Source organism: Equus caballus, chromosome 3 (assembly GCF_041296265.1).
Source record: "Equus caballus isolate H_3958 breed thoroughbred chromosome 3, TB-T2T, whole genome shotgun sequence".
Taxonomy (NCBI): domain Eukaryota; kingdom Metazoa; phylum Chordata; class Mammalia; order Perissodactyla; family Equidae; genus Equus; species Equus caballus.
The window spans coordinates 70670881-70722179 of record NC_091686.1 but is presented as its reverse complement, the minus strand read 5'-3'; the positions used below and the strand labels follow the sequence as shown (position 1 = coordinate 70722179).

The following is a 51299-nucleotide window of genomic DNA, read 5'->3' as shown; positions in this document are numbered from 1 at the left end:
TAAATTCTTATTAGTTACCTGAACAGTCTCTAATATTTCATGTCTCCTAAATCACATTTGCATTTACCTGTACAATGTTTGTTACATTACAATATTTTCATAAATTCTCCTCAAAAACTTTTCTTAAGGTTGTAGAATATACCTTCACTTATGCATACTCATCTATAAGTGACCTAAATTAAAAATTGTAAAAAAAAAATAGGTAGCATCGCAGTAAAGATGTGGAGATGATAGGATGGCAGATCTTTCTTAAATTTAAAAAGCACAGGACTGAACGTCAGGATTTTCCAATCTAAGTCCTGCTCTTTTCCCAGGCTCATCACATGGCTTCTCTGGAGCTTTCTTACTCTTCTGTGAAAATTAGAGGACCTTCCACCTTTGGTGCCCCTTGCATCTAATTACCAGGAATGCTGTGTAAAAAGAATGGCCGTTCTCTAAACACAAAGATATGCTGTATCCTGAGTTTAGCATTACAAAGGAACTATGGCACCACAGGTTTACCCTTCATTATGGTACATAAAAGAAAGAGAGGTGAAAATAGCATAACAGAAAACGAAAAAAATCATGGGCGTATCAGCAGAGCCGATATTTGAGTTTACTCTTTTTCTTTCATGAGATTTCGGACATATCCCTGTTTTGACTTCTCTATTTTAACTACCATTCATGATGACAATTTTTTCTCCCTTTCAGGAACAAGGTAAACATGGGCCAAAATAAAATAGACACTAGAGTGTGAATATATGGAATTGTAGAAAACTTACTCTCCACTGAGCTTTATTTAATGTCTTTAAGCAGAAATAACCTATTTTTTCAAATTACTCGTCAATTCTATATTTAATTGTAAGAGTGACATAGTCAATTGCATTTTTACTATGAACCATATAATAAAATCAAGGTAAATTTTCTTTCCAAAGGTGGCTGATGACTCATATGAAGGGATAAGATACTTTGATTTACACACAGAAAACTTTGATTATCTAGCAATCATGTACTAATTTTTAAGTTTTATTCTTCATTTCAACAGAATTTTATTTTGGAAGAACTACTCCTGCAAGTGGTCCCTTAAGTGAATTGTTGATATAATATGTGTTGTCTAGAGATACTATTTTCTCTTAGTGTTTGCCTTATTTTCAGAACCGGTATTTGTGCTGAATGACTAAAGTCATATGGGTTCCCAGTATTTATGATACACAGTGAAAAGACTTTAAGAGTTTTGTGTTCTAGTAGCTTTCAGAGGGAAACTCAAAATGCCACCTTGAGGGAGCCATTTATTCTCTCTGAATCTTGTTATCTTAACCTGGAAAATAAATGACTCAACCTCTGAGATTCTTATTCTTTTAAGTATGACATAGGTTCAATAGCATTTACAGAATCCTAGTAACACCTTTGATGCTATAGGTTTCTACCCTATGCTTTCTTTATTACATGAAATAGGTAGGTTAAATTGACCATATTCAGGAAGATGCATTGAAATAAGAACTTCTAAATTTTTCTTTTGCTTATTTTCGTGATAGGACATTTTGATATAGCATTGTTTTGATACGCCCTTTCAATGAGATAGGATCTCAAAGATTATTCTTTAATTTTTATTTTTTTCGGATGTACATCATATTTCGAATTCTGGATACATTACGTCATGTTCACCACCCGAACACTGATTATAGTGCATCCCCTCACATGTGACCCTAATCACCCCTTTTGCCCTCCCCCCTCCCCCTTCCCCAATGGTAACCACCAGTCCAATCTCCAAAGCTATGTGTGTGTTTTTTTTTGTCGTTTTTATCTTCTACTTATGAGTGAGATCATGTGGTATTTGACTTTCTCCCTCTGACTTATTTCACTCAGCATAATACCCTCAACGTCCATCCATGTTGTCGCAAATGGCCGGATTTCATCATTTCTTATGGCTGAGTAGTAGTCCATCGTGTATAAATACCACATCTTCTTTACCCATTCGTCCCTTGATGGGCACCTAGGTTGCTTCCAAGTCTTGGCTATTGTGCATAATGCCACAATGAACATAGGGGTGCAAGTATCTTTATGCCTTAGTGTTTTCAAGTTCTTTGGATAAATACCCAGCAGTGGAATAGCTGGATCATAGGGTAGATCTATCCTTAATTTTCTAAGGATACTCCAAACTGCTTTCCATAGTGGCTGCACCAGTTTGCACTGCCACCAGCAGTGAACAAGGGTTCCCTTCTCTCCACACCCTCTCCAACATTTGTTGTTTCCTGTCTTGTTAATTATAGCCATTCTGACAGGAGTGAGGTGATACCTCATTGTAGTTTTGATTTGCATTTCCCTGATAGCTAATGATGTTGAGCATCTTTTCATATGCCTGTTGGCCATCTGTATTTCTTCTTTGGAGAAATCTCTCTTCAGATCTTTTGCCCATTTTCTAATTGGATTGTTGGTTTTTTGTTGTTGAGCTGTATGAGTTCTTTGTATATTTTGGATATTAACCCCTTATCTGATATGTGTTGGGAAAACTGGACAGCCATATGGAAAAGAATGAAAGTAGACCATTCCCTTACACCATGCACAAAAATCAACTCAAAATGGATTAAAGACTTGAATGTAAGACCCAAAACCATCAGACTTCTAGAAGAAAACATAGGCAGTACGCTCTATGACATTGGTCTGAGCAGCATATTTTCAAGTCCCATGTCTGACCGGGCAATGGAAACAAAAGAAAAAATGAACAAATGGGACTACATCAAACTAAAAAGTTTCTGCACAGCAAAGGAAACCATCAACAAAACGAAAAGACAACCTAACAATTGGGAGAAGATATTTGTAAACCACATATCAGATTATTCTTAATAATTGACATTGTAAATAGAAGAATTTTAATCGTACTAAATAAAAGATTCAGAAATTATTCCAAAAATACTAACAATAAAGTATCAGGGAGCTATGGCTTAAAAAAAGTAAACATTTGAAAACATAGAGGTTTTAATTGAGGGCAAGGTGAATATGAATCAATAGTTACAGGCAGCAGCCAGAATTAAATATTCCCTCCCAACACCTTGAGTTAGTAAATTTCTTCTCTCAAGAAAAGCCGAGAGAGCAGCATAGAGCCAATAACATAATAAGGATTTAAAATTTTATCTAAGTCAGTGGTACCCCATGACTTATAAAAACAATTGTCATCAAACATTAAAGATCTTCATTGAGGAAACAAAACTCAAAAAAAGTTTGTCATATAATTCTGTATCAACTTTAAGAATTTAAGCTTTAAGGATCAATTCCTGTGAAACTATACAGCTGTCATAAAGAATCTCAAGCACTGTCCCACTGTGTTACAATATTCTCTCCCCTTTTGTGTATTCGCAGAAAAATTGTCCAATAAACCTGAAAAGTCAATATCATCCAATAGCTGTTGCTTTTCCAGTCCCCATTCAAAACCATAAGACATGATTACAGAGCTAAGATGAGTTTAAGGACAGTAGCCTTATGTGTCTTTGCTCCATAAAAGTAAAATGATGGCAGCATAAGAGCAAATATAAATTTAAAATAAGAGGTTTAATTCTCTCTATTGAAAATAAAGAAAAAGACCTCTCTCCTTTTTTTCTTAGAGCATTTATTTTAGAAAACTTGTAAGTTTCTTGCTGTCCCTTGAAATGTGTGTAAATCTTCTTAAAAGCTAAATAAACTTCTTGTCAGCTTTACAACCTAGGAATGTCTTTCTCAGGGTCCAAGGATCATCTCTTTGGAATGTAATTATCCTATCTTCCAGTTAGTGGGAGGTTAGTGGTAGGGTGCTAAAATGTATGTAATGAGTTGTATTTGCTTGGTTACATAGAAGAGTGAGATTTCTTTCCATCTTTCAATTTTCAGCAGATTACCTGTGATGCACATCACATTCTGGTTTAATCCTCATTCAACAATAAAACTGTTTGTGACGAAGAGAGGTTTTCTGGGGTGACACAATATTTTGTTTTTAATTCTATTTCCCCAATAGCAGACAGTTTTTATAAAAGTTGTGTGGAGAGTAGGGGTGGAAGCAAGCAATCAAACAAACAAAAAGCATTCTCATTAAAAGAAAAAAAATAAAAGGTCTTTTGGATCTTTCTGATTACTTCCAGGAATAAGCTGATGCCTTCAAAGATTGGATCTAGAACTATTGGCTTTCTACAAACACAATTTCTTTCTGTGTGAATAGAAAATTTTCAACTTTAATCACTAGAATAATCTGTGGTCAAGTTTTCTTTTCCAGATTAAACTAAGAATTTAGTAAACTATTTATTGAGCCTGACATATGATAGGCACTAAACTGTTTCCAGCACAGAACGTTACAAAAATTTAAGCTGAGTTCTAACTTTAAAGATCAACATTCTGCCAGACTTGGCAAAAGAAATGGCATACTGAGACATTTTCATTGATAACTGGAGAAATTCTCCACTTTCTTTCTCACACATAGTTCTGCTTTTATTACTTAAGTATTTTTGTATGGACCTTAGCCAGATGATTTCTTCAATTTTGCTAGGCACTTTATTGATATAGCAAAGATTTCATTGAATTTTATGAAAATATTTCCCATTTTGATAAGCTCATTTAGCACCATTACAAACCACAGTAATGCATGGTAGGAATTTGTTTTGATCTAAAAATGCATTGGAGGGTTTTTTGTTGTGGAGGGCAGTTATGTGCCCTCTGTATTTAAACTGTGAAAAGGATGAAAGGTAAGAGAATTTTTGTTTGACTTCATAGAATCTTCCAGGTCTTTATGGCTCCTCCCATTGTATTTCATTCTATTCATTCCCTCTTGAACTTTCATACTCAGGTTGGTCTTTATCATTAACTGCTTGAAATATTACCTTAACAGCTTATATAACTCCTCTTTTGATCCACCCTACCTGAGAAACCCCAACCCTGGAAACCCTTAAAAAATATTTCTGCTGCTTTCTATTCAGGCAGCTAAATTCTAAAGGAAAAATGTTTCCCAATGGTACAGTTGTCTCCTCAGTGATTTTCTGTTTTTGAAACTTGTTGAGGACGCAGTACGGCCTGCTAAACATTCCTTGTTGGAGCTACAGTTAGCTGTCTTTCTTTTTCCTTCAGCAGCTGTCCGGTAGTCATTTTTCTACTCAAGCCTTCAGTTTATTTTTGCTCCACTCACTAACAGGAAAGAATTTCCCTTTCTCCTTTGGGGACAATATTGAGGCCACTAGACCATCAACCTCCTACCCGGACCCTTCCATAATTCAGTCTAAAGCTGAACATTAACTTTTCCTCCAATCTCGAAAGATAGCCTGACTCTCCTCTACTTCAAAGCAAACTTCTCTGTCCTTTTGTTCCCACCCAATCTATTTTCTTAATGCTAATAATGGCGATAAAAGTAAGAATGACAATGATAAATCCCCAAATTTACTGACCAACTTAACTGTGTGGTATGATTTATTTTCATTTTTCACAATTCTTTTCTCAAAATTATCACTATAACATCTTGCAATTGAGAATACTGCAGCTGAAAGAGATTAAGTAATTTGCCCCTTAAGGTCTCTATTTTATCTAATTTTGTTTGTTATGTTTTTCTTCTCGGCAATTCTCCATATAAATCTCTTCTTTTAGGTATTTTGTGGACTCTTCTTCTTTCTCCCATGCATAGCATTAATGTTCTCTAAGGTTCTGATCTCAGCTTACTTTTTATTTGAGTACATTTTTCCTATATCATCTTATCCGCATTAATTACATCTATATCCTATGACTCCCAAATATACTCAACTATCCCCTAGACGTTGCTCTATATACATTTGTCTCCTAGATTAACGTGTAAGCACCTAGATGGCAGTGTCAATATTTTTTCACTTGAATCCCCTGAACTCAAAACTATATCTTACGTCTAGTTGCACTCAGACTGTTTCAAATTTTTCATCTCATATTTCTATATTACAGTAGAATGAAACAGTAATATAATATATAATACCTAAACTGTTTGGGGGCTTAAAAAATGAATTTCAAAAGTCTGTCAAGGCCTCTCCAGATTTGGGTTTCTTTCATTAGGATGGATGGATAGTTAAAGATTATCTTATTGGAGGAGACAAGAAACCATAAAACAGGAAAATACATTATAAGAGTTGGCTATGGGTTATATCTTTGTGACACCATACTTATGAGATATCAATATCTCTTTGTTAGGCTGTGTTGTAAATGAAACACCTTGACATTTTCAAGGGCATAGCATTTGGTCTTGGAGGAAAGAGGATCATTCTTCCCTTAGTTAAAGACAGCAATCCATGTTCTGATCTATCAGTTTTCTAAAGTTATCCACTAAAGAACTGGTCATGGAATATAGGAGTAATAAAATGCCACTCCTGTGCTTAGAGTTGGCAGTTCTTATTTCTCAATGTCAAACATAATCCACACACTTCCTATTTTGTTGAATTTGAAAACAATGAACTGAGTAATACCTATAATTTAGTGTTCCAGCCTAAAATACAGGGTATGTTAAATTTCAGTGTGGTTTATAAACATCTTCATTTACATCAAAGTAGTATCATTTAAATTTTAATTCCAAATTCCTTATGTTCACTTTATCCACATATTGTTTTTATCTAGTCAGTATTGTGACCTCAGTGCCCATAATAGAGCTCAATATCTGTTGTTGGAAAGAACAGGGAAAGAAACACAAAAAAGAAGGATGGAAGGAAGAGAAAGAAGGAAGGAAGGAAGAAAAACTGGAAAGAGAAAGAATATAATCAAACATTGGAATAAACCTTAAACATGGGTTAGCAGTAAACACTTTAAAAGTCAGACTTATTCCAATAGTTATTTAGAGGGAACCTACATACGTACACTACTTAGAAATCAAATGCCAAAATAATTTATTTAAATTATCTAGCTGTCTTAATCAAACATATGTATTCATTTCTTTATGATCAAAAAAAAAAGGAAAACTTCCAGTGATGAGGATGACTTACTAATTTATTGCCATGAGTACTACCTAGAAGATTATTTATTGCCTGAAAATCTAACATATATTTTGTTATAATTAATTATATTTTTAACTTCAAGGTAAATTCAGAATTTGTACATATATTATCCCTTGGCCAGCATAAATGGGCTTTCAGCAATATGAATTATTGTTTTAAAGTTCAATGTGAATGTTCTAAGTTATTTTACTCCCATATCTAAGTTTTGTCTCCTTTTTATATTTTATTTCCATCATTAAAAGTTTCCTTTATTTTTCATCATCAAGAGCACACACCAACTATTCATCCTGTTTTATTCTGTGATTTTACTTAACATCTTAATTGTCTAAAAAGAGAAATTTTCTTTTTTTCCAAGGATTTTTAATTGTATCATTTGGATATGCTTTCCAAAGCCAGTGAATATGATTTCTTGGCAGGAAAAGGCCACTCTCTCTAAGCCTCCTTTTTCTAATTTAAATATAATACCAGAGAAAAATAACACTACGATTATATCTTTTCCTGCATCATGACATGGGTGGAAACTCTATACAGTGCTTGCGTATTGGAAAACTTCACTAGGAGGCTCTTGATATTTCATATTCTGAATAACATCCAATGTTCTTAACATAAATAAATGAGGGAAACTGGCAGATAAGAACCACATAAAATAACGTATGAGTCATTATCACTTCATGTGTTTGATGATTAAAATTTTTTAATATTAAACAGAAATAAATGCTTATGTCTATCAAGAGACATGTGCAAGAAGGTTTGTAGCAGTGTTATTTACAAAAGGCAAAAAATAAAAACCCTGCAAACAACTGAAATGTCCATCAACGGGAGAATAGGTAAATAATTTCTGGTATACTCGCACAATGGAGTATTCCTCAGCAATGGAAATAGACTCACTCTCACTACATGCAATAACATGGATGACTCTCAGAGATGTGCGTGAAAGAAACCAAACACAAAAGAATATACACTGTATAATACCATTTATATGAACTTCAAAATCAGGTGAAACTAATCTGATTTAGAGGTTATGACAGTAGTTGCCTTTTGGATGGAATATTGACGGGGGGGAGTAGAGGAAAAGTGAGCCTTCTGGGATCCTGTGTCTTGATCTGGGCAGTGGTTACCCAGGTATATGTATAAATAGAAGCTTGCCAGCTGTATACTTATGATTGGTATACTTTTTGTAAATATTTCAATAAAAAAGGAACAAAATAACTGTTAGCAGAAATGTAATATTTCCATTTTCAGGTGCAATATGCTTCTGTAATATTATCACCGCTGTTGACATAAAAAATTTCAGGAGAAATCTATTATTTCTCTTATATTTTTCAATTAGATAAAATATGAGAGTTTCGTGAGTTCTATAATTATTAAATATTCCTCACAATATATTTTAATTTTGATGTTCTAATTCAAATATGGTTCATTTTTAACTTCACTGGCTCTGAATTCACTTGTATACCATGGAACTAGGAAACTATATTAAATGGTGCCAGAATAAGCTTTTCTTTTTAATAAAATGATGGGGAGAATTTAATAATTTTCTCCCAGTAGACACAAAAAAGTCCTGCAATTTTAGATCGGTTGCTTAATAGGCTGTCTCTTCTTCCTTTAAACATTTCTTCAATCTGCTTCTTCATCATCATCCCTAATGACGTTTTCTACATATGAGCCTTTACAATTCTACACCAATCTATTGGCACACCTCCTAAGTGGTCACTCTGCGTGCTAAAGCATTATGAATGCTTTAGACAGGACCCCGCCTGCTCTTTTTCTCCACTGCTAATTTTTCTCTGTAGTGATGCCATGGTAATTAAGATAAAATGTAATTCTTCCCATGTCACATGTTGGCTTAAAGTCTTGCATGCTGCCCTCAGGCCCCACAGTGAGGTGGAGAATCTTTAGCCCCTGTGGGCTTTACCCTCAGCTCTTGTCAATCTTCCTCTTGCACTCAAACTCTGTTCTTCTACCGCACTCCACTCTTTCTTATTTTCATGTCTGTTCAGGTTTCCAACACCTTGCATTTCTTCACCTCCTTAATTCTGCAACTCCACTCATATTGTAGGACCTAGCACAGTATTTACTCCCTTCCTTACCCAGATGTCTCCACTTATTCAGTTTGGATGATGTGAACATTTTCATTATTCATAACATTTAGATTTTTAAGTATATTCCCATCCCAGAATTTTGGTGAACATATCTCGTATAAATTTCCAGAAAACAAGCTCTTTGAAATCAAGGCACATAATCTTAATTTTCTTCATATCACTAAAATCACAATGCTTTAGCACATAGAATGATCAGCACATGTTTGATGAAGGAATGAATGAGTTACCACTTTATCATAACTACTATCAAGACAAATAAAATTAAGTTCTATTCATTACTTTTATTCTTGTTCTGGCAGTTGCCATGTATATAAGTACACGAGAAAATTTGGAGGATAAATTTGTGTTAATTACATTAACAGTATCTAATATATTTGTAACCTAAACTACTTTTGTAATTAACTATATGTTTTTTATTAAATTACATTTTTTCACATAAACATTTTCCTCAAGTTAGCTCACAAAACGTCCTTAAGGTGACCAAATGTACTTTCAGACACACACACACATACACACATATACAAACAGAATTATATTTGGCTCAAAATCAAAATTGAGAAAGATTACTCAACAAAGAAGTGTGGTGACAGAGTGCTCTTACATGTGAAAAATCCCTGGAAGAAATGTCAGTATTTCCTGACCTGAGTTCAACTGTGTTCTTAGACCCACCTCTTGACTTCCTTGGACATTCTTCCATTTCTGGTAAAATCAGAGGAGCTTTCACCTCAGGTATTCCTTGTATCGAGTTACTGGGAAAGTCACACATAATCAGCGACAATACTCCCAGTACTGACATCTGTTCTATTCTGAGTTTAAAATTACAAATGAGTTATAAAACCAGAGTTTGCCACCTCATGTGGCATGGAAAACAAGGGGGGAGGGAAGCATAACACAAAAAAGGAAAAAAAACCTGAATAATGAACCTATCAGCAAAGCAAATATTTGAGTTTAAGAAACTCTTGTTCTTAGGACTTGGGAAACATCTTTGTTTTAATCTGTGTCCACTACTAGTTTTATAATAAATCTTTAAGTAGAATGGCAGGTTTAGCGTACCAATGATCTGTATCAATTCTCTGTTTAATCATAATAGCAGCACGGGGTCAGTTGCAATTTTACTATCAACCATGTTATAAAACTAAGATATCTTTTCTGCTTTTCTCTTCCTTTAAAAGCTGCTGATTCACCTAAAGAGGTAAGACATTTTTATTTATAGAAACTATTCACAATATACTATTCAAATATTTACACTTAATTTCAACAGAAATATTATTACAGGAGAAGATATTACCTTGTAAGCATACTCTAAGAAAAATAGAATATATAATCTTGTACTCTCTAAAGATTCTTTTTTATCTTCAGAAACAGCATTTGTCAAAATGTCAACTTGAGGAAGCCATTTATCCTATTTAAATCCCATCATTTTCATCTGGAAAATAAATAGATTCATCTGAAGAAACTCTGAGATTCTGATATTATTAAGCATGATATAAGCCTAATTCAGGATTCTAATGACATTTCTGATCCTATATGTTTCTAGCCCATATTTTTTAGACGAGGTTAATTATTTAAATTCACTGTATAAATAAAATAGTATAATGCAAGAAGTTATTTCTAAATTTCACTTCTCTTAACTTTTCTCCCCAAGGTGACTTTGATATCTCATAACCCTTTGACATGGCCTATCAATGCAGTGGGACTTCAAAAATGTCTTCTTACTAATGATATATTAAATAAATGAATAATAACTAAATTAAACAAAAGATGCAAAATTTCTTCCAGAAGTAGTAAAGTTTAAGCATCAGAGGCATATGACTTTTAAGAAATAATTTTTAAAGGATGTAGGGGTTAGTGTTCAACCTCTAACTCATCAGTAAAATGCAAATAAAAACCAACACGAGGTATTACCATACAAAAGCTAGAATAGCCCAAGTCAAGATGACTGAAAAACTGAATGTGGATTAGGATGTAGAGCAGCAGGAACTGTCATATATTGCTAGTGGGAGTTCAAAATGATCCTAATTCGTACCTTGGGAAACTGTTTAACAGTTTGTGAAAATATTAAATGTGCATCTACATATGACCCAGCAGTACCATTCCTCTGTCTTATCTAAGAGAAATAAAAATGTGTCTTCAAAAATCCTTGTGCAAATAATATTATAGTATCTTTATTCATGATAGTCCAAAACTAGAACTACCCAAGGTGTCCTTCAACAGGAGATGGATAAGCAAACTTTGCATAGTCTTAGAGTAGATTACTTAACAATAATTGTAACTACACAGGTGAATCTCAAAAACATTTTGCCATGTGACAAAAGCCAGACACCACAGAGTATGTGCTTTCTGATTACACACAAATGATGTTCTAAAACAGTAAAAGCTAATTTTTGATTTATTAATATGAGTAATTGTTTCTGAGAGAGGTGATCAACTGGGAAAGGGCGGGAAGAATCTTCACGGGGTGATGGAAGCATTACATACCTTGACCTTGGTAACCGATTGACCTATACATTCACAATGTGTGTATTTCACCACACATAAATAATACCTTAATTTATTAAGAGCCCTCGGTTAATGAAAAGGAAAATTGTTATCAATACAGTTGAAGCTTCATCCTCCCCATCCACTTCCATTCCCAACCAAAGATCCTCAAAGGGAACCATAATTTTGAAATTAGTATATATGCTTCCCAGGCATTATATTAGATGTGAACTACACATGTGCATAGCTATTAAATTGATAGTAGGTGTTTAGCTTTAAAAGTCTTTTTTTCTGTGTAATAAAGTAACATTTTTATTTTAAGAGGTAACTGTACATATTTTGAGTTTGCATAAGATTGCGTTCAGAGATTTCTCAAAGCATACCAAAAACATAATATTAACTATATCTTCTTTTTAGAAAAAAATGGTGGGGCTGGCCCCACAGCCGAGCCGTTAAGTTCGCAAGCTCTGCTTTGGCAGTCCAGGCTTTTGCTGGTTTGGATCCTGGGCATGGACATGGCACCCCTCATCAAGCCATGCTGAGGTGGCATCCCACAAAGCTCAACCAGAGGCACTCACAACTAGAATATCCAACTATGTACTGGGGGGCGTTGGGGAGAAGAAGAAGGGAAAGAAAAAAAAGAAGAAGAAGATTGGCAACAGATGTTAGCTCAGGTGCCAATCTTTAAAAAAAAAGAAAAGAAACAAACTGTTAGATATATTTCTCATAAATTATTCTTCACAGATCAAATTAATTTAATGTTTTTTTCTACAAGAGACCAGTTCCTCTCATACTTAGAAATTAACGAAAGCTTCCAAATTACTTCCAATGAATCAATATTCACTAATCAATTATTAACATTCTTAATGATAACTGACAGTTCTTGACTTATTTCTAGCTCTTATTAACCCGTGTTCAAGTTTTATTTCCATTCTCAAAGAGCTGTTGGCCATTTTTTTGTGTTTGCTTATGACTCTCAATTCTCTCAACTTTGCACAAACTCCCCCATACATTATTTTCTTTCTGGACTTCCTGGTTCTTATACCTAAGGATATTTCTGTATCTATGTGTCTTGATGAACCATATTCATTGTAAGATTTTAAACATATGACAACAATATACATACACCCATTGAAATAATACAGGACTTCCTAAATTATAGGATTTCTTTTCTTTCTCTCTATTTATATTCTACTGAACACGCATACTCCAGGCCTTTTAATTCTAACTCGTGGTAAGAGCTGCCTTTTTCCCCCATCCTCATATTAACTGTATGCCAGTAGCATCAGAAAAGACTGAAATCATGATGCTGATAGGGCTTTGTATTTAGTATGTTCTTTAATATTTTCATCAATCTCATTAGTTAAGTATTATCATACACTGTTTACTCTATATTCCAACTTAAATTTTTAATTTGCACCTCTTACTTAACTTTTACAAAACTAAGCTCCTGATGTTTTCTCCATAAACCAGCTCCTCTGTCAATCTTTGCCATCTCAGTAAACAGTAACCACATTACTCCGTGTGATCAAGCCGAAGATCTGGAGTAAATATACAGTATTCCATGTGATCGAGCCAAAAACTAGAGTAACTATTGAACTTTTCCTTTCTCTGTCACCTCATTTCTAATCTATTAATGTCTATTTGCTCTAATTTTTGAAGTATGTCTAGAATATGACAATTTCTCACCATGCCCACTGCTGCCACAGTCACATGTCTACATTATTACATAGACTCCAAAATGGTCATATTTCTTCCCTCAACCTGTTCATGATCAAACAAACCATGTATTATTTATCATGTGTTCATCTCTCTCAGTGAGTTAAAATATAAGTTCCATGAGAGCAGAGATTTTTCTTTTTCTTTTAACTTTTCTATGGCTTTCTTCTAGATCTTAGAACAATTCCTGGCACATACTAGGTACCCAAGAATCATTCACTAAATAAAGTAAAGAATCTCAACTACATTTTCAATTTAAATATCTGTCCAAATATTTTGTTCATAGCATATATAAAATGTAGTTTGAGTACATCAAAGATTTGGGAGATCTTTTCACAGATGGGTTCAAATTTCAACTGGAACTTCATGAACACATGGGATGGACGTTTACAAGGCAAATAATGTAATGGAAGGGCATTCCAGTCAGAAGGAATATGGGACATTTCATGGTGTGCTCTAGAAAGATTGTGAATGAGGCATAAGACATGTCAACAAATGTGGCAGAAATATCTCTTGGGAAGATTTTGAATGACTTTGAATTTTGTGTTAAATATCTTGATTGTTACCTTAGACAGTATAAGAGACCATAGAAATATTTTGATTCAGCAAAATTACCTGTTACAGATATTTTAGAAAGAAAATATTTGTGAGGATGCTGTGGAAAATGCATTTTAGAAATAACACGTATGAGATTGGAAGATCCATTAGGAAACTGATCATGATTATCTATGCAGTGGAAGACAAACTGGAGCAGAAGCAATGAATAGAAGAGATTAGGAGGAAGAAGCCACAAGTATGAAGTTTTCCAAGAAGTTTGGTGGTGAATGAAAGGAGAAATGGCACAGACTGATGAGATGGTATCTGTAGAATGAAGGAGAATTGAGGATATTGTAGGCTAAGCAAAGGAACAAGTACAAACAAAGTAAGTCAAACTAAGAGGAAAAGGGGATAAACAGGAAGCAGGAAGGAGGAGCAGCTGGACTCACAAAATGTGAGAAGGAACTCAGAAGAGATACTAGAGAGTCACAGAAATGAACAAGCATGATTTTCTGGTTTCCATGCTCTTAGAAATTAAAAGCGATGAGTAAGAGATGAAACTGTTACTGCTAAAGTAACCAAGTAGCCCTGATGGCCTGGGGAAATTAAAGTGTTTACTTCAATATCCACCAAGTGTCAGGCCAACCTAAGTGGCAGATTTGCAGTGATGAAAAGCCAGATTTCTTCTCCAGAGGACAAAGTTATTTAAATAGTTCCATAAAATATAAGATGGTTGTTAGACAGTAGTAAAGGAGCCATGAAAATCAGAAACAGATTAAAATATAGCAGTTAAGTGAAACATAATCTCATGGAGAAACAGCTTTAAGCTGTTAAATACCATGTGTAGTAATTGGTCTTCTTTAGTCTTAAAAATGTAATCACATGTGGTAAATTTCACAAAGATTTCTACACAAAATTACTAGGAATTTCAACATCTTGATGCTTAAACATTAATGCTTTAGCTAACCAGAAGACTTGGTTTTTCCATATAATTCATTTGCCAATAAATATATGAACCTAGAAACTAGTATTTTCTCCAGAGAGCTCAAGTTGGCTGCACTTGAGCAGAATCCAGCTGTGCTTGTGTTCTGTCCGGAGACACAATATTTTTAAACAGTTTTAATTCATTGACAATCAATATACAGAAATGTTCCACACAAATTATGAAACATTTAGCTTATCTAAAACAATGGAAGATGTGGCATAGATATTACATGTCAAAATTGAATGGAGCTGAGTCCCAGCTTTCCCCTTCACACCAGGCCTGCCCTTTCAGCAAGGCCATGGTCCCCACAACCTTACTTGCCTTAAACCTCTACCTACTTTAGGCTCTTATATTACCTGCCTGGTTGCTACAGCCACTTCATTTCGTGACTTCTGAAAAAGTAGGTGCCATATAGATACCAATTCATTTTGCACAAATTATTGCTAATCATTACAATTTTATAAATTAGATTAAATATGATTATTATTATTTTGCAGATTCAGAAACTACTGAGAGAAGAAAGGAAATGCTTATGAAAGTTACCTCGAGTTAGCAGGAGAGCCGAGTTTCCCATTATATCACACAGACTTGCCTATGATAACCATATATTTAATGCTGGCAGACTATAAGCAATGAAGATGGGAAATATATATTTTTACGTATTACTGACATTTTAATTAACATATCCAAAATGTTATTTTAGATATTTACTCAAGATGTTTTAGACTGGAAGACACACTGAGGTGCCTCTAGGAAAAAAATAGAAACTTATCCTGAACTACATTAAGTTTGTGACACAGGTGAGTCGCACAAACGTGAAATGTAGACGATCGCTATACATTATAACATCCTCATTTCCTGTTATCATGTTCTAAATCAACCTGAGTGCAAGCACTCCTTGGAATCTATGGTACAAAAATTGGATGGAAAAGCAATTTCTAATCATCATGACTTCTTAGAATTCAAATCCTTTTTGGGTATTTTAAACCACAAAATTACCATCTCACGGAGGAACAGGGTTTAAATAGTGCTGCGATAATTTGTCTCAGATCTCCCACTGCCTGCACTTTCTTGTCTTCCATTTAGGAAACAGGGTAATGTTTTCATTTATTCTTTTGTTATTCTATATGCCTTGTAATATTGTAAAACCTAATAACATTGTTCTAAAAAATATTTTTAAAGAAACTAATGTCAGTGTACCTTAAGAGGCTTTGAAAAATTGTTTTATAACTAATGTAAGCTACTGCTTTATTTTCTTTTCAGTGCTTCTGGATACAATTAACATAGAGACACTGATAACTTTATTATACTGCTCTATTTTATGATGAAGTGCCAAAGTCTTATTTTAAGGACAAGTTCATCATAACGAGGTTTTTGGACATGCAGGGCAATGCATATTTGATGTGTGGCCTCCTGGATCACTTTCTTCATCTGTTAATCAGACACATTAACCTAACATAATTGTTCTGGAGACTAGAGATAATATTTACAACACACCCAGCACACAGTCTCTGGCACATAGTGGGTGCTTAGTAACTGCAACTGTCTGTATTTCTCATGTATCAACATGCTAAAAGCATTTCTTTAACTCTCAGTTAACATTTGTCCATGTTCCAATATTTTATCCATGGAAAATAAAATGTATAAGTAAAATTGAGGTAAGGCACTATGTATAGTAAATTTATTTCAGATTTTGAGGCAGTAATATGTTTATAATCTTATTTAAAAACATTGTCATTGTGAAATGCTTCTAAAATTAATACCATACACATCATCCTGTAAGAGGAAACATACGTCTGAGAATTTTAGTAGGAATGAGAAATTAAAAACAAAATTAGGTAATGCAAATCTTAAGACAGAGAATAATGCCTGTATGTACACATTCTCTAGATGTGCATAGATATGGACCACCAGCAAATTTAACACTGTTTGAGTAAAATAAAATCTTGCCCTTTAAAAGTAATTAATTTGTTTGTAGAGCCAGAGAGTAAAACACTGTTATATATCAAAAGTGCATTAGAATAACTTTATTTCACTTTTCAGTTCTCTGTTTAACCACAGGAAAGGTTGAGTTGATATGTGGTCAGAAAACCTCGTGGACTTATGTGCAGTCACAGCACTAGAGATTGGGCTGGAAGGGATCTTAGAAATCAAGGATCCTTCATCAAGTGCCTCTTATGCTAGATATCTGAAATGAAGGACAGTGGTGTTCAGTGACTTGCTCAAGTTTCAGCAGCCAGTCCCTGGTCAAGCTGGGACCAGCAGGCCTGTTGGCCCTCACACAGTATTACTTCTACCTGCTACTTCTCTTTATGAGGGAGCCAGACTGCATGTTGTGGCAGCTCAACTGAAATGTGTTTAAAAATTAGTTCCTCTTGTATTTTGCATTTCAGACAGCCATTCTTCACAATATTGAGGAAGAGTTGTAAATAATGATACCTAATAGATTATAGTTATTTTTTTCATCAGTGTCTGGAATAGTACATGGCATGTGATTGTAAACATTCATTGAATAACTAAGTGAATAAATAAATTAACCAATTATACACAAGGCCAAGAATCCTACTAACTTGCTATATCAGAAAGGAACTTCTACATTTTAGAAACCAAGATTTACATTATGTTCTGTTCATAAAATTTCTCTATTTAAAGAGCTTGTCATATTCATAACCATGTGTTTCTCAATGAATTTGAGTTTATCAGTCTTCATGCTTCTTTCCCAACTATCTGGAACAAAGATAAATTCATACATAATTAATGAGGAAATATGCATTTTAAGGAGAGTAAAACCATTACTGATTTGCTGCATATCTATTTCACAGGACTAATAACCATGAAGTTCTTCATTTTTACCTGCCTTTTGGCTGTTGCTCTTGCAAAGCATGTAAGTATAATGAGTTTATGAGTTATGTTATTCTTATTTAAATGTAAGAAGCATAAATCTTTTATGCAGACAGTGGCAGGGATAGGCAGCAAGGAATAGAGACTAGTGTGTGAGCTTTAAAACCTATAATCAAAGATAGCATTGGCCCGGCCTCCACAAGATAGCAAGATGGACAAAAATATTTTTGCTAAAGTATTCTCTTTGTAGGGTTGGGAGTTTTTAGTTATAAGTTAAAAGGCATACACTTCCTTCCATATATATTTGAATTTACTGGGAAAATATTTTCACTCCAAGAAGAATTTCCAAAAGGTAAGAAATATATTATGCCGTAAAAAGGATATCTTTGAAAGTGCAGGAAAGCCACAGATAAAATGTAAATTCCAAAACCATCTCTTAAGCAAGTGTCAGAATTTCATCATTCTTGATTACATAGTTCTGAATCCGTGATGTTTAGACAGGAAACAGAGATGTGTTGAAAAGCGGTAACTTTGAAAATTGCTTGCCAAATAACCTAATGCAAAATAGTCCCTTAGCTTCTCAAAGCATCATATTCTTATAGTTAGAATGTGGTAATAATATTCATATCATCAAATGATAAGGATGGACTAGATACTTCACGTGAAGTGCTCTGAAAACACACACACAAAAACAAATGTATGTAATCTATTAATTTCCTCAGGAGTAACTCTCAGATTTTTTCCTTACCCTGCAGCCCACACCACCAATCCCTCTCCCGTACCCAACATCTCACTTCCCACAAGTGCACCGGATCCTCAGCGTGATCAGCCTTCTCTGCTTCTGTGTTTCCATATCTCACACATAGATCTTGAAAAGTTTTTGTTATTTTTTAAAGTTAGAGCCAATGTAAGAGCATAGCGAGGGTAAGAGCTCCATTTAGGCAAATAGAAAAAAAAAAAAGAATGCTTTGATGATGAATCTTACGCCAAACTTGACTGTTTCTTCTGTTTATAATCCACTAGTCTGAACCGCCTTTCTCCTTTCTCTCTAAATTAGTAATTGTCATCAATCGTTCCTTTAAAGTTAGTTAAATCTAACAATTAACATGAACAACATGAAATATAATATCATGGTATTACAACATTTTAAGATTCTGTAGCACACCTACAGGTATATTCTATTATATTTTGAATTGTGACTGGATTGATACTTAAAAACTGAGAACACAACCACTTCCTAAAAGTGAGAAATATATTGTCATAACAAGGATTTATTTGAAGTATAGGATGATTTGCTTATCTATATTATAGGAAACATTCACCTAAACCCTAAATATTCCCAGAAACAAATTTCTAAGTCTCTTCCCACCAAAACAGCAACAACAACAACAGTGAGGCCACTTGGCATTTTAAATAAACCATAAAACTGAAACTTGCATTTGTTTTTGTTTTTTATATAGAATATGGAGCATCGCTCCTCCAGCGAGGTAAGACATTATTATAAACATAAAATCCTTTCATCTAGTAAAAGCATAATAGCCCCAGAACTAATAATTTTTTCACCAGTAAGTCTAGAGCTATAGAGTTGGAGAAAATTGGGAATGCTGCCATAAAGAAATATATATGGAGGAGTAAAGACCAAAAATTTATGCATTCGAATATGAAGACTACATTTGTGCTTTTTTTTTCCTAAAGTCCTCTCAATAGTAATGATATTAGCTCAGAAGTCATGATGAACATTCTATCTTGTGAGGAGAGTGGCAGGAATCCATTTTACATTTCTGCAATCAAGACTCATGCTTTTCTGGATCCATATTCAATGCTAATTTCCAAATGACTTCCTGGCCATGGGTGCATAACAGGTGCCCAAAGACATCTTCAGTGTCACATAAGAATTTTCTTCTTTTCCTGTGATATATTTCATCTCTCTCTTTTTTTTTCTTTTTTTCTTTTTTTTTTTTGCTGAGGAAGATTTGCCCTGAGCTAACACCTGTGCCAATCTGCCTCTATCTTCTAAGTCGGTTGCCATCACAGCATAGCTGCTGACTGACAAGTGGTGTAGGTTCACCCTGTGGAACCGAACCTAGGCCATTGAAGTGAAGTATGCTGAACTTAACCACTAGACAACAGGGCCAGCCCCTCATCTCTTTAAAAGAGACAAAAACATAAATAAGAAGAAGAAGAAAAATTGAAGGAAATTGGAAATTGTATGGAGAAAGTAGACAATCTTCTTTTTCTTCTCTGTGGATGATATTTGGGGAAACTTGATTCAGTTATTCATAACCCAAAGCACACTGTAGAATGAGTTCATTATCTGGAAGAGAATATGTTAATTATGTAGAGGGAGTGAAACTTTGGTCAACTTTGTTCTGTAACTCAGGCAAAGATTAAATGTTATGTACCCAAGAATAATAGTTGTAGATTGATACTTCATTGCTAGTATGAATACAATTTAAGTAAATAAGTTATATTGTTTTCCTTTTTTCTAAGGACTCTGTCAACATCTCCCAGGAAGTAAGTCCTAACTTTTTAAATTACATATATTTTAACTTTTTTATTTAATCAAGGTTATAAAATATATTTATTTATTTTATAGAAATTTAAGCAGGAAAAGTATGTGGTCATTCCTACCAGTAAGGTAAAGTTTAATTATTTGAATTATTAATCTTTCATTAATGAGATATCTTTTCCTATCAAACATGGGTCATTTTCTCATTCACCCAAAAATGAGCATTACTTTTAACTATGATTATGAAAATGACAATGCTTTCATTGCTTTACCAAAATACTATGGACTAATCATGAAGTGGATCCTAGGAAAAGATTTGTGAGCCATTTGTGAGTCACATTATTAAATCAGAATGTCTTTGAAAGAATTTTTTGCTAATGGTCCATCACTTTACTTGTCTTCCCCTATTCTGTAATCTTTTGGCCACAAAATTGTATTTTCTTTGCTATCACTTTGTGCCTAAAAATGTTATACTGCCTTTCAGTAAATGCTATATCCCTGTTGGTTTTGTTTTCTTTTAGGAGAGTATTTGTTCCACATCCTGTGAGGTATATATTTATTTCTAATCTATAGAACAATATGAAGTAAAAATATTATAGCACTTTGAACCAAATTGAAATTAACTTGGATTTGGAAAATATATTCCAATTCAGTCAAATTTGAAAATGAAGATTGTTTTAAAAGAATTAGACCAAAATTACATCCTTTCATAAAAATTGTATGAATAATTCATTGAAGAAAATAGATTTTTGCATGAATCAATTCCCAGAGTTTATGAGGAATCAAGAGCTTGTCTTTTAGTGGTTTGCTTTCTTAAAAGCCCCAAACCTAACATTTTCTTTTTTAAATTTCTTTTCCTATTGCAATATTTTTCTTGAAATTGACTCATCTAAACTTAAATCAATTTGTTTATCATATAAACAATATATATTTACTTCCAAAAGCACATTAGTTGGCCTATTGATATATTTTTCCTAATACAGTAAACAGAATAAACAATGATTAAAATAAAAAAACAAACTTATCCATGCATTGCCTAAATTAATCCTGTGTATTCATTCATTCCTTTGCCAAACATTTATTGAACAAAACCTGTATTCCAAGTACTATCTCAATCTCTAGGGATGCAATAATTAACATAACCATCTCTGGGGATACAATAATAGATGGAATAAGCAATGACAATAAATACCACTGGTTGCATGTTTATCATCAAGTGGGAAATTCTAATATAATTCATACAAAACTCATACAATGAAGGGCCAGCTTGGAGGCGTAGTGGTTAAGTACATATGCTTTCCTTTGGCAGGCCAGGGTTTGTGGGTTTGGATCCTGGGCACGGACCTATGCCCCATTATCAAGCCATGCTGAGACAGCATCCCACATATAAAATACAGGAAGATTGGCATAGATGTTAGCTCAGCGACAATCCTCCTCAAGCAAAAAGAGGAAGATTGACAACAGATGTTAGCTCAGGGCCAATCCTTATGACCAAAAAAAAAAAAAAAAAAGAACCCACACAACTCATACAATGAAAATGAATCCATTCTAATGCTTCTCTTTATGGAATAGAGATTTTTGCTTTGTACTCAGAGGGAAATATTTTATAAACAGTACTGTGGAGGTAGTAAATCTAATTCTTTTTCTTCTCTCTTTAAGGAAGCCACAAGGAACATAAATGAAATGGTAAGAATATTTTATTTATTTGAACAATTTTTGATATATATTGCCAATATGTAACATAATATTAATGGCATCTGTAAATTTCCTTTTTTAATAAACTGGAAAGAGATTTATAAGTTGTTTAAAAATGACAGTTTTTCCCTGTCCCCTTTAGTCATATCTGCCTAAATTGGTTCATATTTGATATTGTACAAATAATGTAGAATTGATGAAAATTTTGAAATGAAACATTTTGAGTCGTGTTATTACTTTGACACAGAATGAGGGCTCTGATGATAAATATTTTAATTTAATGAATTCCTAATAAATGATATAATTTCTGAGGAGTAGTGGCATAGGCCCCAAACATTCAATTATTTGACCCTATTTATGTAGTACAACTTTAAGGCTAAATCATGCAAGTTAAGTTAACTCTCCTTTTCTTCCCATAAGGAATCTGCTAAATTTCCCATAGAGGTAAGTAATTTTAATTCACATAAAATGAAATGCTCTGGAGATTCTTCCATTTAATTATAAGATCATTTTCATCTCTTCCAATTGTTTTCCAAAGGTAATTAATAATGAACAACAAAGAAACCTGCTTATATTACTTTTATTTCAATTCTTTTAACTTATCATATTAATGATTATGTAGGTAATATGAGACATAGCCCAAATAATCACTAACATTCAAGAATAATGCTGAGGATTTCTTCTGGTCACCAGATTTTGATTATATTTATTATTATTTTTCAAGGTATATTCTAGCAGCTCATCTAGTGAGGTAAGAGACCTCTTCTTTTAACATCAAATAGCAAGTTCATCAAGAAATAGCAGATTTCCAGCAAAGGGTGCATTAATTTGTCATTAAAGTCACAAATAGGGTAAGCATTAGAGAAATCATTTGCCCAAACTTAATGTCATTTGGGGGAGATTGAAACTGACCATGTACACCATGGTGTACACATGGTGCTGACTGTGCATATCTGACTCCAGAGGAAAATGCATTTTAAAGCAAGTTAACGTTAAATCAAGGGCCTACCATTTGCCTTTGACATAGTTCTGTCCTGAAAAACCTCTCAATATTGCTTAGGGGGGCAGCGGTTCTCACAATGTTTCCCCTCACCTGCGGCCTCAGCATCATCTGGGCATTCAGATGCAGTTTAAAATGTGAGAACCTCTCGTTTCAGGGGAGGTGAGCAAGGGAATGGACAAAGGTGTGTAGGTCACTGGTACAAGAATCACCTGCTGTCATAGAAATTTCCTGTCAATAAGCATGACAGGAAAATGTGCCTGGGGAAAAAAAGCATAGCTGATGCCCTAAGCCTTGTGGCCTGAGGCACAGCCTGAAGTCTTCCTGCTCCACGTCTAGGAAGCAGGCTTTACTCTTTCTCTAAACTGCAACTCTCTCAGAGAGCCAAGGGCCACTGATAAATAACAATTGTGTCCTCTAGAAAGAGTATGCAGGATGTAGGTTACCATGCACCTTACCAAGCCTACTTTGTAATTTTTTTGTCACTTGTCTACACTCTGTAGGCATTTGATATTGTACAAATAATGTAGAATTGATGAAAATTTTGAAATGAAACATTTTGAGTCGTGTTATTGCTTTGACACAGAATGAGGGCTCTGATGATAAATATTTTAATTTAATGAATTCCTAATAAATGATATAATTTCTGAGGAGTAGTGGCATAGGCCCCAAACATTCAATTATTTGACCCTATTTATGTAGTACAACTTTAAGGCTAAATCATGCAAGTTAAGTTAACTCTCCTTTTCTTCCCATAAGGAATCTGCTAAATTTCCCACAGAGGTAAGTAATTTTAATTCACATAAAATGAAATTAATATCATCTATCAGTGTTTTCTCTTTGCCTATTTTTATAGCAAGTGCTCTGTTTTCTAAACAGAGAGAAGAAAAGGAAGTGGAAGAAAAGCACCACCTAAAACAACTGGTAAACTTCTCATACAAATTTCCGTTCCAAGTAAACCATCATATCATGGCTGTTTCTTCTCCTAAATGCGCACATAATGCATTCTATCCCAATGAGATATTTACCCTCAAATTTACAGAAATATAATTTTTCTATTTTGTTACTTTAATTTCCATCTTATCAAATTTGTGGATTTACATTTTTTTTAAAAAAATGAGTGTTGAGCAATTATCCAGCTTATTTTGAAAGAGTTACAAACCTCAGATTTGTTTCAAGTTTAAATGATGTGAGTTTGATACCGACATAATTGAAGTATCATGTTAACGCCCACTCAACTTCTTTTTGACAATGGCATCATAGACAGATATCTCAAGAGCAAAGGTGCAAGCCATGCAGAATTATATTAGACAGTATGTACACAAATTATGTGAAAAATGCTTGGAATACAGAAATAGATGCATCTACAAAAGGTGACAATTATTATGATCATATCCCTACACACAGCAGACATTCATTTTAAAACTTTTATAACAGAAACAGCCTCTCTGAGCACTTAAAAATAGAAACTTCTTAATAAAATCTCTCTTTTTAGGAAATTCTAATTGCTATAAAGGTTGTTCTTATACTTTGTCAAATGCTTCCAGTAGCATTCTCCCTCTGTACTACTCTTAATGTAAGTATGGATTCATCCAATAATTATTCCAAGGCAATTCTAAAGACCAAGTGACATTCTATATATCCATTTATTTTCAATCTCTATGGTATAAAAATTCTCCTTAGGAAAGATGCCATTGTGATTTCATATTTAATCTGTTAAAAAAAATTTAGAGTTTGATCAAAGGCTCCAGAATTTACTAGAATATTTTTTAGCCTGATATATAGATATATAGATGATAGATAGATAGATGGCTAGATAGATAATTAGAGATATATAGATAAATATAACAGGCACTATGCAAACTACTCTGTCTATTGTCACAGATATAATCCTACATGGTGAGTAACGCTCAGAGAGATTAAGCAATCTGATCAGGGTCAAGGATTCCAGCACCCAGGATCAAGCGAATTAAAGTTCAGTTCTATCCAACTCCAAAGACCAGACTTCTCACACATGTGGAAAAGAAATGACAGACATTTACCTTGTAATTCAAGAAATTTTCCTTTTCCTTTTTATACATACTTTTGTTTTTTCACATAGGTATTGTTCTGGAGGCTTCAATTAATCATATAATTTCTTTAATTCTGCAATTTACTATAAATGTAGACAGACAGTAAACTTTATGTGCTCAGACTATTCTTTTGTTAAGTAAATTAGCCATCATTTATAAACTATCTAATTAAATAAAGTTCTAAGTAATTTAGCTCTCCAAGATCTTCTTGCCCCTGGAGGAGATTCAATGTTGGAGCAAAGATTGATAATTTCTTTTCTTTCTAGAACAAAATCAACCAGTTTTATGAGAAGTTGAACTTCCTCCAATATCTCCAGGCCCTTCGTCAACCTCGGATTGTCCTGACCCCATGGGATCAGACTAAGACAGGGGACTCCCCCTTTATTCCTATTGTGGTGAGCGCTGCTTTTTGTTGTTTGTGGTTTTGCTTTTGGTTCTGTTTTTCTTCTTTGTTTTTGGGGAGGGATGAGCTAAGGATAAAGATATGTAAAATAGCTAGAGACAAAATGCCCAACAAGTTCTAACTTAGAAAGTAGAACAATTGTAAAGAAAATCTTATAGTCCAGAAATTAAATCATAAACAATATAGTCCAGATATAGTAATAAATGAAAGTAACAATAACGACAAATAAGTAATTTCATTTAAATTTAACATATGTGTCCTAAATGTTGCTCATATTTTATTTTGCTTGGTTCTTCCAACAATTCTCTAATGCAGGAGGGGATAGAAATCATTATCTTCATGTAACGAAAAGACTGTAATGTAAGAAAATGCAAGGAAGTGAAGTAACTCACACGACTTCCAAGTTCTTTCTTCCAGTTTGTTTCACGAAACAGTTTTGTCTTAGGGAAATTTTTCTTATATGAGGAATAAATAACAAAAGTCCTCTTGTCTTGGCCTTTTTTTTTTTTTTCTGGGATACAGAACACAGAACAGCTCTTCACCAGTGAGGTAAGGCATTTTACTACAAACACAGTATCTCAGTAACTAGCAAGATATTATACACTTATTATGCATTGTACTAGAGTCTTTGAACTCTTTTTCTAAGCAATAATTCTCAATTTACAAAATATGGTAGAATTGGAACTTCAGGTCTCTCAGAAAAATTTGTGGATGGCAGAACAGAAATGCACACATCCAAGGATGTAAAGATTAGATTTGTGCTAGTGGACTTTACCAAAAATTTTAATACTGCTTTTTTTTAAAGTCACCCATTAATATTGCTATCACACCAGAAGACGTGTACATCTTAAATTTTGTAAACAGAGTGGGAAGAATCCAGTGTATCATTCTGGAATAAGGACTCTAGTTCACTCAGATCCATACAAAGTGCTATTGTTCCAATGTCTCCCTGCACGCATATCACAAAATACTAAAAACATTTTCGCATCACCTAAAAAAAATTCTCATTTTATTCCTACTTACTTCATCTCTGAGAATGAGTAAAAGTCTAAAAAAGAAAAGAAAAGAAAAATGGCAATTTTATAAATAGGATTAAAATGTATCATTTCAATTTCTTTTAAGGACTCTACCAGCTTCTCTCAGGAAGCAAAAACATTTATATAACTATATTTAAGAAATTACTTTTTATTTTTTTATGGCTATACAATAAACATTACTTATTTTGTATAAATATAAGCAAGAAAAGGATGTAGTCACGCATACCAGTCAGATGAAATTTATCTTTTTATTGGTTCCCTGATGAGCTATGTCATTCATCACTCATTTAAGAAACACATATTTAGCAAGTACTATGTCCCTTCCATGCTCCTGGATCTTGAGGATACAACAGCGATTAAAAGCAGCAATAAAAATAAATTCAATTTTGTTCTTCTATAGAAAAGGGGTTTTTCTGTATACATTCAAGAGGAAATTATGTATAACCAATATAGTGAGAATGAAGTGTCTAATTCTTCTTTTATTTCTTTAAGGAAATCCCAAAGAAGACTGTTGATATGGTAAAGTATTGCTTCTATAAAAAGCTATATTTAATTAATATTTTCAAAAACTAATATTAAAATATTAATAGTAGGCACATCGGAAATACTCTTAACATGAGTGATATTTTTAAGTTACTTAAAAATACGTCTCTCTACCTCTTAACTTTATTTCTCTCACTTGTCCTGAATTCTTTCAATTAAGTCCTTCCATGTAAGCAAGACCCTTCCAAGTAGCATAAGTTTTATATGATTTCCACTGTGTTTTTCTTTTTCAAAAAATCAGATTTTTACTCCTTTTGGAACTTGAAATTTTACTGCAATCTTTCTTTTTCTCCTGTGGCCACTAATAAAAAACAGGTGTTCCCAGAAAAGTCATGCAGGCTTTGCCACATACCTCAGCTGATCTGATTAGCTTTTCTTTCTTCTCTCTCCCTCACTCATTCTATCTTTCTATTTTTTGCATGTGCCTATACTCCACAAGAATTTGTACAATATAGATAAACGAAAATTTTCAAATAAAACATATTTGCAGTAAAGTACCATTATCTTAACACAGAGAATGCTCTGATAATGAATATTTAAACTCATTTAATTCATAATAAATTCCTATAAAGCAGCACTTTGTTTCTTGGAAGCAGTGGCTTGGCCCTGATTTATTAAAACAATTAGCCCTAGTTGTCTGCTATAACGACTTAGACAAAATTACTGGTGGGCTATCCAAGTAAAGCCGATTCTCATTTTCTTTCCCCAAGGAATCAACTGAGGTAGTCACTGAGGTAAGTAATTTTCATTCAAACAAAATTAATTAAATATCATCCCATAATATTTTCTTTTATATTTATCATGCTTTGCTTTTGTTGTTAACAGAAAACTGAGCTGACTGAAGAAGAAAAGAATTACCTAAAACTTCTGGTAAATTTTCCATAGAGGCGTTCATAACACAACCAGACTCCTCTTAGACACTGCTGAATTGCAGTCTTCTCAATCTCAATAACAAAAAAACCTTTTTATAAGTTCTCATTTTCACAAACGTCTTCCTTATACTCTGTCAGACTGTTCCGAAAACATTCTCCCATTGTACCAATTGTATCATCGCCATATATCCACCAAACCATTATTCCCCAGTTATTCTAAAAACCCATTGATTATCCATTTTGTGAAAACAGGAAAACTATTCTGAAAGCAGATGCCACTGTACTTAATTCCAATTTTAATCCCTACAATAATCTATAGTCAGGTCCATATAAATGCTTCAAAATGCAACACAGAGGTGATAAATATTTATTAATCACAAAATAGATGACGTATTATGCAAAGTGCTCTCTCTCAATTCATTTACTTCTGAAAAGTAAGTGACATTCAAAGAGATTAACAATTGACTCAGTGTCACAGATTCTACTAAATTAAAATCACACATTGTCTATGACTCTAAGAACCAGGGTTTTTCTACCAGACATGGAAAAGAAAATAAAATTGAGACATTTATCTTAGTAAATTAAGAAATTATCATTATCTTGCCTTCTGACACATCCTTTCTCTTTTTTTTCTTTTTTACTTAAGCATTTTGGCCATGGGGTCTGAATTAATCAAAGAATTTTCTCAGTTCTACGGTTCATTCTATGAATGTAAATATAGAAATAATTTTGTATGAATGAACTTTCCTTTGATTAGGTCAGCTTAGTATCATTTAGAATTTATCTAAATAAATAAAGTTTTAGTTTATTTGGTTATGTTCTGTGTGCTCTGACACATGGGATATTGGGATAATTACCTATAATTTTTTTCTAAAACAAAATCAACCAGTATTATGAGAAGTTCACCTTGCCGCAATATTTCAAGATTGTTCGTCAACACCAGACAACTATGGATCCACGGAGTCACAGAAAGACAAATTCTTACCAAATTATCCCTGTTCTGGTGAGTTCTCCTTTTTTACTTTGAATTTAAAAAGAAAATAGAGTTGTCACTTGTCATAAAAGTAAGCTAAGGAAATGAAATAAAGAAATAAAATTCCAACAAGTTCTCAAGTAGAAACTAAAACAAAATTAAATAAAAATTTCTAGGCTGGAAATTAAATTATAAATCATATAGTGCAAATACAACTACAATAATCAAAAATAATTATATTGATAAATTGGATTTACATTGGACTTAAATTTCTCAAGTGTTTGTTTATAATATTTAAGTTTATTCCTAACCTAAATGCCTAAGAATTTAAGTAATTCTTAGAGATAGGTCAAGATAGAGAATATTATTTCCATTTTATGAAAGTGTCTGAAATTCTAAAACGTAGTTAGACCAAGATCTAGTTAACATTTCTCCTTTATTCGATTAAAAAAAAAAGTGTCTTAGGAAAAAACATTTTTTTTAACATGAGAAATAAATAAGAGAGCAGGAAATTGAACACAGAGAACAGACAATTTAATATAAACAAGATAGAATTTGGAACCACAAGATCTGACATAAGTAAGCTTTTGATTTTAAATAAGTCACTCCATTTCTCAGCATAATTTTTTAATATGGTTTAGTTTTTTAGATATACAGATAGCATTTAAAGATATCTTCCCTATTATTAGAAAAGATAAGAATTTAGTATCTGCAGTTTGAATATGAGATGCCTAAAATATGTTCTAAATATTTCCATGGAGGTGTAAATATTGTCTTTGTTTGTTTATTATAGACATTTAGCTAAAATATATCATTTCTTTCTCTTTTAAAGAGGTACTTCTAAGATTCTTGAATTAACTGCTTCTACTGAATTTTGGTAAGTGTGTTTAGGCCTAGAACTTAAGCTATAATTTAAGTAGGATTTTTATGTGAACGCGACTTTAATGTTGTTAAGTAATGTGGTTAAATAATGTTGTTAAGCGCCGTGGCTGAGTAATTAAGTTCGCGCGCTCCACCTCAGCGGCCCAGGGTTTCGCTGGTTCTGATCCTGGGGACGGACGTGGCACCACTCACCAGACCATGCTGGGGCAGCGGTCCACGTAGCACAACCAGAGGCACTCACAACTAGAATATACAACTATGTACTGGGGGGCTTTGGGGAGAAGAAACAAAAAAAGATTGGCAACAGTTAGCTCAGGTGCCAATCTTTAAATAAATTTTTTAACAAATCATATTTTGGCTTATGAAATATTACCTGTGTAATTTGCATCCATGTGTTTTATAAGTATTTTGAAAATAAATTATAAGAAATTTTCTCTATAGCTGATGATAGCAGAAGCAATGGCTCTGGGAAGAAATCAACACTAACATAGTGTTCACAGAGATGTTTACCTGTCTGTCACCTTTGAGTTGAGCCGAGAAGTTCAGACTCAGCATTTTGGTTTGGTGGAAGATATATCATATCAAGAGAGTTTGCTACATAAGCCAAGCTATTTTAAAACAAATTCTCTGGAAAAACCATCATTTTTTCTTTTTAATACACAAAACCTACTTCCCTAGTTTCTCTCTGACATTTTAACCATTGCTTTAAAGCCATGATGGAGACACAAAGAAACTAACACACATCCGTGTTGTTTTTTGTGTGGTCACCTTTTATTTTTTTTATATTTTCTTTATAGTATATAGGTTATCTCCTATCTTGGGATTCCGTCTCACTCAATTTATTTTCTTGTTCTTTCACTATGTCCTACAACAGGACAAAGCAGTTTTCAGAGAAATAAGTAGTAACAGTAATAACAAGAATTTATTGAGGCCTTACAGTGTGCTAGTCACAATTCTAAAGACTTTGACTATATTAACTAATTGTGTGTTCACAGAAAAACCTGTGAAGTAGTTAATATTATCAGCTGAATTTGTGAGAAGGAGACTGAGACCCAGGGAGATTAAATAATTTTTTTGTGATCACCCTGCAAAAATGGAAAAGCCAATGAGCCGGCCCAGTGGTGTGATGGTTAAGTTCACGCTCTCTACTTAGGGGCTTGGAGTTCACAGTTTCAGATCCCAGATGCAGACCTACACACCACTCATCAAGCCATGCTGTGGTGGCATCCCACATACAAAATAGAGGAAAATTGGCACAGCTGTTAGCACAGGGCCACTCTTCCTCAAGCAAAAAGAGGAAGATTGGCTATAGATGTTAGCTCGGGGCCAATCTTCCTCACAAAAAAAAAAAGAGAGAGAGAGAGAGAGAAAAGCCAAGAATCTAATACAGATTTCTGGCCCTGGAGCTCCAGCACTCCATTACTGATGCCAAACCACACCCAAAGTCCAGCTAGACGATTTTTTGAAAGAATGTTTTTTAACTTTAGGTACATTATCACAAACTTGATTTGCTTTGTCATGTCATTTCAGCCTTCCTAATGATGAAAAAGCGTCAGATAACTTCACAAAATAATCTTATGTGAGAAAAATAAAAGTGTAACTACTATGTATAAGAGCTAAAAATACACTTGTATTTTATAGATAAGAATAGTCCCTTTGCTATCATTATTTATTTATTTATTCTACTTGCTTCAAAAGCTGATCACGTGTCCCATAGTGTGAGAGACCGAAATAAGATACCGAACTTATCCTCATTAAGCTGTTCTAGACAAGGACACAGAAATGGCTGACTGCTCAGTTAGAGCCATGAGAACATATGGTAGTACAAGGTCAAGTGAGGCATCACACTTAAGTCCTAAACTGAGTCTTTTCCGATAATTAGAAATAGACTAAGCGAAGTAATAGCAGAGAAAAAAGTAAGGCACCAGGTATTGAGTTGACAGAAAAACTACAAAAGAAATTAAAAAATATACAATAGGTTTCGAAGAATTTAATAATTTTAAGGTGATTTCTTAAAATATTAGCTCAAATTTTGCATAATAAAATTATTTTACTAAAATCTGATTTCAGTTAGATCAAAAGGTTTAAAATGTAAGAATCAGTAATATTTTGTATGTCTAATAAACTATTTAGAAAAGAAGAATAAATGTTCCTTCAAAACTGGCTGAAAATGTAAATACTTACCATTTAATAAATAAATATAAATATTACTTTTGTACGCTGGATTGAAGAGCTTGACTATTAACTTTCAGTAACTCGTTAATCGTTCAACAAATAGTTATTAATATCCTACTATGTGCTAAGTATCATGCGGGGCACTAGAAAATATTAACTAATAGTAGTTATAAATAATAACATTCTACCAGACTAGGATGGATGTGTGTGTGTATGTATATGTGTGTGTGCTGTATACATACATTATCTTCTGGAATATGTGTAATAAATAATACAATATTATCTTTTTCTTTTTAGGTTTGACTGGAAAATCTATCTTCTACAGTTTCTTATCTACCATATTATTACATATCACCAGCATGTTTGGAGATGCCTATGAACAAGGCCGAAGCATCAAGCCAAATGAAGACTGTGCAGAATATTTTCCGAATTGTTTCTACTCTTCCTGTTAGTTCATATTGAATACGCTGGGTCTGTATCATGGTTTCATACAAACTGGGCTGATGATTATTTAAGATGTTTTCACCACTCTTTCTGAGTTAGAGAACCACATTTCTTTTCCCCAAAATAAAATTTCAAATGCATTATTTGGTGTGTAATCATCATTTCCATCATTCATACTGGCCCACTAGGCAACTGATGATAATGTAAATAGTCCTTTAACAATTAACTTTAAACCAGGTTGGCTACCAATGAAATAACTGTACACTTTCTGGGCACTTCAATTTTACTTCTCTTAACGGATAACTTTGAATACTGCAAATTATATTCTCCAATCACAGCTGGGTTCACAGTACTGTTCAGCCATCATTCCACCATCTCTCTGATTTATTCATGCTCATAATTTGTGAAGCATTAAGCCCAAACCGTCATCAGAGCCCCAGTCCTTCCCTTTCACTTCACATTGTCACACTAAAGTTAGGGAGTCAGACATTGAGAACATAAACCTTCCAAGGCTGCCCATTAATGGCATCAACAAATGAAGAAACAGCAAAAGCAAATAAGTAGGTATATGCATGGGTTATAAGGGAAAACTCTAAAGGACCGAACACATCCAGAGAAGATGGAGGCAGGGCGAAAGTCAAAGGGAAGTAGATCAGGGAGAAAGGGATAAAGATGAAAGTTATTTGAGCTCAGAAATTTGTGCTAAGCATTTGGTTGCGATGGGAAGACACTGGGGGGATTTTCACAGGAGAGTGACATTATATGACATGTGCCTTTGGTGAAAAGATTGGAAAATTGGCAACTTTGACTTCATAGTCTACTCCAGTCCTTGAACCCTCCCATTGTATTCCATTCTATCCAATCCCTCTCAGTCTCACTTCTTTTCTTATTCAGGCTGAACGTTCAAGGGTTTTTCATAAGGAGGTAACATATGACATATATTTTAAAAGGGTGAAACAGGTAGAAGCTAAGAGAATTTTTCTTTGTCTTCATAGAACACTCCATCCCTTAACACTCTAATTATATTCCATTCCATCTATTCCCTATTAGCCGAAGTTCTCATATTACACAGCCCAGACTTCATTCTTATTTTACATATTATTTTAATAGTTCAGAAAACTCTTCTGCCCCTCGGCACTTAGTCCTACCTGGAAAAAATCCAACCACAAAACCAATCCACTCCACCCAAGCAGCTGAATCCTAAAGTAAGTATGTTTTCTAAACTTTGTTGATCAACAGAAACTATGTATCGAACTTAGTCTTCCTGGCATTAGAGTTAGCTCCCTTTCTCAACTCTCCTTAAGCTTCCAATTAATCTCACCAGAAAACAATTTCCCTTTTTACCGTAGACAATATTGAGTCCGTCAAGCCTAAATACTATCTTCCTCTCTGGTATGACACTTCAATAACTTCATCTAAATCTGAACATAGGTTTCACCGTCTCCTTCAAGTCTCAAGGGGTATGGTGACCTTCCTCTAGTTCAAAGCTAATAGCTCTCTTGGCACTTTTTAAAGTATCCTCTGTAATCGCTCCTTTTTAATGATGTTTATTGTGGCAAAAGTAATAATGATTTTGATATCTAAAACTGAGCAGCTATGTGCACGGTCATTTATATTTTTCTCTCAGTTAACCTTACAACTATTAATACTACTATTATATCGCTAATAACTATCGTCAACTTAGAAAAAAAGACGTAACTGCCAAACAAAATGAGAGCATTTATTTGGGGTCTTAGAATTGCAATTCATGGAACACAGTTTTCGGCAGCAGCCAGAAAAGTGTCCCTCATGGATTAAAAGTCAAGGGTTTTCACTAGCAAAAAGGGAAGCCCAGAACAGTTACCTCAGTTGTTTGTTAGGGAGGATAAATTTACGTTACAGTTCATTGGCTTACTCAAGGACATCTTATTGCTACCAGAAAAAGCATATTTTCATACAGTCCTTCAGAAAGTCCTTTTTCAGCAAATAATACCCTTTTGATAATTTGGCAAGGTCAGCACAATCTCATACTTTTAAACAAGATGAAGTCCAGGGTACAAAACAGAGTCATTGTTGTCAACTCGTTTCACACTATTACATTATACCTTGCAAATGAAGAAATTGTAGTAGAAAAAGAATAAGTTGCCCCCAGGAGCACTATTCTATTTGACTAAGATGTGTTTCCTGGTAATTCTTATCATTCTCTTTCGTTAGCTCTTTCTTCTAGGTATTTTGCATAGACTCCTTTCTCCCACACAAACATTGATATTCTCTAGGGCCCTGATCTCAGCCACTTCTTTTCTAACTCTATACATTTTTCCTATATGATCTTATCCACTCTAACCATTTTAACAGCCACATACAATCAGCTGACTAAAATCAGCTCTTAATTCTCTAGATTAAGCTCTCAATTGCTGTCCCCCAATTTAGACATATATACCCAATTAATTTCTGAATGTCTCTATATATTTGCTGGATTCCTAAATTAAAATGTAAGCAATATGAAGGGCAGCGTGTTGGCAGAGTTTTACTTGAATCTCCAGTAGTCAAAACATTATCTAGTATTCAGATGAATTCCATATATTTCAGACGCAATATTTTATTATAGTAAATTAAACTGGAGCATAGCATTTACCCTTTCTCCTGCTGTGATCAGTAAATAATCTTCAAGGGTTTGTCAAAGACTCTCCAGATTCAAGTTTATCTCATTGTTATGGATGGATGGCTAAAGATTTTCCTGTAACTGTAAGAGATTTAAAAACATTGAAGTAGGAAAACTCATTACAAAAGATCTGGCCATGAGTTGCATACTTATGGCAACAATACACAGCAGTATATCTTTGTTGAGTATTTCTCTTATAAACCCCTTGACATTTCCAAAAGCATAGCAGTCAGTAGAAAGGAAAAGGCATTCTATTTCCATTACTATGAAATAACAGGATATGTTCTGGTCCATCAATATTCTAAAGTCACCTACTACTTGTGGAGTATGATATTGTACACAACAAAAGAAGCCTACTCTTGTGCTTATTGCTCATGTCCATGCTTTCCAACTGTCAAACATAATCCACAGATTTCCTATCCTGTTGCACACAAAGTAATGAACTTAATACCCACGTTTTAGTGTAGCATTCTGAAATAAGGGGTTAATTAAGTTTACATGTAGCTTTTCAACTTCGTCATTCACAAAACCTAATAGATTGGGAGATTTAAATTCCAAAGGCTTTATTTTAATTTTGTCCCCGGATTACTTTTTATTTAGGCTGCATTTCTCACATTCTCTGGGGCCTACAATAGTACTTCAAAACCGTTATTTGAATGACTAAGTGAAGAAAAGTAGGAAGGAAGGAGGGAAACATATCTTCAAGTTCTCTGATTCTTTCCTGGGCTGTGTTGCATCTACTGATGAGCCACTCAAATGCGTTCGTTTTTTTTTTTTTCCTTCTCTTCCCCAGAGCCCCTCAGTACATAGTTGTGTATTTTAGTCGTGGGTCCTTCTAGTTGTGGCATGGGGGACACCAACTCCGCATGGCTTGATAAGTGGCGCTAGGTCCACACCCAGGATCCGAACCAGCGAAACCCTGGGCCACCGAAGCAGAGCATGCACACTTAACCACTCGGCCACAGGGCAAGCCCCCAACCAAATGTGTCCTTTTTCTCTGTTAGTGAACCTGGTTTCTAGTGTTTCCATTTGATTCTTTCTTATAGTTTCCATCTCTGTGCTGAAATTATCCGTGTGATCTTGCATCTTGTATATCTTACCATTAGGATTTTAAATATATTAATCAAAATTATTTAAATTCCCTGTTTGAGAGTTCCAACATCTGTGCAACAACTGACTCTGGTTCTGATAATTGCTTTTTGATCTTCAGACTTTTTTTCCTGCCTTTCAGTATATCTTGTAATATTTTACTGAATGCCAGGCATATGTTATAGTCCAGTAGCTAATAAGGTAAATGTTTTATGCTTGTATATAAGCACTCTTTTCCTTTGTGAGGCCTTTACTGTGGGGGTTTGTGTTAAGCGATTCCACAGGGAGAAAATTACTTACTTGGAAAAGATTCTCTCACTCTTAACCAACTCTACAGCCATTATTGTGATCCCAGACTGTATCACACTAAATCACTTCACATCACTCTGATTATGACTTGGGCACTGCCAGCCAGTACTATGTCTTAACATTATTTCTAATTTGGTGTTACATATAACTAGACATGTTTGGTTGCCAATACTGAATTCACGGGATGGAAGGGCTCTTTCAGGTTTTACTGTTTATTCCTAGTAGGTAATTTATGCCTGTGACACTAATATAGGATGAGACACTACATTGTTATTTAAAAAAATATTTCTGTTATTCCATTAAATTCCACGCTCAACATAAAATGAAATAAAGCATGAGATTCCTTCATCACGCTTTCTAATTGATGCCAAAATTCAGTCAAGTAACGAATATTTGCAAAGTGTATTTAAGAATTAAGTTAAATGTAGTTCCTAGATTTGTCTTCAACAGTCAGATGGGAACGTCCCTGTTTTGATGTTTCTCTGAATGAGGGAGGTAGTGTATAGCCAAATCGGTCAAATTGGTAGGGTTTTTCCTTTTAGATTTGATGCTGATTCATTTCAAAACCAAAGAAGAAACATTAAATCAAGGACTTCTTGTAAACACCCTTGGAGGAAAGGAAGTGAGCCCCATTGTCCAGATCCAGACCAGGGTCTACAGCTATTTGTTTCTATCCTAGCAGCAAGGGATCGTCCCCCACGCTATCCCCCACTCCCAGCCCATATTAAGATGTTCACATTTTTAAAAGATTTTCTCCTGGGTTTCAGTTAGATAAAACTTTAATTGAGTGCCTATAAATGCATGGCATATTTATATTCTCCCTTCGTTTGGAGAGGTTAGTAACACAGGGTGTTGTGTAAATCTAATCCACCACACACCTGAATTCTCACTTCAAGACTACGTGAGAGGAGACTTATCAAAGGAATTTGTTTTTTTCTCTAGGTTCAGACTGGACTCAGGAGTTCACATAAACCCAGTTCTACCCAGTAATTCTCATGTTTTTCTAAAGAACTGAACAGTGAGGTTGAGTAAGGCCCTCTCACTTCAAAGCTATTTGAAGAAAAAAATAACAAGAAGAGAAAAATTATTTGAATGGGACGTGAATGTTTTGTTTCTTCTGGAACATTCTACAGTATAAATCGCAAGTGATACATAGGTAAATGAGAGAGTGAGACACCAAAGAAAAGATTTTTAAATTTAACAAATCTGGTATTTTTTCCAAATCTGAAGTCGTTTTTTTAAGGACCCTAACATTATAATTCTATTATCTTTTGTTAGCTGTTAATTATTCTTATAGGAATAACAACTTTATTTTTATGCCCTTTATGAAGAAGAAATACTTATTCATCATTTATAGAACTGCTAATGCATTACAGCTTCATCAAATCAATAACTGTCATATTAAAACAAAGTCAAATTTAAATTAAAATATGCTTATTGAAGTATCTGTAGTATAATAATAATTTTAGCTGGTATTATTTGAACTACTTATATAGAATTTCTTTTAAAAACACACCAAAAAAGGCAAATGCGCATTTTCTCACATAGCTTCTTTTATCTATATTTATAGTTTGGGGCCATTATATATGATTAAATTGATAGGTTCCCAAAATAATTGTGAGAGTAAGACAGAGATTCTTCTAAATCATTCAATAGCCATAGAATATGACAATTATTAGATAATATGACAATTATTATTATGACACATTAGACAATTGCCATATAATATGCCTGTGAAAATCTGGCTTCAGCCAATTAAATCCTCCTGTTTCAGAAACCCAGATAGGGATAAAAGGAATGATTTTAGAGAGAAGATCAACACATCAGTTAACTTTATATTGTCCATCTTTAGGGCTCTACTATGAGATATAGGCAACTTTAAAACAATTGGACTATATTGAGGAATAAAATAATTTCTTTAGGTATAAATTCATTATATTTTTGTTTCACTAATTGATCATTTTATTTTCTTTTTACAAAAATGTTAAAATATACCATAAGGAAATTTTGGCACTATAAACCATTTTATAAAGATTCATTTGATTGCCTAATTTGTTCCTTTTTCTGTTTGTTCATAAAAGGATTTAAGGCAGCTTGCAAAAATAGGTAAAATGGGATTTTTAAAAAAGAAGTAAATATTTTGGTGAGGAAAAAATAAGACTACGAGAAACAAGATAAAGCCAGAGATGCAGTAAGCATCTCCTGCTGAGCTCCCATGACACCCCGTAGAGTTCTAATACGGGGAAAATATTTGATCTGAAATTCCCGGTAGGCAAAGAACAAAAATAAATGCAAAGCAAAGAAATAAACAATATCTTTGTATCTAAGACATAAAAATATACCAATAGCTCAAGAAAAGTCTAAGTACTGGGACCTGTCAGGAATTTCTCCAGTGATGCTTATAGAGAAACATGATGAGGCACAGATCTTCGTCCCATATATCTTTACAACTCCAAAACAATAGTAAGTTTGTTAGTTTTCATCTTACATTTTCTTTCAATAAAAACCAGGTGTACAATACCAACAAAGAAGGTTTTAGCAAAGACCATTCAATATGTAGTCAAAATCATGTTGAACCGGTAAGCAGTTGATCCAAAATAAAAAACATGTTTTGAGAATGGATGGAGTATATAACTTGCAGGGCTTCCTCCATGAATATAATTTTCCAGCGCAGATTTTGTTATGAATTAGGCAAGAAAGCATACAGTCTCACTAAAAAAATGTGAAAATCTTTCATTTTACTAGCATCTACTTAGCATACAAGTAATACATTCTCACTTCACAAAAAGTTATAGACTACAGAAGATAAAATGAAATTATGGAAAACATTATTGAAAAAGTCATCTACTTAGAAATAAACCATCAAATACTTTAGCTATATTGAACATCTGAATATTCACTTAGCAATAGATCATGAACCTGTTATTATTCTTCTTAATAAAACACTTGTAATTGGGCATTTATAGTTTTTCACATTTTGAGATACTAAATAATGCTATGTGTCATATATATACATATGTTTTGTTAAGAATGGATCTAATTTATGCTTTTGAAGAAAGGTAAAGCCATAAACTTTAAAAATCTACCAACTAAAGATTGGTTTTACATTCTCTGAAGAAAATTGAACTTAATCAAGACACACACTTGAATATATGGCTATCCCACTACCTTTTAGGGATATGGGGGGAAATTGGGATCAAGAATCTAAAGGTACATGCCATAGCACATGGTGGCAACAACTTTAGGACTTGAAATTTTTCTAAGTAGTTGATGCTAATCTCCGCTTGAATCTATAAAAAGAAAATCTCAATAAAGCACCCAAGGAATGGCTACTTTTAAACAATTTTATTTCCTGGTAAATCCTTCAAGACAAATTAATTGCAAAATATATCCCTAGGTAAGTAAATAAGTTATCTTCCACTTAAGTTTAGTTTTAAGCCAATTAATTATTAAAGGACATCTGCCAAAAAGGATAATTTGGGGTTTAGTGTCATTCTTGTTAGGTCATGCATCAGCGGTTAAATAGCAGGACCAAATTTTCTGTGAGGAGTCTTCCTTGTCAAACTAATAAAGCCATGCATCCTTTTGTCTCTCTCCAGAAGAGGCATAACTAGCAAATATCTTGTATATTTTCTGAATCAACCAATTTATGATATTAATATTCATAGGGTCAATAAAAATGAAGCTACTGCTTTGGGCCTGCATCGTGTGTGCTGCTTTTGCAAAAGTGAGTAAAAGGACTTTTAAAATTGTACCAGTAGTATTACCACTAAACAATTGTAGACAGAGATTTGTGTTAACGATATAAGTTGTAATAACATTGATAATGATGCAGTAGAGAGACATATTAATGAGCATGAGGTTTCTTGTGCCAAACTTTTCAAAGAAATTTTAAAAATCAAAATAATGAAGTTGCGTTATCTGAAAATGGATAAACAGCAAGAAGAGGTGAGTTCAGAAATGCAGTGGGCTGGAGGAGGATAAAATTATAGGGAACAGGATCCCATGCAGATAATCTTAATAAAGTTTATGTCTTCAAAATAGAAAGCTGGATTGGGTTTTCTCTGGCAGTGAAGTCGCATTGCTGGAGGTATATATGTAGAGTCACAAGGAATACTTGATGGAGTTAAAGTAAATGAAAATGATGACCTTTGATGTAATATAAATAGGCGAGACTTTAATGTAAGAACTAGCTGGTAGAAAATCTTAATCCTAACCAATGAGTGTGCTAAATATTCTCTTTTGTAAAAAAGAGAAAATTATTACACCTATGTCATAGAATGCTTTTGAAGATTAAAAAGACACAATCATGTAAGTTGCTTAGCAGAGTATCTAGGATATTCTAGGAACTGAAATGATACTTCATATTATTAACAATTATTACAATTATTATCATCCTGTGCAAATTTCAAGGTATTCTATTTCCTGAAATTACCTGAATTAAAATATAATTCTTAAAATAGTAAATGATGAGTTTCCACACTATTTTTTATTCTTATCTTATACGTGGTGCATAATCTGTGGTGAATTCATAAAATATATTGAAGCTTAATTGGGGAACAATTGGATATATAGTCCTGCAAGTGTAAAGAGATGGCAACAGACCACTTACACACACACACATGCAAACAAAACCTGAGAGGTGAAAGAGAACAGCAAAACCAGCTATACGAAGAAGAGCTGACTAATATTTCAGGTGGTAAGATTTACATACGTGTAGAATATTACAAACCAAAGCCATCAGTCAAAGTAAAACTTTCCGAGGCAATTGTCTGGGTCAAAAACATATAACGAGGATAATATTAACAAAGAAATAGTTTATACTAGTGACTCATGTTTCAAAAAAGAAATTAACTATCCTAATAGTAAGGCTGAACACATTCTTCAGTAATATGGAAATCTGGGGACAGGAGTTTTCAAGTAAATAACCATAGTGAAATAACATTTTTCTTTGTTTTAGAAGCGTCTCCACTTCATTGGTGAGGTAAAACTTTTTTTCATTTACATATAAATGTAGTTGTTTTTACCTTAAAGTGTATTTTACGTTTTAAAACTCTGATTTCTTTACAATGCAATTTTTGGACTACTACTGTTGTTAAAATATTAGGGCCATTAATTTCTTCTTATTTGATAGAAAAATGTTTGTGCAGTATGAATATATTTGTATTTAACATATATATCATGAGGTCTTGATTTCCTTCCAAAGAGCAGAAGCATTGAGTAAGCACACTCTCTTAGCAGTGTGATAAAGTTTTTGCTATGCCCAGGTTTACTCCCCATGCTTCTATAAAATTTTATGACAATGTACTAAGTTTACTTGAACAAACTAAGTGATGAATTCAGCAAGTGTTTGCCTCTTTGAAAGACTAGAGAAGAAGAAAGCATGAGCTAGGAACTACTAGCAAGAGCAGTGTGTTCCCAAGAAGTTAGATGACTTTTGGGCAGAAAATACTCATAAAAGTTATCCTTGTGTAGGAGATCAAAGTATTCATTGATTGATATTAGATTTCTTTTAAGTTCTTTGTCATTTTTATATTAAATTCTGATGATACGACTGTGCCAAGAAAATTATACTTGTACCTCTACCTACAAGTATGCAGTAGATAAACCTGACAATCTTGCCAAGAAAGGCAGAGAGATGAGATCTAAACACCAAACACCATTAGATATATGGCAAAGGAGTAGGAAGGTTTTGAAAGTAATTTAAAAAATGAAAAAAGTATGAAATATTATTTTGAATTTCTTATAAGAGTTAAGATTTTAATCATGAGAATCTAGAGCTCTACACTCACAATGCAAATCATTGACACTTGTCTCCGTGAATGCTCTGGAACATATATCATTTGTGAATCATGCATTAGACCTTAGGATGACAAGAGGATCCATCAGCAAACATTTTAACTCAGTAATTAAGGAAAACAACCTTAACTTGGAAACAAATACTACATACAATATTAAATGTCAAGCTGGAAGCTTGACTGTCTGGGAAATGTAGCAACCCAGACAGAAGCAAAGAACCTTGTCTGTTCTTTCCAATACTTAGGATCCCAATATCTAGCACACGGACAGCACATAGTAGGCACTTGTTTTATACTTTTTAAAGTAAATATTTGAATATCCATCAAGAAAAAACTTAAACATCTTAAAGCCACTGAGGAACAATCTACATTTGTTGAGGAGTTATATGCAAAGCATCGTTTAGTCCCTGGGGATTTTTTGATAAATGCAAATCATGATCTAACGTAAATATCTGGTGTACATAAGCAACCAGCCACAAAAACGAATCAAAATATTTGGTTCCCTGTATGTGAAAGTTTATGGATATATATGAATAAAGAATTTAATGATGGAGTAGAAACACTGGAACTAGCAGGGCATTAAAATTGGTCATTGCATATCTACTTTGTAAGGATGTATTTAGAATAACAGGACTTAATCTACATAGTCACAGGAAAACAAGACAAACAATTACATCACTTAAGAAAGAAAATTCCAAGTTACTCAGAGAGTTTTGTCAGTTATAGTCACTCTGAATGTAAGCAGGGATCTGAAGAAAAAGGTTTTTCAGTGGGGTGAAATCAAAACCAACATTGTTTTCTTTGCTGTTTTAGAAATTTCCCTCATCTAGTGAAGAGGTAAAATATATCCATATTTATTTATACTTTAAGATATTGAAATGTATTTTACATTATTAATTTTCTTTTTAAAATAGCATTTTCTATCTAATAATGTTAAATAATTCCGTATGATTATGTTTTTCCTTGAAAAGCTAAGTAATTTAGGAGCATGTTCTCTTTTCTTGCTGTGATGGGCTCACTTAAACATGTGTATATAAGAATAAGGATATTTATATTTATAAAGCCTACAGCATTTTTTTCACACTGATATCCTGACCAGTTTCACTGCCTGCTCATTAGATTAAATGCTTTAAAATGAAATTTAATTATATAAATAAATTTTTATATCATAGAAAAGTATCACTGATAACGAAGGCAGTATTTTCAAACAATTATGAAAACTGAGTCTATGTTCATAAATAGTATCTGCTATTGACAGATTAACTTTGAATACACGTAAAGAAAATAACTCTATCAACTGGTTAGTGTTAACACAAATGTATGATAAGAAAGGTTAAATATAGTTTATTGTATTTTAAAATGATGTTTATGTTAAATAAATTTTGAATTCCTTGGATCAAAGAATCCAGGATCTTGATATGTAAATGAATACATACCAAGTTTGCTCATAAAAACTGACAAATTTATGATAGGAAATAAAACTTCATGCATGTGAGACCAAGAAATGTATTAATTTTCCGTAAATTCTTACATAATTTTGTGAGCTTGGAGCTCGCTGATAGCTTTCCATACATGTAATAGACAAACCTAGAGCAATTGTAGGAAAATATGGAGGTCCTTCTACCAAAAGCAATCATGCGAAATTTAGTAATAAGTGCATTAGTAACATTAGTAGTCTTCTCATTTAAAACACAAACACTAAAGGGAAAATTACATATGAAAAGTCAGAAGTATATATGGCCAAATGATCACCAGAGTAAGTCTAGTTATCATTCATCACCATACATAGCTACAATTCCTTTTTCGTGTGATGAAAACTTTTAAGATCTATTCTCTTAGCAACTTTCAAACATAATACAGTATTACTAGTCAATTATATCTCAAATGAAAAAAAAAAAGCCAGTAATGAGTCATCCACATCCAGTCTGCTTTTTTTCTTAATAACAATATGAGATGCTTAGCCTTGAAGGAGTGGAAGCTTTGATGAAGGGTGGAGAGGAGTTCAGAAGGACCCCTAGAAGAGATACAAAGTAGGGAGTGCTTCAATAGGGCACTTTAGAGACCCAGAGAGCACTGGGGGCATTGGGCTGGGCAGGGGGTGCAGAGAAGGAGGCCTAGACGCATCAATCCTTTACTGTGTGCTCTCTTTCCTTCTATTTTTGTCCTGGCCTAGGCTGGCAGATTGTGCAGTTTATAATACTCCGATTTGCCTCAACACAAAATATTTTCCCCTAAAAAGGGTTTATTCCATTTTCTTAACAAATTATTAGTTCCTATTTCAAAACTTATGGAAGAACATTAACCTTAAGAAAGAGACTTAATTGAAATTCTTTAAAAAAATTTTCTTCCTTCATCATATCGCATCTCAGTCACAACATGAGTTGTAATACATACATGGAATAGACATAAACAATCAACTTTGATTTCTCTGCTTCTCCTTTAGGGTTACAAGGGCAATCGTCACCCACTTAACCCATCTCTGAATATTCCTTATCCCATACCAAACAATGATGTCACTCCTTCTTACTATGCTCCACGGAATAATTTCCCAAATCACCCTTGGACTCCTAACTCTGATACGGGGGTATCCCTGTATCCCTGGATTCGCACTGCTCCTGGAGCCATCAACCGCATTCCTAGTTTTCTCCTACCTACTTGGTTGGCCCCTCCTCCTTCTTCTCCTCCAGGGGCTTCTCCCCATGTCCCTCCCTCAAGTACACCTGTAAGAGCTTTTGGCTCACCTAATGAAGCTGCAGCCAAACTTGAGCCTCTTGCAGCCACACCTCCTGCACCAGAGGTTGTTGCAGTTGACCCTGCTGTGATTGAGCCTGATGAAGTGGAACCTGCTGTAGCCACACTTCCTGCAGCCATATGTGCTCCAGCTTCACCTGCTGCAGCCATACCTCCTGCAGCCTCACTTGCTGCAGCTATACCTCCTGCAGCCTCATCTGCTGCATTTGAGCCTGATGCCCCAGAACCTCAGCTTTCTCCTTTTCCTGATCAGGTAGGTTACCTAAATCTTACTCCTGTAATGAATAAGATCTGTAAGAGAGGGGAAGAAACACAATCTCTCCACGAGCAAACACGGATCAGCTTAAACACTTTGAACAGCTTTGTTAAGATACAGTTGACATCCTACTGAAGTTGACTACATGTACTGAAAGTGTACACTTTGATAAGTTTTGAAGATGTCTACACCTGTGAAACAAATCACCAGGATAATAAATATATCCACCACAACCAAAAAGTTCCTCCTGTTCCTTTGTAATCCACCCCTTCCCTTTCTCCTCTCCCTGATCTATTTTCTGCCAGTACAGATTGGTTAGCATTTTCTAGAATTTTATGTAAGTGGAATCATCTTGTGTCTGGCTTCTTTCATTCAGCACAATTATTTTGAGATTTTTCCATGTAGTTATGTATAACAATAGTTTGGTCTAATATTTTTGGCAGAGTATTATTTCCTTATATGGATATATCATAATTTTTTTACCCATTCATCTATTGATCAATGTTTTAGTTTCCAAATTGGATGCCATTTATTTATTTATTCATTGCATTTCTCCAGTTTAGTGTTAAATAAAAGTGATTAGATGGACCTCCCTGCTTTGTTTCTAATATCGAAGGAAAGCATTGTTTTTCAAATAAATATAATATATATATTATGAGCTTCATTCTAGGATGCCATTAGGTCACTATGCTTTTAAGCTTTATGAAGCAGGAACAGGGAAACATTTTTATCTAAGGCTAATTTTTTCCATCACAGAGATCAAACCATTCTGAGTACTCAGTCACATGCCTTGTGAATTCTGAGTTTTTTTACTTGGTTCGTGGGATCAAAAGCTGTTCCTTGCCCGTTTGAATACCAGATATTGCTCCATTTTGTCCTTTTAGGTGGTTGTTTACCTGGCCTCAGGTAGTATCTTTATACAAATAATCTATGCTCACTTGAAAAATGTGAGGCTAACCTCTTTAGATACTTGTAACTCCTTTGTCCCCCTCTTCCTCTCAGGTGCTTTGCCCTGTGAATTTCAGCTATCTCATCTTCCTGGACTTCCAGCTCCATCTCCCTTCAATAAGGCCTGGAAACTCTCAGGCAGTAAGCTAGGGCAATCAGAGGGTTCATCTCATTGACTTCCTGTCACATAGGGATCACTGTCCTTTGTTGCCTAATGCCTAGATCCTGAGAAAATGTTGTTTCTCATATTTTTGGTGCTTTTTGAAAATTTATTTCAGGCAAGAGGATAAATCCAGTTTCTGTTACTTGTCATGACCTATAGTTCTCTGAACGTTTTAAAAATAACCATTTTTTGAAAAATATTTAAGAAGCACTTAGTCCCTAATTTTTAGTAGATGTAGCCCAAGCAAGCAGGCTATTTTATAAAAGAGAAAGTGAATTCGAAACCACATAGAAGATACTCTGAACCCTGGATACAGGTTGAAAAAAATGAGGGCTTAAAACCACCAGTAAATAATTTCTGCAGTTCATTGCCATTAATCAGATACTCCTAGTAGTCGTTTTCTAGAAGGAGGTATCAACATTTCTTCCCATTCCCTTGTTCCTGACAGGGATCAGGATCAAGTTAAATGATTGTTTGGAACTGCTCCAGAGAGGTAGAAAGAGCTGATCCCATTCCACAATGCTGCACATATTAACATGTTCCTTCAGTGGGTTTCTTTGACACAAAGCACTTTCCATCTACCAGCATTTACCTGTAGTTCATGGCTCACATGGGGATAGAGGGGAAATGTTAGAAAGTGTGGATAAAAAAAAAATAGGATTGATAAGAAGGGGTCTTGAAAACACTGATGAACACTTAGGACTTCATCCTGTGGTCAAAGGAATTTATTAAGGATCTTCACCGAGAGAAGTCATTTGACCAGTTCTTTGTCTCCTAAAGCTAAATCTGGTGGCAATCGAGAGTATTCTAAACATGAGTTATGAAGAGATCACCAGGACACAACTTCTTAGAGAATAAAGATTATTCAGAAAAGATAGGCCTAATACTATGAAATGAAGTACATTTTATCATTGTGTAAGATCTCTCCTTTTTTTTTTTAGGTAAAGGAATGAAATCTTCTAGAGAGGAGAGTACCATGCATTTGTTTCTGTAAGTCATATAGGATAACAAAATTTAAAAATCACACATTAAATAGACTAAATCTCATCAGCTGAAACTACCTTTGAATATATTTTTCCTACATGAAAGCAAGAAAGTGGGATGTAGGGAGATACTGGTAGTCTGTGTCCCAGAACTTCTGAAAATACGAATTCACGTTCTATGTATTAAACATGGACAGCGTTTGGACAACTAGATAGTTCTTCCTTAAATTAATCCAAATTTATTATGACTTGAATATTCTAAAATAATAGTGGTCAAAAAAAGGAAGAAACTTCCATATGGGGGAGGGGGTTGAATTATGGGTGAGAGGAACCATTGTTAACGTTCTCACAGATCATTCTGTACGCTATCCATTCAGCCACCATCCTTATCCTGTTCTGAGAACCACTGTTTTAGAAAACAAATAAACGAACAATTTAGATGTAAAATTTCTCAGTCCACACCTCCTCCCCTCAACCTTGTTCCCCATCCCCCATTACACACAGTCCTGGGAAGAAAGGCACTCATCAAAAAGCTCAGCTGGACACGTTCCATCTTAGTCATCTAACGAAAAATTTGGTCACTCTCATTCCAAGTCCACATTCCTTCATTCCTTCCCAAAGCTGTTCTAATTTTACTACTATAAATATTCACCAGACAGGAGAATGGCAAGGCTTTATTTGACTGTCAGCCAAATCAGAATTTCTATTGAGGGGACAGCAGTAGTTAAAATAGAATTGAAAAACAGATGTGTGGGCAGTTAGTATTGGTGGCGGTACCTCCGAATAGCAGCTATTACCAAGGAAATTAAAAGGCTTCACGTTTTAGTTAAACTCTATCACCATATTCTTTTGGCTTTTATTTATTTTACTATAATGAAAGATAGAAGGACATTGATTAATGAGTTAGTTCAAGATATTAAATAAATTTACTAATTTCAGTAAACATTAGTATTTAGTTTCTTAATATGTTAATTACTTAATTCACAACAGGTAAAGGAAAGAATGCTACTTTTCTGGAAAAGTCAATTAAGGCAGAGAAAAAATTCTACTTCAAATTATTCAGTATCAGGAGACTATGTTGATTTAAACGTAATACCCACACACAAAAAAATCCTGTATAATATATACATGGATGCAAATAAATTATAACCTTGAATTAACATTGCATTTTTAAATGAATTAATTGTTACAAGAATGCATAATATCTACAAGAAGATAGAAGAAAACAAACTTGATTCTCTTAAATGTGTTTTTTAATTGTAGCATAGATTTGTGGATGATCAATATAGTCCTTTAACATTAAATTCATAAAGCAACAAAAGAAATTTCGCTGCAAGGACAAGTAATTTGGTAATTTTACTATACAAAACTAATATATTATTTTCCTTTTTCAGGTACTGGTACAGAAATCCGTGAAATCTACAAAAATTTACTTTTCCGAAGACTCTCATTCTGTTATATTAAAAATATCAATCTCATAATATTGGTTCATTATGGTATTTTTTCATTGGACTTTATACAGAAAGGATGTTTATGGTGTATTTTTTCCAATTTAAAATTTTAAAAGGTACCTCCTAACTATAAAAATAATAATTATCAGAGATTTAAATGTATGATGTCAATATGTGCCTTTCTTTTGTATGAATATGGTCTAAAAAAAGCTCACAATACAAATAGCATATTTTTTACCTTTTGTTTCCAAATTATTTCCCCTGAAATTGAAAGAAGGTAGCTGAAAGGGAGAAAACCATCATTCTATGGCTCTCTCTGCATTCCCCATCCCCCAAAATGTTTTATCTACTTTTTAAAACATTCATTTAATATCAACTTATATAGCACTTGCCAATGCTAGGCACTGTTCTAAGTTCTTAACAAATATTAATTTATTAAGCTCTTATAATAACCATATAAGTAGGTATTATTATTACCTCATTTTAAACATTAGGAAACTGAGTAACGGAGAAGATAAATTATTTGCCAAAGATTACACAGCTAGAAAAGTGTCACAGGCAGGATGAGAAAGCGTACTAGGTAAACGTGGAGTTAGAACTTTCTTAGAAATTAGAAGATAAACTAACATGAAGTTAAGCATGATGGCTATATTAATTTCTTCTTGCTGTTGCAACAAGTTACTACAAAGTTGATGGCTTAAAAATTCATTCTCTCACAGGTCTGGAGATCCAAAATCCATTTTACAAGGCTGGAATCCATGCGTCAGCAGGGCCCTGGTTCCTCCGTAGGCTTTGGGGAGCTATGATTCTTCCAGTTTCTTTCTTTGGCTACCACCATTCCTTCTCTTGTGGCTGCATCATTCTAGTCTCCAAGGAATGCATCATCAAATATCTGTATGCCCTGTTCTTTACAAAGGTCTCTCCCCTATGTGTGTTCAAATCTTCCTCTGCCTTCCTCTATAACAATACTTGTGATAATATTTAGGGTCCTCCCAGATAATCCAGGGTAATCTCTCCATTTTAAAATCCTTGACTTAATCATATCTCTCAGGGACCATTTTTGGCCAAATAAGGTAACATTCATAGGTCCAGGGATTAGAACAGAGTTATCTCTTGGGGGAGCCATTTTACACCATACCATGGTGGCAATGGAAAGAATTTAGATGGAATTAGGTATTGGATTGATGAAAGAATAACTCCTTAAATAACTCCTTATTAAATCACCCTACTCAGACATGGGAAGATGGATGGCATTTGTTTGAGCAATGAATGAATTGAATGCTTTGGCAAACTCATAGCTGCATATCTTCAAATATATGAATCCTCATTAGTCAGTTCCTAGTTAAGTCTGTTTGAACCAGAAAATCAGGGGAAAGAAAATGTAAAGGACCGAGATCCTGCAAACAGAGCTTGTCCTGGATGAGGCAGAGAGGAAAGGAACTTAATTAAGAAGCAGTTTAGTATTTCTAAAACTCACCTGGGACTGCTTACAAGTGGAAGGAGAACTGAAGGCAGAAGTGCACCGGAGTCACATCCCTCTGCTGGTGGAAAAGTGGTTACAGAAAGCAACGCACCTGCTACTAGTGCAGCGTCACAGGTTACGAACGGCTGGGAAAATTCAAAAGCTGAGAAAAATATTTTGAAATTTGGTTCTTTGGAATCCAAAAGAACAGACACGTTGACGTCATTACAATTTTGACTTCAGGAAATGGTTGAGAGTGATTCTCCTTCTTCTCAGATAGATTCCATACTCAATGTAGGATCCCATATTTAGTAGCACAAAGAGCAACAAACATGTAATTAAGACCTTTAAGGAGAAGACAGGAACACTAAAAGGATAAAGAAAACCTTGAATAAAAGTTGAATAATAGCAGTGTTTGAGCATGCAAAAATATTCAAAAATTTTGAAATCTCAAGGCCTCTCTTTAAAAAGGTCCTATGCATAGGTAAAGTTTACCTATCAAACGAGATATATAGTGCTATAAATGACCATGATCCGAGAAATTTCTGATAATAGCACATATTCATAGTTGTAAATAAAAACAACTAGCAAAAACTAACTACTACGCTATAGAGGTAGCAACATTAATTTTTTGTTTTTCTTATTATTTCTTTATCCTCCAACATGTTAAGTTTTGACAAGCAAAAGCAATATGATAGAGATCAACCTTATACTCAATTCTGGCAATCCTCTAAGAAACTTCCGCTAAAAATGAGAATTTACGGCCTAGGTTGCAGGTGCTGAGTACTAATTTCAATGAATACAATTTTTTATCACTGGTCAGAAGACGACTGTAACTAGTGGGTTTGAGAGAGAGCTAGTTTGACCTGCTCCTGAGCCTTCTAGGAGCAAAAACTGAACTGTTCACCTTCCATGTTATAAAGACATAGAAAGTTGTTTCTTTTAGTATCTTTCCCATCTCAGGGAATTACCACACAAAACTTGGAGTCATCCTTTACCCATCCCCTTCACTCATAAACCACATCCAAGCCGTCAGTATATATTGTCAGCTCTATCTTTGGAATACATGCAGAAGCCAACAAATTCTCACTCTTTCCACTGCTGCCGTCTGGTCAAAACCATTGTCATTTTTCACTTGGATTGCTGCAACAACTTCCTAACTGATGCCTCTGGAAACACCCTTGTCCATCCATTATCTTTCAACCCAAAGTCAGATTGTATCACTTGTCTAACTCTAAAGAGTTGC

The 51299-nt window shown here is 34.1% G+C and overlaps 2 protein-coding genes across 6 annotated transcripts; both read left to right on the top strand.

The window, feature by feature from the left end:
- The first annotated feature begins 15797 nt into the window (after positions 1 to 15797).
- CSN1S2 (alphaS2-casein) lies at positions 15798 to 32345 on the top strand. Of its 2 annotated transcripts, XM_014738515.3 has the most exons (19): positions 15798 to 15850; positions 17579 to 17640; positions 19058 to 19084; positions 20088 to 20111; positions 20194 to 20235; positions 20628 to 20654; positions 21766 to 21792; positions 22222 to 22245; positions 22526 to 22552; positions 23561 to 23584; positions 23681 to 23725; positions 25140 to 25268; positions 25799 to 25825; positions 26806 to 26832; positions 27567 to 27590; positions 27682 to 27726; positions 28618 to 28731; positions 29534 to 29578; positions 32056 to 32345. In XM_014738515.3, the coding sequence occupies exons 2-18, from the start codon at positions 17590 to 17592 to the stop codon at positions 29543 to 29545; spliced, it is 696 nt and encodes a 231-aa protein (XP_014594001.2). In that variant the 5' UTR covers positions 15798 to 15850; positions 17579 to 17589; the 3' UTR covers positions 29546 to 29578; positions 32056 to 32345. The 2 variants fall into 2 exon arrangements, with proteins under 2 accessions (XP_014594001.2, NP_001164238.1); NM_001170767.2 differs by lacking the exons at positions 22222 to 22245; positions 22526 to 22552 and having other exon boundaries at positions 15812 to 15850; positions 32056 to 32312.
- An 867-nt stretch (positions 32346 to 33212) lies between these two features.
- PRR27 (proline rich 27) lies at positions 33213 to 48621 on the top strand. 4 transcript variants are annotated; one of them, XM_023638011.2, is made up of 8 exons: positions 33213 to 33407; positions 37184 to 37397; positions 39910 to 39968; positions 41202 to 41225; positions 42853 to 42876; positions 44483 to 45043; positions 47099 to 47147; positions 48535 to 48621. In XM_023638011.2, the coding sequence occupies exons 3-7, from the start codon at positions 39921 to 39923 to the stop codon at positions 47108 to 47110; spliced, it is 669 nt and encodes a 222-aa protein (XP_023493779.1). In that variant the 5' UTR covers positions 33213 to 33407; positions 37184 to 37397; positions 39910 to 39920; the 3' UTR covers positions 47111 to 47147; positions 48535 to 48621. The 4 variants fall into 4 exon arrangements, with proteins under 4 accessions (XP_023493779.1, XP_023493780.1, XP_005608791.1 ...); XM_023638012.2 differs by lacking the exon at positions 42853 to 42876; XM_005608732.4 differs by lacking the exon at positions 37184 to 37397 and having other exon boundaries at positions 33225 to 33407.
- The last annotated feature ends 2678 nt before the right edge of the window (positions 48622 to 51299 follow it).

Bases quoted from the DNA above. Each gene is read 5' to 3' on its own strand.
- CSN1S2 (XM_014738515.3), top strand. From the start codon at position 17,590: ATGAAGTTCTTCATTTTTACCTGCCTTTTGGCTGTTGCTCTTGCAAAG. The intron at 20,112-20,193 runs GTAAGTCCTAAC...TTTATTTTATAG, and splicing joins CTGTCAACATCTCCCAGGAA to AAATTTAAGCAGGAAAAGTA. The intron at 20,655-21,765 runs GTATATATTTAT...TCTCTCTTTAAG, and splicing joins TTTGTTCCACATCCTGTGAG to GAAGCCACAAGGAACATAAA.
- PRR27 (XM_023638011.2), top strand. From the start codon at position 39,921: ATGAAGCTACTGCTTTGGGCCTGCATCGTGTGTGCTGCTTTTGCAAAA. The intron at 39,969-41,201 runs GTGAGTAAAAGG...TCTTTGTTTTAG, and splicing joins TGTGTGCTGCTTTTGCAAAA to AAGCGTCTCCACTTCATTGG. The intron at 42,877-44,482 runs GTAAAATATATC...CTTCTCCTTTAG, and splicing joins TTCCCTCATCTAGTGAAGAG to GGTTACAAGGGCAATCGTCA.